Here is a 72,089-nt window from a genome sequence, read left to right as displayed (position 1 = left end):
GGTGAGCAGTGTTCAAGTAGTGGGCGAACAAGTGTACTGTAACCTACTTCCTTTGTTTTGGCATTGCGTTTCCTTAGGATTCTTCCAATGAATCTCAGTCTGGCATCTGCTTTACCGACGATCAACTTTATATGATCATTCCATTTTAAATCACTCTTAATGCCTGCTCCCAGATAATTTATGGAATTAACTGCTTCCAGTTGTTGACCTACTATATTGTAGTTAAATGATAAAGGATCTTTCTTTCTATGTATTCGCAGCACATTACGCTTGTCTACATTGAGATTCAATTGCCATTTCCTGCACCATGTATCAATTCGTTGCAGATCCTCCTGCATTTCAGTACAATTTTCCATTGTTACAACCTCAGGATAGACTACAGCATCATACGCAATGAGCCTCTTTGAACTTCCGATGTTATCCACCAGGTCATTTATGTATATTGTGAATCGCAACGGTCCTATGACACTCCCCTGCGGTACCCCTGAAATCACTCTTACTTCAGAGGAGAGGACTCCTCTCCATTGAGAATGACATGCTGCGTTCTGTTATTTAGGAACTCTTCAATCCAATCACACAGTTGGTATGATAGTCCATATGCTCTTACTTTGTTCATTAAACGACTGTGGGGAACTGTATCAAAGGCCTTGCGGAAGTCAAGAAACCCGGCATCTACCTGGGAACCTGTGTCTATGGCCCTCTGAGTCTCGTGGACGAATAGCGCGAGTTGGGTTTCACACGATCGTCGTTTTCGAGACCCATGCTGATTCCTACAGAGTAGATTTCTAGTCTCCGGAAAAGTCATTATACTCGAACATAATACGTGTTCAAAAATTCTACAACTGATCGACCGTAGAGATATAGGTCTATAGTTCTGCACATCTGTTCGACGTCCTTTCTTAAAAACGGGGATGACCTGTGCCCTTTTCCAATCTTTTGGAAGGCTACTCACTTCTAGAGGCCTACGGTAGACCGCTGCAAGAAGGGGGGCATTATTTATCCGTTCACTCAGTTTTTTATTACAGAGGGCAATTAACCCTCTGACCACTCAGCTAAGCAGGCGGACTTCGAGACAAGAGGAACAGTTGCAACAATTTCAAGAACTCAGCAAAAAGCTGGTAGAGGAAGCAATGTACAGAAGGGAAATGAAATTGAAAACTGTACTGTAGAAAGGGAGGAAAAATTAAATGAAGATAAATTCACAGACATGGCACTGAGAGAAAAATATAGTCCACTGTAAAACTTTTGTACGAAAGTAGTTTTGCAAGACAGGTCAATGCCAAAATATTGTTCACTGCAAAACTTTAGTACGAAAGTAACTTTGTAAGACAGGTGAATGCCAAGTAACAAAGCTCGATGAAACTAGGACCGCGCATAGGGAGAACTGCTATAGTATACGCAGAAGCTAATAACTGAAGCAAGTACGCAATGAGATGAACAGAAATGGCGCTTTTGTTCAATAAAACTGAAGTCATCGCGATTTATGATGGTCCCTGGACATTTTAAAAGGGGGACATGGTTCATAATACGACGTGTGATCACCATGCATGGCACTGCGTGCTCAGCAACGTGTTATGATGCTGAGCGCAAAGCTTCGTGAGCAGTTCTTGTGGCAGAGCGTTCAGTTCCTCCACTGGCGCGGCTCACAACTGTGAGATGGTCGCTGGTGTACATGGACGTGCTCCCCATACCATCCCACACGTGCACGATGGGGTTTAAGTTGGGGGAACGAGCTGCCCAGTCCACCCGCCGAAAGTTTCTCGTTCCAAGTGTTCCTCCATCTGCGCTGCTCTAGGCGGTTGTGCACCGTCATCCACAAAACTGAACGCTCCTGAGGATCAATTATAGCATTACAATAACGTTGAGCTGTGACTGTACTGTATTCGAAGATCTGAAGGTCACTACATCCTTGAAATTTCGTGCCTCCTCACACTACAGGGTGATTCAAAAAGAATACCACAACTTTAGGAATTTAAAACTCTGCAACGACAAAAGGCAGAGCTAAGCACTATCTGTCGGCGAATTAAGGGAGCTATAAAGTTTCATTTAGTTGTACATTTGTTCGCTTGAGGCGCTGTTGACTAGGCGTCAGCGTCAGTTGATGCTAAGATGGCGACCGCTCAACAGAAAGCTTTTTATGTTATTGAGTACGGCAGAAGTGAATCGACGACAGTTGTTCAGCGTGCATTTCGAACGAAGTATGGTGTTAAACCTCCTGATAGGTGGTGTATTAAACGTTGGTATAAACAGTTTACAGAGAATGGGTGTTTGTGCAAAGGGAAAAGTTCTGGACGGCCGAGAACGAGTGACAGAGCACTTCATCACTGGCCTCCAAGAAGCCGTGATCTCACCCCCTGCGATTTTTTCTTATGGGGGTATGTTAAGGATATGGTGTTTCGGCCACCTCTCCCAGCCACCATTGATGATTTGAAACGAGAAATAACAGCAGCTATCCAAACTGTTACGTCTGATATGCTACAGAGAGTGTGGAACGAGTTGGAGTATCGGGTTGATACTGCTCGTGTGTCTGGAGGGGGCCATGTTGAACATCTCTGAACTTGTTTTTGAGTGAAAAAAACCTTTATAAATACTCTTTGTAATGATGTATAACAGAAGGTTATATTACGTTTCTTTCATTAAATACACATTTTTAAAGTTGTGGTATTCTTTTTGAATCACCCTGTATAACATATGGACCACCAAAACGATCATGTTTAACAACGTTCTTGGGTGAATTACGTTTCTCGTCTCTGGTCATATGACGTTACGTCCAGAGATCCCATTCTGTCTGAATCCACTCTCATCTGAGAAGATCACGCGGTATCACTCGCCGTTGGTCCTCTTGGTCCTGTCACTAAGTTCTTGGCCACCACTGATGTACGCACAACCACAGGTGGAAGCATAAGCGGCCAAAGACACTACTAGCTAGGGCACAGCCACCTATGGTAAACTAACATACACTAACAAGCGACAAGCGTCGGCAAGCCCCTACATATCAGCAACACTGACTAGAAATTACCAGGTGCTATTAGAGCCGACCAACAGGCCACAGCAGGGACACGACGAGCTCACCCACTGACGCACAAACAATTCGCCAACATCACCCTACACTGTGCATCCGATATATGACCTATCGGACACAAAAACGATAATAAACCTAACTGTTGCAGGTTGCTGACACTGAACGAGAGCTCAACACCGGCACCCAGCGGCAGCCGCCGAGCAACACCACCGCACAACGTCAAAAGTTATCGACATGCATGATACCCACTACTAACAAAGCCTACCCTTGCACAACCTATCGCAGGCAGCAAGACATCCGCTCCTGCTCTTACCACCCGACCTAACTATCGCAGAGTTTTTTTCCCTTGGCTCATGCCTTGGTACTTTTCTTCCTCTGCCCTTCAAACCGCTACCCTTCGTTCGACTTCGACTCATTCTATCTCCAGATGAGCGTGTATTAATGGTTAACCTTAACCAGTCGTACGCAAACATCGCAGTACCCACACCCTGCGATACTTCACTTTAGTGAACACTAACGCTTTATGCAGAGATGGCAGTACACCTATTGAGTTGGCCATCATGCCGGTGTGGGCGAGGAGGGGCCCCACCTCCAACAAAATATACCGATGTACGTGCTGGTCGTCAGACAAAGACACCAACTGCATACAATCGTCGTGCAATTATGATGCGTGTGATTGCGTGCCTTTCACAAGGGGAGGCCGCCAATTGTGAAATTCAGATTCGATTCATACTGCGCATAATAAAAGCTCATGGCCAGAGCTGTAATTTGGCAAAGCACCAAGATGCACTTCTCAGGGGTTGTCGAGAAAATCGACAGTCAAAAGAAACCGTTGCGGGGAAATACTCTCTACGATTAATGATTTTCTACAGCGTCATAGCGCAGCGGTAAGCGCTGGGGTTCGTAATCCGAAAGTCGCCGGATCGAATCTCGCGCCATGCAATATTTTTTTTATTAGTTTTTTGCAATTCATATATATATATATATATATATATATATATATATATATATATATATATATATTGCATGTTGGTGAAGGCGGATCGCTCTCCAATTGTACCGCCTCCATTTTTCCGTTTGTTTAACAGGGTGTACCAAAGCTCACACGTCCGCACTGATTTTCGACGATGTTATAAGTTGCGCTAGGGACCGCATCTACCTTCTTTCGAAGTTAGCAGGCAACTACGCTGTTATGGGGCGGCTCGTTTCGGCCCATTCAACATCTGTCCTTCAAGTATAACGAGCGAGTAACGGAATTTATATTTCATACCTGCCACAGCAAGTTTGTGTTCGTGGGGTCTCTATTCTAATTCGAACGTTTGACTTACGCTATACGTATTCGTTTCTACGTCTTCCGTTAACTATACGTGGTTAACATTATGAAGACAATTAATAACATTTGTGAAATACAACTTCGTTTGCGGAAAACATAATGATGTTCGAAGTCGCCAGTTTTTCCACGCAAACGACTTTCAACAACTTATTATATGCGTAATTGTTGCAACTGATTGCCGGGAATTTTTTATATATATATGCGGTGAAATACTCTCTACGAGTAGTAAATTTCTACAGCGTGGTGGTGCAGCGGTAAGCGCTCGGGTTCGTAATCCAAAGGTCGCCGGATCGAATCTCGCTCCATGCAACTTTTTTTTTAATATATATATATATATAGTATATATATATATATATATATATATATATATATATATATGAATTACAAAAAACAAATACTAAAAAAAAAGCTGCATAGAGCGAGATTCGATCCGGCGACCTTTGGATTACGAACCCGAGCGCTTACCGCTGCACCACCACGCTGTAGAAACTTACTACTCGTAGAGAGTATTTCACTGCAACGGTTTCTTGTAACTGTCGATTTTCTCGACAACGGCTGAGAAGTGCATCTTGGTGCTTTGCCACATTACACCTCTGGTCATGAGCTTTTATTATGCGCAGTATGAATCGAATCTGAATTTCTCAATTGGCGGCTTCCCCTTGTCAGTCCTAATAAATGTGGTTGCAATTGCACTGACTGTTTGCCGTAGGCCTTTTTTGCCTGTCACACAATGTAGCGATAATCAGTTGCTGTAGTTCACTGTTCCACTTCCTTTGCTTCGGGCAGCAGAGACTGTGGTTCGGAACGCTCCCCATGGACGTGTGACAATGATGTGAGCAATATCAAAAACTTAGGCTACGCTCGTCGTAGTTCGTTCTTCTTCCTATTTCCCGATGATTCTTCACCGTCTGAAGTCATTCAAATGTTGTCTGTGGGCCTTGCAGTTATGAACAAAACCACCACGAAGCACCGAAAGCGCTCACTCGTTGACACGCCCATCTTTTCCCGTTCCTTCAGTTGTCTCGTGTTATGCAGTCAGAGCCATCTGGCATTATCATTACACTGAACTCACGCAATGTGACGTCCAACTTCCTGTTTACGACTAGGAGACATCTGGCATCATGCCTCCATACTCTCATTCATTTCCACCGAGTATATAATATTTTATGGCACTTTATCTCGCTCATCAAAAGTTTTGCGGATGTTAAGTCCCACAGTGCTTAGAGCCATTTGAGCTATTTTTAAGTTCTACGGAGCTATGTGTGATAGAATACTGAAAGACTTAAGTCGAAACACATGCTCTGGAGTAGATGACATACCATTAGAAATATTGAGATCCTTGGGGGAGACAGCCAGGACGAAACTCTTTCAGCTGGTGTGCACGATATATAACATACCTTTCGATTTAAGAAGACTGAAAACGGGAAGGTGCTAACACATTCCTATATGAACGAACAATCACTTTAATAAGGTATTGTATTAAAATACTGACACGAATTATTCACAGAAGAATGGAAAAACTGGTAGAAGATAAGTTTGGGTTTCGGAGAAATGTAGAATCACGTGAGCCAATGCTCATCCTGCGAATTACTTGGAAGACAGGTTAAAGGTAGGTAAGCTTATCTTTTACTTGTAGATTTAGAGAAAGCTTTTGATAATGTTGGCTGGACCACACATGGTTTGAAATTATGACGATAGTAGGAATAAAATATGCGGAATAAAGGTTGTTCACGATTTCTTCCATACTGCAGCTGTAACAGTCAAAAGGACACGAAAGGATACAAATAGTTAGGAACGGAATGAGATGGCATTGTAGCCTATTCAAGATGTTACTTAATCGGTGTATTGAGCAATCAGTGTAGGGAACCAGCGAGAAATTTCGAAAGGGGAGAAGAAACAAGGAGAACTGAGAATGCCGAAGATATTGTCCATTGGTCAGAAACGGCAATGTCGCAAAATGTTCGAAATTTTCAGAAAAATAGATGTAAGACATAGGGAAAGACGGGTAATATACAACATGTAAAAGACCCAAGAGTGAATAATATGAATGACACGCTAAGAACAAAGTATACTCAATAAACAGAATGTAAGACAGGTGCAGTCTTTACCCACTAATGTCCAATCTGGACATCGAAGAAGCAACGACTGATGTAAAAGAAAGTTCCAGTACAAGGATATCAATGGTAATATTCACTGATGACGTCGCTGGATGAAGAAGAATTTCAGCATCTGTTGAATGGAACGATCAGTCTAATGATTCTGTAACACATTATTCCTCCTTCGTTGAATTCGTTAATACAAATATTACACAGAATATGACCTGCACTACCTAGAACCCCCAGAGACTGTTTAACTATGAAAATTAGTACATCAGTTCACAGTGAAATAAGGAAAATGGAGAACAGCACTAGTGCTGCATATGATACAACGAACTGCCTTCATCCGTAAGTGGAAGAATAACAAGTGTGCGGTAGGAACGAGCAAATTTTGAAAAATAACTATTGTAAGTAGGCTGTTTATGTTTTCTTATTGGCAACGTTACGTAGCGCTCTGTATGAAAATCACTGGCTGTGCTGTGTGCAGTCTGTGGCTAGTTTGCATTGTTGTCTGCCATTGTAGTGTTGGGCAGCGGCAGCTGGATGTGAACAGCGCGTAGCGTTGCGCAGTTGGAGGTGAGCCGCCAGCAGTGGTGGATGTGGGGAGAGAAATGGCGGAATTTTGAAATTTGTAAGACTGGATGTCATGAACTGCTATATATATTATGACTTTTGATGACTATTAAGGTAAATACATTGTTTGTTCTCTCTAAAAATCTTTCATTTGCTAACTATGCCTATCAGTAGTTAGTGCCTTCAGTAGTTTGAATCTTTTATTTAGCTGGCAGTAGTGGCGCTCGCTGTACTGCAGTAGTTCGAGTAACCAAGATTTTTGTGAGGAAAGTGATTTGTGAAACGTATAGGTTAATGTTAGTCAGGGCCATTCTTTTGTAGGGATTTTTGAAGGTCAGATTGCGTTGCGCAAAGAAAATATTGTGTGTCAGTTTAAGGACAGTCATGTATAATTGTTATAAGGGGAAGTTTCACTATATATATTTTATAGCTATTTATGAAACACGAATATTATCGAAACGAAAACATCGATATTTCGATATCTCGGTGGTTTTACAAAATTTACAGGAATTTAAAAAAATTGATCAAAGTAACAGAAGTGATTAACAAACTTTTAAAAACTGACGAATACTTCATTAAATCCAGAATTAACAAATAAAAGACACAGAATGAACGATAAAATGAATTATTTACAAAAACTAATTAACGAACCCAACAATCATCACCGTTAGACATTAACAGAGTTCTTTGCTTAATATGTTCCCCTATCAGTCTGCTTCTGTTATCTGGCACAACCAAAGAAGCCACTCTTTCGGACGAAACGGAAAGAGGTTTGGCGTGTTAGGTATTTATGAGCCATTTCTGACCAAACAGGTGTGAATGACGACTGTCAACCCAGGTTCACAGTTCTGTACTAAATATGGTTGATCGGGCATTGTTTTAACCCGTTTGGCAGAGAATCGGAGCTTGGAATTTTTTGTGTGACTGAGCTTCCAGACAACAGTTTTTGCCGGCCGGAGTGGCCGAGCGGTTCTAAGCGCTTCAGTCGGGAACCGCGCGATGTGTGTGATGTTCTTAGGTTAGTTGGGTTTAAGTAGTTCTAAGTTCTAGGGGACTGATGACCTCAGATGTTAAGTCCCATAGTGCTCAGAGCCATTTGAACCATTTTGAACAACAGATTGAAGTCTTGTTAGAATCTTCTTGTGTTACATCTAAAGCTCTTTGTTCAGATGACAATTGACCCATACAACTACGCCTGGAACGAATTTTCTTAGTTATTTCACTATGGCAGATGGCACAGCAATGGGAGAATCAGAGTGAACGAATATACAGCATAGATTCATTCACGTTCAAACCTGCTGCTCATTTGTAGTGCTGCAAATGAAATCAAATTAAGCTCATTGTAAGACATTTATTGTCAGATTGCAAAGATTGGTAGTAGTTGGAATGGGCAAGAAATCCGCTGATGAGATCTGTAGTGCCTACAAATCAAAAAAGGCAAATGAAAAAATCGCATTCGATGCTCAGCATTGAAAATCAATTAACACAAATATCGATAAGTTACATGCCAACTATATATATCGACTTTACTTTTAAGGAATACCGATTTTTCTAAAACGAAATTTTTGGCCCATCCCTTGGGTGGGTGGCCGAGTGATAACAGGGACCTATCTTTTTGCTTTATGTGCTTGAAGTCAATCCACAGGTCCTCGACCTGTTCATCTTGTCTGCTCTTGCCACTTATGAACCTATTTTTGCACTGCGCTCCAAATGGTGTATCCTGATTGTTGCAGAAACACAATCCCAAGAGAAGTTAGTGCACCGCAAAAGAAAGAACACGCTGCTCTGGCTCAATCATACAATACTGTTTAAATCCTATGTCCTCCGATCTGATAGGTGTACACGAGTCACAAGAAAAACGCAAAGCTACAATCGCCACTCACCAGAATTCACGGGCCCTAAACGAGAGCGCTAATTCTGACTGACAAGAGCCTCTTCTGCTATGGACTACAGAGTGCCTCCCATGTAAAATTAGAGTAACAAGCCAACTGCCACGTATTACTTGTAAACAAAATTCCAGGATAATTCTGAACCTGCTTGGCAACATGTCGAACTATGTTCTTGAAGACGATACAAAATCTAACCCCACAGTCGGTACCAGAAGACCGTTAGGGATGGCTTAACACAAGGCGGAGAAAGTTCATGACCAGATAATAACCATCGTCAAACATAACAACGTCAAGGTGAGAGAGTATGTGACAACGAAATATAAGCTGTGTTCATTTATGCTACCAACGTTTAAGTCTCTAGGTGTTATCACAGTCAAACGTATACTTTCAGAATGCCAATTAAAGTCTCTGTGTATGAGAATGTTCATACTCAGACTTCATCAAAGAGCATGAAACAATAAGGTAGATGTAGATTGCAGAAATTATTGCCCCACTGAGAAAGAACTGCCATCACATGAAGGGCCTGCCTTGGCCGGCATCCAACGCGCTCTGATTCAACAATGGTCTATGACTCCCATACATATCTTTTCTGCCAACTGTAAAGTAAGAAAAGTCATTTCCGTAACGTTTACAGTTTTGATAATGTCCTGGTTCCTCTATAGTCAACTTTTTTCTACCACTGCATAAAACCATTCTATAAACACTCTAATTACTGGCTTCAGATCTTGAGACGTGTCCAATTGCTTGATGCTAAGGGACCTCTGCCCCAGCAAACTATGTCTTAACTTCAGTTTCCTCCATCATATCCTCCTCCCAAGATGCCAGAAACTTTCCGACATCTTGCTGCGTGTCCCCACATCGGTGGCCATCAATACACTAGGCCTTCATCTGACCATCGCACAGCGATGGTCGCATTCGATTGTCATCGACCTCAGTGAATATGATACTACTGTTCAAGTAAAATTTAAATATCTCCAAGATCGGATTTTGACACGATTTGCACTAACGTATCCCAAATAAAGCAAAGCACACACACATCTTATCTTAATCTACTGTCTTGATTATCTAACTTAATAGGAAATGACTTTGGTCAGTGCGATAGAAGATAGTTGCTGCGACTCTGGTCCAGGGTATGGACTGAGAATAATCCAAAGAAAGACGGGAGTAATGAGTAGTAGAAATGAGATTAGAAATAAACTTATGCATATTGGTGACTGCAAAGTAGACGAAAGTGAAGGAGGACAAGAACATGTGACAGACGAATCATGAAAGATGTAAATAGCCTAGCAGAGGCAAAGAAAGGCAGTTTAGGCCAACAGAAGTCTGTTAGTATCAAACTTAGGTCTGGGGATGAAATTTCACAGAATATACATTTGGAGTGCAGTATTGTATGCTTGTGACTCTTTCTCATTTAGTAAACAATTTGAGATATCTGTGACAATAATGCTATTTATGACCATATTTGCTCAATTGGTAGGAACTGACCCAATCGTAGTGTTGTTTCTCCCGACTTGAGAATAACAACCAGTCTACATGTTTCTCACACTATATAGTAAACTCAGGAAAATGATGGTATCTGGCATATCTGAAAACCGACATAGAAGTTTTCTGTGGATGGTACCGCGTCATAATGTATAAAATTACCTTTTCTCTGCCTCGTGATGACTGGGTGTTGTGTGATGTCCTTAGGTTAGTTAGGTTTAAGTAGTTCTAAGTTCTAGGGGACTGATGACCATAGCCGTTAAGTCCCATAGTGCTCAGAGCCATAAAACTACTACTCCTGGAGAAAAATCAACGTTTCGGCCACGGTTGCAGTGGCCTTCTTCTGGGTTTACTGAAGACACAGAAGAAGGCCGCTGCAACAATGGCCGAAACGTTGATTTTTATCCAGCAGCAGTAGTTTCATACATTATGACGCAGTACCATACCCAGAAGACTTTTATATCGACTGAATCTGGTAGCGGAGGCCTTCACAATTAAAATATCTGAAAACTTTATATTTAAAGTTATTCTGTACATCATCATCATGGTCTTCCGCATTGCTTTCTTTTTCCTTCTTGCTGGAAGTGTGAAATGATGTATGTGGAGATACTGCCTCTCAAATTCAGATATGTCCTGAAGTTTAATGGGGAAATCAATACCTTCAGTGTTATCGGACCCACAAAAATTAAACGTATGGTGTCTGCTAGACGCTCTGTATGGTTATTGTAACGTCTCTCACAGATTGGTCAAGAAAACCACAATTTGTTTTCTTCATTTTGTACATTAACGCAGCCCTTTTCAGCAGCTATTCCTTCTGTAGTGAAATGAAGGAGGACCTTCATTTAATGGATCAGAAACATATGAATGAATATGTAGATAAAGCATGCCCACCCAGCATTTCGAACAACTGGCCCAGTATGACACTCGAGGTGAAGTTTCATAACTACCCAGAAATTGAGGTGAAGTGTGGCTTCACACATGCTCCCCCCCCCCCCCCCCCAAATACAGATGATGGTCTTCCCTTCACCATTACCACTTGTACCACTTGTTTTTGGGAGTACGTGGCTTCACTGCATAAAACTGCACTACACTTAACGGTGGGAGATTGTGAATCATAGACGATTTTGGGAAGCTCCTTTGTGTTTAAAAATAGATCGGTTTTCGTCAGCCTGCAGTAGTAGTTATATCTGTAGTATACAAAATCCTGTTCCCAAAGATGCCTTTAACAACTGAAAAGATTAAAGCTAGTGTGAAACTGACCTGGCGCTGTCCTAAACTGTTAGGATGATTAACGAAACCTTTGCTAGTCGACTGAGGATTATAAATGAAAGCCAGCTACTGTGATGTTGACAGCTGGGATGAACAAGCCAATGGGCTGGGCTGAGGTGAAAATTATGGTGGGCTGGGCAGAGGGAGCGTCAGTGGAATGGCTGTGTTGTTATTGTTGTAAATCTATCTCCCCACTGTTCTAGAGTTCCTGCAGGGAACGAACAACAGCTTAGGTAATTGCCTTGTATCCTGATTCCAAAACAAGAATCAAATGTCATTGTCATTTTTTTTCTGATATTTACCCAGACCTTCTTTGGTGTCCCTATCGCTCAATTCCGATTTAGTCCCCTCATCAGATATAGGTATATGGTACCCAATATGTCATTAAGTTCAGCACGGTGATCTATGCCCTCTTCCTTCCTCTACAACTGTACCATTATCCATACTCCCTTAAAATGGAAAAAATCTCATAACCATTGTATGCAGGCATAAATAAATATTATTGTACATATGTGAATTACTATTAGTACATATTTGATTGTCTTCAATAGCGGTCTACCCCTGCAAGCTTATGACAATGGTATGGATAAAAAGTCTCTTTCTGCACAATTTCAAGAACTGTTGCATCTACCAACTCCACCTCTGCAATGGTCTTATCCAGACACCCTACAAACCAGAAAAATATCTCATAAGCAATGTATGCCAACATAAATTATTGTTTTTCTTAAGAAATATGAATTACTACTAAATAATTTGTTGTCTATAATCTAATCCCACCCCTGTGTGCTTATAGACATGAATGTGGTCATGGCCTGAGATGGGTAAATCTCAACCATACCAGTGTTATTATTCAAAATCTGTAGAAACAAGAAAAACATCTCACAATTAATTATCTGCAAGCATAAACTATTTTTATCATAGAAATATGAATTAATACCCCTGACATATTCAATCATTTGTAATTGGACCCCACCCATGTGAACCTAGGACAGAAACTGGTGTCATAGTTTGTGATGGTACTTGCGACACAACACTTGTATAAGTACCAGGTGTGAATATCTATAATCACTCACATGAAGACGGAGAGAGAATATCATGTTATTACTCCACTGATGTGCAGCTCGTGCACTGCCCTCATGTGTGAAAAGCAGTGTGCCTACATCCCAAGAGCTAACTGCACACAGAAGTGGCACACTGGGTGAAGAGTGTGTGTCCTGGGAGCTCAAGTCAGCAAACTGGGCTTGACCGCAGTAGTACACATATCGATACCCATTTGAGCAACATCGCTGAGAAACAATTATTACAAAAATATATTGACACACAACCTAAAACACACATAAAAACTGTTACTCATGGTTGCAAACTTTGTTAACAATGCTGTTTTATTCCATGTCGAACCAGCCACCTCCCTCTTGAGAACCAATATTAGTAGGTCCAGTGTGTCATCGCCCATCAGTGGCAATGGTATTCTGAAGTCAGTAACATGAAAGGAAAAAATCATTAGACCACAGAGCACACGAACACAGGGACGCACGTGCAAGAAAACAGACTCTCTCTCTCTCTCTCTCTCTCTCTCTCTCTCTCTCTCTCTCTCTCTCAAAGTGTTTTAAGTGTTTCTGATACATATCTGCAGTCTTGTCATGATCCAAATGAGGGTGCCTGTTCTTTTCATCGCTGGGACTACCGCACTGATTCTTCATAACTGCTGCTGGTGCTACTATCGATGCTCTGAGTAACACTGGAGTGAAGCCGTGCATCACACCTTCATATATTTTTGAGTGTGAGGTGGTGCGGAAGAAGTCAGATGCACTAGCAGTTCTCTTCTGTGTGTTGGTGGGGTTCTAATCCAGCCATTGGGGTAACTTCTCACCATTTTCTGAACCAGTAGGAAATGAGGATGCTGATGCAGCTGGTCTACAGTGCAAGTACTGCCTTGAACCATTTATTTATTCAGTTTGATCTCTCTTGTGTGTGTGAGTTTGTATTAACACACTGAGTGCGGAATTATTAGCACACGGGAAGTTTACCAAAGGCACTAAATTTCGAGTATGTATTATTAAACATCTCTGCAATGCTCCATTAATGAATGTGTGAATTATATCCAGATGCATAGAACTAGTGACGGAGGCTACAAAACTGGGAGATTTTGCGAGTTAATACTTGTGAAGAATCAGACATGTTGTATATGGCGGGAGCAGTATGAGTGTGATTACGCTGCGGTTACTGGGCTGGAATCGGCAGCTGTAATGGTAGGGACTCAATGAGATGTTTGTCCACCAACGGCTGTAGGAAGTTTACCAGAGGCTATAAATTTTGAGTATGTTTTATTCAGAATCTTTGTTAGGCTCCATCAATGTTTGGAATGCATGCATTACATCTGGATGCATGCAACTTATGATGGAGGCATCAAAACTGTGAGATGGCCATTTGGTATATTATTTAGACTGTGTGCTGGGAGTTTAAGATGTGCACATACCTGGAAGTGACTTTTAAGTTAAGAGCTGCCTGTATGTGATTAGCTGCCCTTGCAGGACCAGATTCGGCAACTGATATCTCATGGAGTCAGTGAGACGTCCACCCACTGCTGCTTTTGATGCATTGTGAGTGATGAGTCAGCAGCTTCTTCATCTTGAGGATAACATGCAGCACATATAACAGCATTGAGGTGCTCTGCAGTGGATGAATCTACTGTCTGAAACTTCCTGGCAGATTAAAATTGAGTGCCAGACCGAGACTCGAACTCGGGACCTTGCCCGCGAAAGGCATAGGTCCCGAGTTCGAGCCTCGATACGGCACCCAGTTTTAATCGGCCAGGAAGTTTCATATCAGCGCACACTCCGCTGCAGAGTGTAAATCTCATTCTGAAAATCTACTGTCTGCATGCCCACTGCCGTCCAGTGTGTGTTAATAGGATGTCCAGTGTGTGTTAATAGGATGTCCAGTGTGTGTTAATAGGATGTCCAGTGTGTGTTAGTAGGATGTCCAGTGTGTGTTAATAGGATGTCCAGTGTGTGTTAATAGGCAGCGATCGCCATGCAGCCCTGAATAAATGCGAGGAGCCAGAGCAGCGAGAGTGCTTACCGCGTGGTAGCCCGGCGCTCAACCCAGACTACGGCACAGGGAGTGATGAGGCGTGTGCTCTCCTGGCAAAACTCGGTTGTGCATGCAGCGTTGTAACGGACCACAGGCGCTCGAGCAGCACAAGTGGCAATGTTTTTTTTAAAAAAATAAAGATGCACATCTTTCCTATTCATACCCACTACAAATAATAGTGATCTACGTTCGAGGCTACACGAGTGAGCTATACAGTTTTAAATTTGGGGTAAGTGAATTTTTTGGAAGTCAGCTGCTGACTATGTGGCGTTCACTTAGACAGTTTCACATTGAATATATTGTTGACTACTGCAAACACATCAATAAAAGTTATAATACACTACTGGCCAAACAAATTGCTACACAAGAAGAAATGCAGATGATAAACGGGTATTCATTGGACAAATATATTATACTAGAACTGACATGTGATTTCATTTTCACGCAATGTGGGTGCATAGGTCCTGAGAAATCAGTAGCCAGAACAACCACATCTGGCCGTAATAACAGCCTTGATACGCCTCGGCATTGAGTCAAACAGAGCTTGGATGGCATTTACAGGTACAGCTGCCCATGTCGCTTCAACACGATACCACAGTTCATCAAGAGTAGTGACTGGCGTATTGTGACGAGCCAGTTCCTCGGTCACCATTGACCAGTCGTTTTCAGTTGGTGAGAGATCTGGAGAATGTGCTAGCCAGGGCAGCAGTCGAACATTTTCTGTATCCAAAAAGGCCCGTAAAGGACCTGCAACATGCAGTCGTGCATTATCCTGCTGAAATGTAGGGTTTCGCAGGGATCGAATACCATCACGCCGGGTGATACGCCAGTATGGCGATGACGAATACACGTTTCCAATGCGCATTCACCACGATGTCGCCAAACACGGATGCGACCATCATGATGCTGTAAACAGAACCTGGATTCATCCGAAAAAATGACGTTTTGCCATTCGTGCATCCAGGTTCGTCGTTGAGTACATCATCGCAGGCGCTCCTGTCTGTGATGCAGCGTCAATGGTAACCGCAGCCATGGTCTGCGAGCTGATAGTCCATGCTGCTGCAAACGTCGTCGAACTGTTCGTGCAGATGGTTGTTGTCTTGCAGACGTACCCATCTGTTGACTCAGGGATCGAGACGTGGCTGCACGATCCGTTACAGCCCTGCAGATAAGCGCCTGTCATCTCGACTGCTAGTGATACGAGGCCGTTGGGATCCAGCAGGGCGTTCCGTATTACCCTCCTGAACCCACCGATTCCATATCCTGCTAACATTCATTGGATCTCGACCAACGCGAGCAGCAATGTCCCGATACGATAAACCGCAATCGCGATAGGCTACAATCGGACCTTTATCAATGTACGCATTTCTCCTCCTTACACGAGGCATCACAACAACGTTTCACCAGGCAACGTCGGTCAACTGCTGTTTATGTATGAGAATTCGGTTGGAAACTTTCCTAATGTCAGCACGATGTAGGTGTCGCCACCGGCGCCAACCTTGTATGATTGCTCTGAAAGGCTAATCATTTGCATATCACAGCATCTTGTTCCTGTCGGTAAAATTTCACGTCTGTAGCACGTCATCTTCGTGGTGTAGTAGTTTTAATGACCAGTAGTGTATATACAGATATTTTTAGTGCAGCACTGCAGTGTCTTTTTAATACTGCATACTTCTATGTACAAACATTCCTACAGCCGTGAACATGGGGTACACGGACTCTTTTTCCTACAAGTTCGCTGCTTTATTGACTGTGAGACATTCAGTTAAACTGTTTAATATTACAGATATTGCAGAGTGGTGCAAACATATCACTAAAAACCTATAATATGTTCAAATGTCTATTAGTATTATACTGCGGCATGTTTTTAATTCTATGTACTCGTATGTAAAACGTTTCTATACAGTTCTTGGAAAGTGGTAAAAATTTCAGGTGGCCATGACATCACAATGGGTAATAAAGTATACTGATTAGCTAATGGGATAACGCACCTTTGAATTCTATGAATCGACAGTGATATCAAGTGATCTGTACAGCCATGATATCGTATGAGAATTAAGATAATTCAGCCTGGCCTCCGTTTTATACATCACCCGATTGCCCTAGAGGAGTGAGGAAGAGGGGAGGGAAGGATGATATGACAGTCATTGTGGGTCGTGAACTATAGCCATTAAGATAACGAGGCCATAAAGTAGACTTACATGTAGCTTAAGATGCGTTTGTACAATGATTGCCGATTGTGGTTTTTTGCACAGGTACTGGGACTGGTCTAGTCCTTGATTAACAATCAAAACATCTTCAGTCACGGGTAAGAAGCCTGTCACTGCTTAAATTTTGAAAGGAAATAAATCGCAGTGGCGGCCAAAGACTTCCGGCGGGGGTGTCGCAGGATTAGGAAATAGCTTACTCAGAATTTGTGCTACTGTAAGACCCTTGTGGGCGTGTGACGAAAATCATTGGGAAAATTGAGCACTGAGTGCCTTGTTTTCTTTTAAAAACTCAAGAGTTTAATTGTAATTACCATTCTAATTGTGTTTTAGGGGCCTGTTGGTTTATTCAAGTACTTAAAATGATTTATGTGGAACAGGCTTGTAGCCAATCAGTAAAGTACCACTGTTGTTACGGTTTCACATGTGGGTAGCCTTCGGGCAGCTTGGCCGTATCTTGTTTATATGAGAGCAGAATAAGCAATGGAGATGTATGCATTTCACTTTTTTTTATTTAATGTTTGTTGAACTTACATTCAAGGCCTGTTTTGGGTCAGTCAACAGTCGTGGTGTGGATGAAGGGACAGAGTGCCTCAGCAGGTTTATTTAGTTAATTAACTGTTTGTAATCGAGCGAGCGGTGTGTTGCACATTCGACATTTTTGAGTACTATCTGTTATTTTATGAATAATGCAAACGTCCGTATACGTTGTGAATTTAATTTAAAAATCTTAACTATTTGTATAGACTTAGCAAGAACTTTGCTAATTGTCAGCTGACTCATGTTTGAATTGTTAGTAAATAAAAATATTGGTTTTTGGAATGATAAATGACACATCAAGTTGTGCCACCCTTCCACGTGTTTTCCTTAAATTAACCCCGATCCTTGGAAAAAATTTGGAAATTTGTGGTAGGGTCTTATGGGACAAAACTGCGGAGGTCATCGGTCTCTAAGCTTACGCATTACTTAATCTAACTTATGCTAAGGACAACACACACACACACCCATGCCCGAGGGGGGGACTCGAACCTCCAAGGGGGGGGGGGGGGGGGGGAAGCCGCGCGGGTCGTGACAAGACTGCTTAGACCGCGCGGCTATCCTGATCCTTGTTCTTGGTATCAAGAACAGAACAAGTACACTATATTTACAATAAATTTAATCAGCAAAAACTTAAAGTAACGCATCTGTATTACAGTTCACAACTGGATACTTTCCAGTTGCCCCCGTGGCTAGGATTGCGGCCTGACTCAAGCCGGGCAGAAGCGTGCATTCACACGTTCACCATACCTGCTGTCGACAACAGGTCCGAAACGGTTCGTGAATCCAAGGCGGAATTTACGAACTACACTAAGTGGGGTAAGGGAATAGAGCAAGGGCCTTAAAGACCGCCCGCTAAAGAATATAATTACAGGAAACCGACTTTTCGAACGTAGGGGGATACGAATAAAAGGAACAGCACTGCACTCGTTTACACCCTCTTCTAGCCGTAGCCATCACACAAGCGTTCACTCCCATAGTCCTTAGTGCAATACTGATAACTGTGAGTGTACAGTTCCATTCTGTATTGTGTAAGTGTACGTTTACACTGCCTGCGATGCGATGCGACGCCACGCGACGCGATGCGAAGCATAATGGCCAAAGCGATGCAATACGATGGAGCGTTCACATTGCACCCGATACAGCATGCGCGCGGTCTGGCCAGCAATTGAGCAGTCTCGGCACGATGTCGTGTTTCCTCGACCGAGTAAATTCTTTTTTATTAGAAAACAGTGCTCTGAGAATTCAACGCAGTCGTGAATGTGTGCATGAAATCAACAAGGAGAGGAGGGCTTTAGGAGAATTTCATCATTTGTACAGTGACTTCAGAAAAGATGTGGATAAATTTTGGAGTTATCCAGAATAAGTACAGAGACATTTGATTATATAGTGCCGTCTGTTTCAAATAGATTACAGAAGCAAAACACAAATTTCAGAATGGCTATTACCCCTGAAAAAGTTATGATCACCATTAGGTAAGTACAATATTAAGTTTACAGCAACCATTTTATTACGAAAAATTTACAAATTTTGATAGATTCAAACTTTCTTTTAATAAATTTTTACATAGTTGACAATGAGAAGTAAAATACATCACAGTTCACTCACTTAAGTATCAAAGTTTTCAGAATTTCGGTGGCTTGAAATAACAATGTCATCAGGTTCATTTTCAGAAATGACTATATCATTCTGCGGATTTCCAGCCATTACGATTTCAACTGGATTTGCAGGTGCATAGGGTGACATCAACGAATGTGCAGTGGAAGTGGTTGATTGTTCCAATTCTTCCAAAAGAACCTGCTGAACTTTTATCCTGGCTCTCAACTGAGCTGCTGGTGATAGTTTTCGCATTGCTGGCAGCAAACTCACTACAAAATGATAGCTGTCATCTTGCGTTTCTGATTTCGACATTTGTTGGTCAATTAGCTTCAACTTTCGCTTCTCTATATTTAGCAACTCAGAGTTTGTCGATTTCTTGGATCTCTTGTTTTGGTTTGTGTGTAGGGTGGGTGAGGGAGGAGGCATCGAAACGCTACCCTCTGAACTTACAGACAGTCTTGAAGACCTGGCTTGATTGGTTCCATCAGGTGAAACACTCTGTTTCTCTGTAAGAGCTAGTGAAAATGGTACGTCGTCGTGTGCGTCGTCGTGTTGCGATGCTGTTCTTTTACTGTGATGAACATTAGTCTTGGTCTTCCGTGGCGTCATTATGTCAGTCAGGAATGTCATTAGCTCGTACCACGACCAATTGAATTGGAAATGCGGCATGCCACCTTCGTCTCCTGAATGTTCAGCACGAGGTTTTTTGAGTTCAGAGCGGAAAGTGTCACGTTGGTGCTTCCATTTATTCTTCAGTGCCTCGCCTGAAAATATAGACGTGAGATTCCAAAATGACAGAGCAAACAGTAGTGCTTCAAGAAGAGCGAGGAGTGTCAGAGAGGCCTTCAAAAACTATGTCAACAGTCATTAACGCAAATATATTTCATGTCGAAATTATCAAATACTGTAACTATTGTGAACTTCATTTCATTATCAAAATACTGTTGTTTGTGTTACTTATTTCTTGGAGTCTTGTAGCTATTTATTTTACTTTTTTGTACTTACTGTCTGTTCCACAATCTTCAGCTATTTCATTCCATGCTTGACGAACAAAATCCCTATTGTGATAAAATTTATTTTTCTGCTCCCACAACACGGAGCGTTCACGCACACTGTTAATTAGTCTTTCGATGTCCATTGCAAGCAAGCAATTACTTCAGACGCAAGCGCAAACAAGCAATCGCTCCAAACACTCGCGCGAAACGCAAACTCGGTTGCGACTACAGCGGAGTCATCGCATCGCTCGGCCCAGCCTGCAGTCTAAACGGGCACCGCTCTGTTGCCACTGTTAAACCAAGCCTGCCCATTGTCACGCGATTTAAGCGCTTCATCGCTCCGCTCGGCTCGGCATCGCATCGCATCGCATCGCATCGCGGGCAGTGTAAATTTAGCCTAAATCATGACGTTGTCAGAGTTGCCTGAGTTGGTTGCTATTACTAGGCTGGTGCATAAGTTCATAGCGTTTTTGTTTTTCATGTTGGTATTCCAACAGCTAATGGTTTATTTATCGACTGTCATTTCTCACTTGTAGTTCACTGTTGCTAATTGAGTTTACATGTTGCCATCTTGTCGTTGACAGACAGTGAGTAGAGCTAAGAATGCAAAAAGTGGAGTGGCAAGTGGAGAAATTGGAACATTTACGACATATTCCTCCGTTTGAATCCGTTAGAGGGGTGACGACAGCGGGAGCAGCCATAAACATTAGCACCCTGTATGGGGATAACGCCACTGGACAGAGCGCAAGAAGAAAATAGTTTCCTCGTTTTAAGGAGTATCGTTTTGACATTAGTGACTCTCCACGTTCAGGAAGACCATCGGGGTTTCATGAACATCGTGTAAATGAGTTGATTCACAATGATCCGAGTCAGTGTAGTCGACAACTGGCAAATGGGATGAAATGTGATCATTCCACAACCGTGCGACATTTGCATACAATGTGGAAGGCCCGAAATATCAGGTGTTGCTCTAAGCCAAAATCACTGTGATAAACTCGTGGCCATATGTGCATCTCTGTTTGCTCGTCATCAACTGGCTACGTAACAGCACCAGCTATTCCTATCCTGTACATGTAAGTGATGACGGGAAATGACGTAATGAAAAGAAATAAGTGGTCGAGCCCAAAGAAGGCAGCAACTCCTCGCAAAAAGACCGGCGCACATCCACAAAAGATGATGTTGTGTATCTGGTGAAACAGCGACGGTGCTATATACTACGAATTGGTTCTCCGAGATGTAACCATCACCGCTGACATTTATTGTCAAAAATTGAGATGTCTTGCAGATACAGTTAAAGAGCAACGACCAAGAAGATTGTTTGAAGTGATGCTACTCCACAATCACACCCACCTGCATTCTGCTAGATGACGAAAAACCCTACAAAGGAATTGGGTAGGGAAGTCGTTCCGCTCCCACCTTATTCATTTTATCTTGCCGCCTCAGATGTTCACCTTTTCCGCTGTCTGCCGATCAGCCCTCAAGGAACTTCCTTTCTGGATGAAAATTCGCTCCGAACGTGTCTCGTCGAGTTCTTCGCCGCATAACCACGTGTTTTCTGCAGTCGCAGAATTGAATAGTTACCCAGTGTTGGCAGACTCTTCTAAATAGTGAACGAGACGGTATTATTGATCACTAAGGGCTTTGTTCTGTGTATCTGTTGTTTATAAAATTTATGAGAAAAACATTACGAACTTACGCATCAGCCTACATGTTTCTTAAAATAACTGTGCGACGCATGTCCTTTACAAATATCCTGTCACCTACTTTTCAAAGGAAAAACACTTTTCTGAGCGGTAATTTCTTACATCGTGTTGAAATACTGTAGTATTCACTGATGTAAACAAATTATTATTGTTACAATAAAATATTTATGTACTATGTGCTAATTACTTCTTCTTCTCTCGTATTTGACGATCTGAGGACCACATTCATTCGTGTCAGTTTCTATTCTTCTCCTCTTTCCCCTTAGCCAAACTTCTTCCAATTTCATACTTGGCAGCTTCCCTCCCTCTTCTGTCCGCGGTGATTTTTCCCTGGAAACCTGCTACAGCCAGATCTTTTAACGTAAAAGGACTCTGTTGTAAATCTCTTGTTCCCATATTCCCATTTCTTCCAGATCCCTCTCTACCTGTTCGATCCAGTGTACTTTTGCTCTCTTGTTCACAGGAATCTGTATTATTTGATGTGTCAACCTTCCCTGGTCTGTTCTGTGGATGTGTCGCAAGTACATGCTCCTTTTATTGATGTACCATCTGCGTATACAGTCTTTCGTCCGTTCTTCCTTTATACTGACCGGTTGCTGTTCTTCAAGGACCCAGTATCCTCCTGACAATCCTTCGTTGCAGAATTTCTAATCTCGTTTCTAATCTAGTTCTTACTAGGTTGAGACTTTCCGCTGTGCATAATGCTCAAGGGCGAATTACTGTCTGGTAGTGTCTCATTTCTGCAATAATCGAAATATTCATCTTGTTGTATATGTTCATAGTATCCATGATAGATTCATTTTGTTTATTCGTGATCCCATTGCTTCTTTTTCTGTCAGACCAGTTTCTATACATTCTCCTAGGAATCTAAATCTCTCCAACTGTAAGAGCTACCTCTCTTTATAGTGTACTCCGTGTAGGCGATGCGCTACGGTCGCAGGTTCGAATCCTGCCTCGGGCATGTATGTGTGTGCTGTCCTTACGTTAGTTAGGTTTAATTAGTTCTAAGTTCTAGGCGACTGATGACCTCAGAATGTAAGTCGCATAGTGCTCAGAGCCATTTGAACCATTTGTAGGCGATGCTTTGATGTTTGTAATATACTGTTTCTTCACCGTAAAGATCTGTAGATCATCCACTTGCCTGTGTAGTTGAGTGCCTCTTATAAAGATTCGGACAGTATCATAACAATGTCTGCGACTGCTGGACTATCTGCCCGTATTCTTTTTCTTTTTTTTTTTGCGTCACAGAGGTATTCCACCTAGTCCTTTCACCTCTCGCCACCTTATCCAGTACACACCTGAGGAACAAAGCGGAGAATCCCTCTTCCTGACTGACTCCGCTTTTGATATTGAAGATCTCTCAAAGCTTTCCTCTGAACTTCAGATCAAGTGTTGCGTTGCTTAAGATTTGTGTAATCAGTGCACTGGATTTTTATCCGGACTCCTCTCCTTCCCAATTGGAACAGTCTTCGTCTGTCTATTAAATCATAGGCTTTCTTGAAGTCTACGAATGTGAGCGAATTAACCAATTCATTATTATTATATTAAAGCATTTTACAGTCGACTCTATATAACTTGAAACTCAAGGGACCACGGCAAAAATTCACATTACATAAAGTCAAAATAGTAGAACTTCAAATAATCGAGTGGCATAGAGGAAAAAAATTCAAATAAACGAGCGTTTGATTCAAAGTAAGTTGTAGTAAATACATATGTGCATACATGTGTATTTTAATAATACGCAACATAATACGTACATGTATACATATGGAACAACATACAGCATATGAAACACATACCAATGCAAATGTTAAACGTCATTTTGAAAAATTGTCAGCGGTTTTCGTTTGAGAAAACGACTTCCATCTAACACCGCCCAGCGAATTTTCGATGGTGATGAGAGCTGAGAAGAAATCATGTTATCATCAACATGACGGAAATCCTCAAAGGTTAACTCACCACAGTTGGGTAGAAGTTCCCACTCTGAGTGTGGCAGGATTGAATAAGTTAATTCTCTTGCCTCTGATGGCTGGTCCGCATTTTCTCCTAGCATTACAAACGTACACTATCTGAAGCAGTTACAAAGAGTGGGAAAGGTGGCATTTTTCCAGGCCTTATCAGCCATGGTTATAGTGGTCAAAATTTTACGTTCGCTTTCTCACCTTTTTCAGTTCTATCTCTGCGGTAGAGACTTCTGAAACTTCGTGTTATGCCCTGATCCTATGATTGTAATCTTAACGTCGTGTTGGATGGAAAAATCAATTTTATGTTACGTCACAGTGGTGATTGTTATGTACGGTGCAGTTTTCCGACAACAGTAAAATTTTGGGTTTCTTATTATGTTTGCACAATGGCAAAAACTGCCTAGTGCAAATGTTAATCGTGGTCTTTCGGCGTTAACCACTGCTAGCAAAGAGGCAAGGAACAGAATATGTAAAGAAACACCGTAAGCAGCTTGCACGCCAAAATGCTGTTTTGAACTTAAAAGAACCAAAAATGTACAAACGTATATACCTAATTTTCAGAATAATCACGGAAGATGCTTTATAAATAAAAGCGAAAAGCGTCTGGAGTAATTCTTTTTAATCAAATTGCAGTCGAGTTAAGACTGACAACCAATAGTAACAGATTTTGCGTTTCTCCTTTTTCAAATCACTATTCGCTGAGATCAGCCATTCAGCAAATAATTCTGTCGTAATCCATGAATTTTTGTTTCAGAGTCGTGGGAAGCGTTTTTATTCCCTTCGAACAGCGTGGTTTTTCAGATCAGTAAAAACGTTTATTTTATTATTCCGACCATTAGCACATTGCCAGAACGTTTGAACACATTACTTGCTGTCTAAGTGAATTTGCGTTCAGAAATTACCAAGCTTCTTTAGCACAATTAAAACGATGGAGCAAGCCAAACACAAACAAACGATTACAATTTTAGTGATGCTTCAGAAGCTATAGTACAGCCTGTTTAACTTATCTAGACATTTACTCAAATGGAATGTACATATAGCTCTAATAACAGGTCTGCTACGTTTTTCTCTCTCTCTATCAAACTTCATTAATTATACGTTCGCCAGAAACTTTACATTCATTCATATTCCCCACAAACTTAAATAAATGACGCTACGACAGAAAAATGTAGAACAGAGACTATTTCTTTTCTTTCACATTTAGTTGAAGCAGGAACTGCCGGACCTTGTTGTCCAACAGGCATAGTACTTATACTTCGCGACACAAGAATTCAGGTAACGAGCGCTGTAAGTAGGCTATTTAAGTTTTCATATAGGTAACGCCACGTAGCGCTCTGTATGTAAATCACTGGCTGTGCTGTGTGCAGTCTGTGGCTAGTTTGCACTGTTGTCTGCCATTGCAGTGTTGGGCAGTTGGATGTTAACAGCTCGTAGCGCTGTGCAGTTGGAGGTGAGCCGCCAGCAGTGGTGGATGTGGGGAGAGAGATGGCGGAGTTTTGACATTTGTAAGAATGGATGTCATGAACTGCTATATATATTATGACTTTTGAACACCATTAAGGTAAATACATTGTTTGTTCTCTATCAAATCTTTCATTTGCTAACTATGCCTATCAGTAGTTAGTGCCTTCAGTAGTTTGAATCTTTTATTTAGCTGGCAGTAGTGGGGCTCGCTGTATTGCAGTAGTTCGAGTAACGAAGATTTTTGTGAGATAAGTGATTTGTGAAAGGTACAGGTTAATGTTAGTCAGGGCCATTCTTTTGTAGGGATTATTAAAAGTCAGATTTCGTTGCGCTAAAAATATTGTGTCAGTTTAAACACAGTCATGTATAATTTTTCAAAAGGGGACGTTTCAGCGCGACTAGACTAATTCAGACCGCACTTAGCATAATCAAGAAAGCAACGGACCGTCGCCCATAAACGAAGAACAAGTAACGAAATATATATCGACTTACAGGAAAATTGTGAGACCATCATAAGCCACCCACAACGTTTAACAGACAACCATCCAATGAAAATTTGTCAAGAATTTAGAGTACGGTGTCACATCGCACAATTACGAGCACTTGTTAGCTCACACTCACCACTCTGTGGGTTCAAAATTTTACGTACATAAATACAACTTGTTAAATTAAACTAAAACAGTTGTAGGAAAATGATACCAAGTAAACAACGACGAACACCACGCGCCCAGACTGACTCATTGCCTGAAGTTTAATCGAACGAGATAAGTAATCCATCATATTTGAAGGTAGCCTTCCGTTTATCCAGTTTACTGTGTCACATGTAAATACAGAAATCCCACAAACTTCGGAATTCCTATTCGACACCTCGTTACAACATGCAGTCTCTCCTCTCCTCTGGCCAGTTGTCTGCGCCTTGGACGCCTTGTCCCGGTTCGCGCGGCTCCCCGAGTAGGAGGTTCGAGTCCTCCCTCGGGCATGGGTTTGTCTGTTGTACTTAGCGTAAGTTAAAGTTAAATAAAGTAGTGTGTAAGCTTACAGACCGATGACCTCAACAGTTTGGTCCCATAGTACTTACCACAAATTTCCAAACATTTTGTCCGCTAATACTGACCAAAAGCACGGCGAAGATACCATCACGGCACCACTGCTGTGTACCGCGATTAACAAATTCTCTACACTCCCTGGTCAAAACTCCAGACCAAGAAATCTCTTCCTGTTCCCGCCGAGTTCCGCAACGCACTCGTTCAGGTCCGCATGGCACGAACACGTGATGCTGTGCAGTTGCTCACCGCGGCAGGAAACTTAAGCGGTAGCGAGAAGGGCCACACATCTCGCGTTCGAGTGGTAAGTGCGATCAGGAAGACATTATTAAAAAAGCCGGTTTCGTCTGTGTTGAATATGTTGCGTGGGTTATAAGCATTAAAAAGTCTCGGTCGCGCACACAGTTTTAATCTGCCAGGAAGTTTCATTAAAAAGTTTAATTTATCAATCCATTAAGTACAAAGGGAACTGCGAAGTTACTTACTACCTCCATGTGTAATTCGACGTTGATACCTATATCGAATATTTTATGATCTCAAGATGGCAGTAGGGTTGGGTTGTTTGGGGGAAGAGACCAAACAGCGAGGTCATCGGTCTCATCGGATTAGGGAAGGACGGGGAAGGAAGTCGGCCGTGCCCTTTCAAAGGAGCCATCCCGGCATTTGCCTGGAGCGATTTAGGGAAATCACGGAAAACCTAAATCAGGATGGCCGGACGCGGGGATGGCAGTAGCCAAAACCGGTAATAGTTAAGTGCAAAAAAGTTTGTGTGATCGAGACGAGCCTGTAAAATAAAGTGGAACTGACCACTCTGGCTTACTCCCAGCATTTTTTTTTTTTTTTTTTTTTTTGCATGAGGGTGTGACGTTTATGAAAACTTGAGAACCATCCCTCATTTGAAACTTCCTGGCAGATTAAAACTGTGTGCCCGACCGAGACTCGAACTCGGGACCTTTGCCTTTTAATCTGCCAGGAAGTTTCATATCAGCGCACACTACGCTGCAGAGTGAAAATCTCATTCTGGAAACATCCCCCAGGCTGTGGCTAAGCCATGTCTCCGCTGTATCCTTTCTTTCAGGAGTGCTAGTTCTTCAAGGTTCGCAGAAGAGCTTCTGTAAAGTCTGGAAGGTAGGAGACGAGGTACTGGCAGAAGTAAAGCTGTGAGTACCGGGCGTGAGTCATGCTTCGGTAGCTCAGTTGGTAGAGCACTTGCCCGCGAAAGGCAAAGGTCCCGAGTTCGAGTCTCGGTCGGGCACGCAGTTTTAATCTGCCAGGAAGTTTCATTAAAAAGTTTAGTTTATCAATCCATTAAGCACAAAGGGAACTGCGAAGTTACTTACTACCTCCATGAGTAATTCGACGTTGATACCTATATCGAATATTTTATGATCTCAAGAAGGCAGTAGGGTTGGGTTGTTTGGGGGAAGAGACCAAACAGCGAGGTCATCGGTCTCATCGGATTAGGGAAGGACGGGGAAGGAAGTCGGCCGTGCCCTTTCAAAGGAACCATCCCGGCATTTGCCTGGAGCGCTTTAGGGAAATCACGGAAAACCTAAATTAGGATGGCCGGACGCGGGGATGGCAGTAGCCAAAACCGGTAATAGTTAAGTGCAAAAAAGTTTGTGTGATCGAGACGGGCCTGTAAAATAAAGTGGAACTGACCACTCTGGCTTACTCTCAGCATTTTTTTTTTTTTTTTTTTTCATGAGGGTGTGACGTGTATGAAAACTTGAGAACCATCCCTCATTTGTCGCAAACCCTTCAATGCCGAAAGATTGAGCAGAAGACTTGGTATTTTCCTTCAACATGAAACCAAGGACAGGAACGTTTTGTGTTGTGTCTAGGAATCCTGCATATTCGGTTCGCTAGACCAACAATCAAACAACTCGTACAAATGATATATGAAGTCTTTACAGGTTATCAGCCGAGTAGCGTCGTCGTTTCGTAGCAACGTTTCGATGGAATGCGTCTCCGTCGTCTTCAGGCGAAGATCATGGAGACACATTCCATCGAAACGTTGCTACGAGACGACGAAGCTACTCCGCTGACAACCCGTCAAGACTTCATATATAAAATTCACCGAGAAAGCCTGCACTCACATATAACTCGTATAAATGAGTTTTATTATAACAAGACAATTACAGTACTTTGATAGATGTGTCGCAAGCAAAGGGCGACATACAAAATAATCAGTCTTCTTCAGTATAGACAAACACAAATCTGTGCTACATAGAGAGTGCTAATGAAGTGGCTTACGTTGAAGCTGCTATCGAAGTGGGCCGTCACCATTCGGGCACGGTGCCTATGTCCTCTTCACACGGGGGCCACTGCGGTCGCATTGTCATCCTGGAGGGAGGTCGGTCAGCGTGCTATCAGCTGGCCTTTTCTCAGAGCCGTCGCTTCTCTGTCGTTCCCGACTTGGGTGCCAGCGCTGAGTTAACGCCGTAACATTTTGTCCTCTACACTGATGTATCCAATTGAGCAAGCGCTCCGCAAGACGGGGATATCCGACCTGGCGTGACTTCCTTTGCCTGAGATACTTCCGGTGATACGATCTTTGTTTTTTAAAGTTATCGACAATGTGGATGGTAAAATAGCGAACTGTTTTGCAACATCTTTTTCGAAATTCCACTCTCCACGGCCTCAATAACAAACTTTTCCTTCTAGCAGTCATGGCGTTTCAGAAGCACGAACTGACTACAACACGGTATGAAAGGAGACTGCAGACGGAATGGTATATAGATCGGAGAAGCAAACGGTAAGTGATCTGAGACAGTGCTTTGTATTACGGAAGTAGAGGGACATCAGTGGGAACCACAGAACAAAGGGAATTCAGATGATAGAGAGTTTGGCGAGATCTGGCGAGATACTCTCAAAACTACATCTTCAAATTACCGATGTGATCTAAACACAAAGATTTTTTTTTTTCAATTTATCGAATATTTTTGAAATGACCGGAAAAGGATTTCTAAGTATTAAGTATAGAATTACCGAGAGTGAAATTATCGAGAGTCGACATATATAGTGCGTCCGTAAAGTCACGTTGCAGTTTTATCAACCACAGAAAATCAATAAAACGAGATAGAAATGTGAAACAAGGTAGAAATGAAAGAGAAACTCTCCAAGTTTCCATACCTGTTTAGCACAGTTCAATGCGACTTCCATTTGTTGCCCTACACACATCTGAACGAAATTCTAGTTCTTCCCATCACTTGTAACGACTTCTAGAGTAACAGAGTGAATAGGGTCTATGATACACTGATTTAAATAATTAATGTCGTTGATACGTTGCTTCACGTGGCTCCAAAAGTAAAACTTTAATGGCGTTAGGTCCGGGGATCTTGACTAATGTGACTTAGAATCATCCCTTCCTAAGCATCGTTGGGAAAATTTTGTATCCAGAAACTCGTGAACATTTTTGGGGTGCTATGGAGGAGCGCCGTCTTTTTGAAAGATGATACCTTCTTGAAACTGTGGCACTGCGTACAGTTAAAACATATCGAGGTAGTTCTTGACGTCACAGTCTGCTCCATAAAGAAAAACGGGACTATAACTTTACCATGCGTCATGCCACGCCATAGTTTGACCTTGAGGGTGTTACATTCACACTCAATGCAGGCGCGAGGAATTTCAGAAGCTTATATTCTGACGTCAGAGCAATGAGCATGACCTCATCGCTAAACAGAATCTTGTTCATAAATCGTTCATCATAGTCGATCTCATTTAGCCTATCTGTAACAAACTCGATTCGTTTGGATCTTTCAGTTGGCATGATATCATGCAACAACTACAATTTGTAAACGTAAAAACGAAGACATTTCTTCAAAACCTTATGGACTAGAGAATTTTTTAGATTTAATTCTCAGTATATACACGCTACAATTGTTTGGGACTCCTTTGCTGGCTATCCCGTGTAACTTCCACTGTCTCTTCACTTACTGAAGGCCTACCAGAATGGGGTTTGCCCAACAAACTGCCTCTTTCACTTAACTGCGTAAACCCACCGATTAATGTTACTTGTATGTGGTGACTCTTCATTGTACGAGGGTCACTCCAAAAGAAATGCACATTATTTTTTCAGAAATACAGTTTGCATGTGTGAAAGTTTTACTGTGTGTAGATACATCCTTTCCGCTTGTTTTCAAACTCAGTTCAACCTGTTCCCATGAGTAATGCCGTCACAGCACGTCTTCAAGATGGGTGCTACACTTGACGTACGTCACAAGCAACGTGCTGTCATAGAATTCCTGTGCTGTGAAAACGAGACAGTGGGAAACATCCACAAGAGGTTGAGAAAGGTGTATGGAGATGCTGCTGTCGATCGCAGTACAGTTAGTCGGTGGGCAAGCAGGTTACGTGATGAAAGCGGGCACGGTAATATTGAGGATTGTCCTCGCAGCGGCGGGCCTCGTAATGCACACATTCCAGACAATGTGCAGAGAGTTAACGAATTTGTGGCTGCTGACAGACGCATCACAGTGAACGAATCGTCACGCTACTTTGGGATAGGGGAAGGAAGTGTTTGCAGAATACTGTAATTGTTGGCGTTAAAAAAGGTTTGTGCCAGGTGGGTTGCCAGGATGTTGATAATGGCTCACAAAGAAACAAGACAAACGGTATGCAGCGAACTTTTGGAACAGTACGTGAATGTTGGAGATAAATTTCTTGGAAGAATTGTGACAGGTGATGAAACTTGGCTCCATCATTTTTCATCAGAGACGAAGAGGTAATCAATGGAGTGGCATCATGCAAATTCACCCATGAAAAAAAATAAATTCAAAACCACACCTCCCGCTGCAAAAGTTATGGCTATGGTTTTATTCGATTCCGAAGGACTCTTGCTTGTGGACATGATGCCAAGTGGAACCACCATAAATTCCGATGCATATGTGACGACACTGAAGAAACTTCAAGCTCGATTGAGTCGTGTTCGACCACGTAGGCAAAAGCAAGATGTTTCACTGTTGCACAACAATGCACCGCCACATGTCAGCCAAAAAACCATGGAGTCGATCACAAAACTCGGATGGACAACACTGAAACACCCGCCTTACAGTCCTGACCTGGCTCCATGTGACTATCATCTCTTTGGGAAGCTGAAAGACTCTCTTCGTGGAACAAGGTTTGAAGATGATGACTCCCTTGCGCACACTACCAAATAGTGGCTCCAACAGGTTGGTCCAGAATTTTACCGTGCGAGTATACAGGCGCTGGTTCCAAGATGGTCTAAGGCAGTGGAGAGGGATGCAAATTATGTGGGGAAATGAACATTTTGTTCCTAAAGGATGTATCTACACACTGTAAAACTTTCAAACAGGTAGAGTAAAATATGTATATAAAAAAAAATAGTGTGCATTTCTTTTGGAGTGACCCTCGTACAAGCGACGATATTCACGCTGAACGCTGGTCATGGATTCGTAATTAGCAAACCACAGAACACAACTGACTCTCCTCTGTACCGTCCACATCTCGACACACGTTGCTGATGTGCGTTGCTGCTACACGGATCGTCTCGTAGTGTCATCACCTATGCGTGCATGTCATTGAACGTCATACGACAGAAAATCTTCGCGATACTGTCAAATGTAGTGCAAGTTTCAACCTTTCGTTTCGTTTCTATTAGCCACAACAAACGTCCATAGCTGCGCCATGACTTTAAGGACGCACTGTGTATTTTATTGTTATTATTATTACACTACTGGCCATTACAATTGCTACACCACGAAGATGAGGTGCTACAGACGCGAAATTTAACCGACAGGAACAGGATGCTGTGATATGCAAATGATTAGCTTTTCAGAGCATTCACACAAGGTTGGCGCCGGTGGCGACACCTACAACGATTTCTCATACACAAACAGCAGTTGACCGGCGTTGCCTGGTGAAACGTTGTTGTGATGCCTCGTGTAAGGAGGAGAAATGCGTACCATCACGTTTCCGACTTTGATAGAGGTCGGATTGTAGCCTATCGTGATTGCGGTTTATCGTATCGCGACACTGCTGCTCACCTTGGTCGAGATCCAATGTCTGTTAGCAAAACATGGAATCGGTGGGTTCAGGAGGGTAATACAGAACGCCGTGCTGGATCCCAACGACCTCGTATCACTAGCAGTCGATATGACAGGCATCTTATCCGCATGGCTATAAAGGATCGTGCAGCCACGTCTCGATCCCTGAGTCAACATATGGGGACGTCTGCAAGACAACAACCATCTGCACGAACAGTTCGACGACGTTTGCAAAAAAATGGTTCAAACGGCTCTGAGCACATTGGAACTTAACTTCTAAGGTCATCAGTCCCATAGAACTTAGAACTACTTAAACCTAACTAACCTAAGGACATCACACACATGCATGCCCGAAGCAGGATTCGAACCTGCGACCGTAGCAGTCGCACGGTTCCAGACTGTAGCGCCTTTGACCGCTTGGCCACCCAGGTCGGCGACGACGTTTGCAGCAGCATGGACTGTCAACTCGGAGACCATTGCTGCGCTTACCCTTGACGCTGCGTCACAGACAGGAGCGCCTGCGATGGTGTACTCACCGACGAACCTGGGTGCACGAATGGCAAAACGTCATTTTTTCGGATGAATCCAGGTTCTGTTTATACCATCATGACGGTCGCATCCGTGTTTGGCGACATTGCGGTGAACACACACTGGAAGTGTGTATTCGTCATCGCCATACTGGCGTATCACCCGGCGTGATGGTATGGGGTGCCACTGGTCACACTTCTCGGTCACCTCTTGTTCGCATTGACGGCACTTTGAACAGTGGACGTTACATTTCAGATGTGTAACGACCCGTGGCTCTACCCTTCATTCGATCCCTGCGAAACCCTACATTTCAGCATGCTAATGCACGACTGCATGTTGCAGGTCCTGTACGGGCCTTTCTGGATACAGAAAATGTTCGACTGCTGCCCTGGCCAGCACATTCTCCAGGTCTCTCACCAATTGAAAACGTCTGGTCAATGGTGATCGAGCAACTAGCTCATCACAAAACGCCAGTCACTACTCTTGATGAACTGTGGTATCGTGTTGAAGCTGTATGGGCAGCTGTACCTTATACACGCCATCCAAGCTCTGTTTGACTCAATGCCCAGGCGTATCAAGGCCGTTATTACGGTCAGAGGTGGTTGTTCCAGGTACCGATATCTCAGTATCTATGCACCCAAATTGCGTGAAAATGTAATCACACGTCAGTTCTAATATAATATATTTATCTAATCAATACCCGTTTAGCATCTGCATTTCTTGTTGGTGTAGCAATTTTAATGGCCAATAGTGTAAAAGTGGGGGTGATATGAAGCTATATCTGGATGGCTGAGTGGCCTACCCGCGAAGTTTTCTACCGTCACTTTTGTTGCTCGCACTGTGAGGTAACAAATCCCCACTACTTTGCAGTGGAACATGGCTCCCGACGTAAACGTGTCTACGGTTCGCTTTGCCGAGTAATGTGTTGGACTGTGTGTGTATGTGTGTGTGTGTGTGTGGTGTGGCTGTTTGAGCGCGGTAGGTGCCTTCCATTGGGGCTGGCAGCAGGCAGCGGCCGAGATGGCGCGATACGCCCCAGCGCGGCCGTCTGCTGAGAATGGCGGCCGAGCGCTGCAGCCCGTGACGTCACAAGCGGCAGGCGGTGCTCCGACTCGGCGCTCGCACGCACGCACGGAAGCGTGCACGCGGCTGACGCACAGGGGCGGCCGATCGCCGCCGGCGCCGTGTGACATCAAATGGGGCGTGCGGCCCGGGGCGCCGTAGTACGCAAAGGAACTATTATTACTCAGGCGAGTCAGAATGCTTTGAGCGGCCGAGCACGGCTTTTCACGCTCGCGCCGCACACTTGAAGGACCGACGTGTGTCCGGCGCGCCCACGCACGCTGCTGCCTCTCTCCTGTCCCCTCCCCTTCCCCTCTACCCCTCCCCACGCTTCCCCACGGCTCCCCCTTAGCGTATAACTGCTGAATGGCTGCCTCTGGCAAAGCAATGAAGCAAAGCAAAGACAGCCACCTATGCCGCGATACGGAACGCTCTGCCATGAATACGCCAGCGCTGAAATAAACCCTCCTCCCGCTCTGCCTTCACGGTTAGCCATTCCTGCGCCCACCACCTTCACAACGACCATCGCACCAGAGCTGGTCTCTTTTACGTCGTCCCGCGCTGCCCTCACTTTTATTTGCTTTCAGATTTCGACGACAGTGGCAGCGGACACGGGTGCGTGAGGCGGGAGCTATCTTAAATGAAATCTGGCTTCTCTTTATTCGCTGTGTACGTGTGTATGTGTGGCGGTAGGGGGGGGAGGGGGAAGGGGCATCGGGCAGTTGTCTAAATGGAGCTGAGGTGCGCGGTTGGGTTGGCAGAAGGGACAAGAGGCCCGTGGCGGGAACTGAGTCATTCGTGTTAATACAGGTTGAATAAAAGACGGGCATTGGAGTAGGGGATAGGCCTCGCAGTGCCACATCACACAAATTGCCGCCCTGCTTGTTCCCAGACGCATTACTCATTTATCCTCTCCACGTGTCACCAGATAACGCTGTGAAAGAACTCACCAGGCGAAGAGCATTGACCTTGTATGTTCGAAAAATAGCGTCCCTCAATTGCCGTTCAGGCATCACGTATGGAACTCGCTTCATCTTTTTTACAGGTCTTTTAATATCCGTTTGGGTCACATAAATTACAAGCCCTTCGAAGTTCGCAGAAGTTGAGACTGCTTCTCCAGTCAAGAGCACGTAATGTGATCGTCTTCAGCTCCACTGCTGACTCTTTTTTAATATCACTAAGAAACCACCACAGATGTACTGATACACATTTATTTTCACACGCCGGCCGCGGTAGCCGTGCGGTTCTGTCGCTGCAGTCCGGAACCGCGGCACTGCTACGGTCGCAGGTTCGAATCCTGCCTCGGGCATGGGTGTGTGTGATGTCCTTAGGTTAGTTAGGTTTAAGTAGTTCTAAGTTCTAGGGGACTTATGACCTAAGATGTTGAGTCCCATAGTGCTCAGAGCCCTATTTTCACGCCCGCATCTCGTGGTCGTGCGGTAGCGTTCTCGCTTTCCACGCCCGGGTTCCCGGGTTCGATTCCCGGCGGGGTCAGGGATTTTCTCTGCCTCGTGATGGCTGGGTGTTGTGTGATGTCCTTAGGTTAGTTAGGTTTAATTAGTTCTAAGTTCTAGGGGACTGATGACCATAGATGTTAAGTCCCATAGTGCTCAGAGCCATTTGAACCCTATTTTCACATCCGGTTTCGTTCGAAACGCGGTCGTTTCACTCGTATGCAGCTGACAGAATGGTCGCAATCCCGATTTTAATTTTATTGATCATCTAGCTGTGAAGTTCGTTGACTAAGTCACTATTTAGCTCTGAATCCTAATTACTCATCGCTGGGCTGCTGGTGGTTCCACCTGTCTTCAAGTGGAACCTCTGTTAGTCACTTGCAGTACTCTTTGATTTAAGCCGCAGCTTAATTTTGTCCGTGCTCTGTTTGGTGTACAGAGTCATCTACGCTACCAGTAATGTAAGTAAATTTCTTCATGTTAATTATTTATACCATCGTTTTTGTGGATTAAAAACTTTCATTTACTCCTTTTTTATTTTCTTTTTGCGGGTGCGACTCAAGAAAGAGTTGTCAGAGGAGGAAATTGAAAGGCTTCTAACTGCAGCTTCCCACGACAGAGAGAGTTCTGAATTTGGCTGGTCTGACGGGGAGGCAGAATAAATCCTAGTTAGTGATCGCAACACGGAGACAAAAATAGAAGCTGGCCGTTTGGAGGGATATGAACGTATTTATCTTGAAGAAGAGAAAATGCAATGTCATAAAGAAGAAAAAATGGAAATGAGCGTTTGGCGTCATTGGCAGGGAGGCCCCTTACGGGGCAGGTCGGGCCGCCTTGGTGCAGGGCCTGTTACATTCGACGCCACAGTGGGCGACCTACGCGGATGAAATGATGATGAAGACAACACACAACCAGTCCCTGAGCGGAGAAAATCCCAGATCCAGCCGGGAATCGAACCCGGGCGCCTTAGGACGGCAGTCCGTCACGCTGACCATTCAGCTATCTTTTTTTTCTCATTTTGTTCGATGTTGTTAGTTGCATTTATTCGGTGCGGATGTCCCAGGACACCTGTTCAAGTTCAGTATTGAGCCGTTCCGAACTCAGGTTTTTTTTTTTTTCTTTTTTTACAGAGTGTAGCTAACCTTCTGCCCGAACGCGCTGAGCCACCGTGCCGGCACTATCGGGGCGGACATAAAGAAGAAGATGTTTTTGACGACAATTTTGATTTTATTTGTCGGTCTTTCGTTGGTAAAGATGGTAAAACTAAGAGGGCCAAGGAAAGTGTAGCAAACAATGCAGCAAAAACGCCCTCCGAAGATATAACAAAGATCCTTCCTTGTTCAAACAGGTCTGCTGAGCTTGTTACACACGAGGTGACAGCTTTCAACAAGGTTATTAGTGAGAGCATGATTGCCGGCCGCGGTGGCCGTGCGGTTCTGGCGCTGCAGTCTGGAACCGCGGACTGCTACGGTCGCAGGTTCGAATCCTGCCTCGGGCCTGGGTGTGTGTGATGTCCTTAGGTTAGTTAGGTTTAAGTAGTTCTAAGTTCTAGGGGACTGATGACCTAAGATGTTGAGTCTCATAGTGCTCAGAGCCATTTGAACCATTTTTGCGAGCATGATTGATTCACCTGTGGAAAACACAACCTTCCATATAAAAAATCTGGTACAATGAAATAACTGTTCTGAACAGAGGGATGTAAAGAAGACTTGACCCTTATTCTGAATGGTTCGAAGGGTGGAAGTAAACAAATGTTGAAAAACTGTGGCGTAAAGATGGCACTGGTATCATGAAGCACTGGAGGAAGTGGTGATAAGACGGCTTTTCAGGAAGGTATGTAGAACGTATGAGTCTGGCGACATACCGTCTGACTTTTGGAGAAACATCATCCACATAATTGCGAGAGTCGACAAGTGCGAGAATTATCGCACAGTCATCTTAACAGTCGACGAATCTAAGTCGCCGACAAGAATAATATACAGAAGAATGAAAAGAAAATTCAGGATTTGATATACGACGATCAGTTTGGATTCAGGATAGGTAACGCCACCAGAGATGCAATTCTGACGTTGCGGTTGATAACGGAAGCAAGACTGAAGATACTTTCATAGGCTTTGTCGATCTGGAAAAAGCGTTGGACAGTATCAAATAGTGGAAGATGTTCGAAATTCTGTGAAAAATGGGGTTATGCTATAGGGAAAGACAGGTAAGATAGGCATGTTGTCTTCCACCTCTACACTTCAATGTATACATCGAAAAGCAACCACGGAAATAAAAGAAAAGAGAGGAAATGTTGGCGGGCAGCACTGAACCGGTCAGAAGAATGATGACTCACTATCTAACATTCTGCGTGGTGTCTGTCTGTTCTAAGTCGTGTCTCCCTACCACTTTCGCGCAACGACGCTCTGAGCGTGTTTTTTAGGGAATTGACTAATTTGAACCTGGGACCTGTTGCTGGTAAGGAGACGCCAGACCACACATGACATGTAGAGTTCAGAAGAGTTCAGTGAGACTAGCGATGATATAACCAAATACTTAATGATTTCAGCGTCAGCTCCACTGCACTCCCTGTAAAAGAATCTTAATACTAACTAAATTTAGTGGAAGGGGTTCAGGGCTTTCCTATTTTTAGTTAGCTGGTAAAATAACGTCGAAAAAGCAGTTAAGTTTACCATTGGAAATTTTATTCTATTCACAAAACAGTGTTTATAAATTGCACTATTGATAAAAGGAAATATTTTAATACAGGATGATAAAAACCAACTGCGTTCAACAAAAATGTGAACGAATATTCCCTGAGTGGGTTTCCAAGTTCTACAATGGATCGAAGGATGACCTATGCCATATCACATCTATAATCTAGGTTTAAATTAAGTTTCACAAAAGAGAAAACTATCAAAATGGTCTACAGTGACCCCCAATTATCTTTAATTACTTATCTAACTTGTCGTAAATTACAGTGGTTGATGTGGCTTCTCAATAATTATATAACAGAAAAATCATCGCGTTTCAGATTTTAACTTACGTAGCGAATGTGAATACCATGAGCTTCAATTGACGATCGACACTAGTATTACGTAAAAAGGGGATGTAACAGATGAGACTTCTGCAGTTCTGAGTGAAGCCTTATGCGCTCAAAAATGCGGCATCGCGTGTGTTCATTAACTTGTCGGTGTTCGTCAGGGGGCGGCGGCCGGCGCAGCTCCATACAGCTCGCCCTCTCGGAAGTAACTCTCTACTAACTTCTCCTTACTACAATTTACCGAAGTTGGTTTTAAAAAAAACTATCTGGCTGTGTTTTCATCTGACCAATCAGGGTCTCAATGTTAACCTTAAGCTCCACCTACAAAAATTCTGTCTATCCAATGAGAAACGTTATACTTTTCGTGGTGGGGCTGTGTTTTTAACGTTTGCAACGTAACAGAGACGCGAAAAAGTCTCACGCTAAAACTTGCAGCTTGTGTGGCCCTTTTAGTGTTATCGTAAGATCTATACTGTTCTTCTGGAGGGCTCTAGCTTTTAACATGGGCTGGGGGGTGGTCCTGGCGGTTAGCTGACGTCGTTGGTGTCCGTCCCTTATCGTAGGGCCTTCTAGCTTAACACGGTTCTGATCTCGGCTTCTGTTCTCGTTCCTCCCCTCGGAACTGCGTCTGTCTCACAGTGGGAAGGCATGACATGCATTTAGGCATTCTTGTGTTAGTCTGTGGTATTCCATTTGCTCACTCGTTACTCGTATTACTTTGGTTAATTTAATGTCACGATTTATTCGGGGCTATGTGACATACTACTGGGTTTGCTTATCATGTCACGGTTCTCATGGAAGGTGTTGGATTTGCCTGACACCTTACAACTATACAATCGTTAACGAACAGCACAATGAGAACGACACAACATTTAAAGAACACTTGAAAGCTTGTGCATATGAGTTTTGAAAAGAATAAACAGTGAGAGAAGCAACATAAATAAAATTTCAACAGTGACAACATTAATTGCATTAAATCACAGTTCAATGAGCTGAAAGAAATACATTTGGTCGGTAATTAGGAGTGGATATAAGGCGATCAGCTAGAGCTTAAACCAGACATCGCCCAGTCCCTTCATCCACCTTCGATCACGTACTCTAAAATACACACAAAGCGGAAGATTTAAAGCCACAAGGTGCAGAAAACCCATAATGATTTACATCGAAAAATCTCATAATAACTTTTCCAGCTTTAACTATGACATAATAATCTTAATAATATGTAACATATGAATATCTAACAAAAAGAAAGAAAACGAAACAAAACTTTAAGAGATAAATCTCCCATATTAGCCTCATCACATGAGCCTTTAAAAGGAAACTGCAGTTTAACAAACAGTTTTTATTGGTAATTAGAAATAAGACTTACAAAAACACATTAGAATTCTATTTGATTTTTACATTTAGGCCTAAATAACTCGGGCATGTGCTGGTAACTCGGAATGCTGACCCATATTCAGTACTTACAAGGAACCCCTTGAGTGCAAGGTGGCATAAAGCCAATGATCTTTATGGAATTCGGCGCCCCACATATTGTCTACCATGCAACCACACTGTTTGCTGCTAACGTCAACAGCGTGGGGTACTGGTACTATCCAATAGTGAGCACAGCATGAGGCTATGGAGCGTAGTTAACCGTTTTATCGACGAGTAACTCACAACAGTGCTACAGTGCTAGTAGTGTTGATACAAAGCAGATCAAGGGCAACGATAAACAAAGCAAACATTGCATTGCATCTACAACATTTGCCGAAGTAGTCATTTCGTCAGAAAGGAAGCCAAGGAATTTAACAGAGTGGGAACGAAGTATTAGCGTTTCTGCAAGATGAGTCAGTTGAATGTCCGGTGTCGTATATGCTCGACTGTGAGGACAATGTACACGAGGAGTACAATGACAGTACGTGCTTAAAAGTGAAAGTGGTACATAAAAAGGTGTCGAACCACGTAGTTCATCATCCTTGTCGGACATTGAGCCTCAAATATCTTCTCTAGTGAAGTACGGTGAAGGACAATCATTGTCAGCTAGTGGGTACAACACATAATTACATACATGGAAGATTATCCGTAGCATAGTAAAAAAAATTACGATCTGATTACGAGTAAGTCCGCAGCAATGTGACCGTGTAGTGTATAAGAAAAACTACTGACTTTCAAGGGAGAAGAAGGCGCACTTGTTACAAAAACTGGCGTTTGCGCGTTTCAAGGATGCTCAATACAATTTACAGGATGTGCATGATAGTGATCTACTATGCTATGCAGATCAAATTTTACGCGACAAAGATTAAAGTGATTTCATGGGAAGCAGTGGATGGCTGCACAACTTCAAATAGTTTTACGGAATCGAAAGACATAAGATAAAGAAATTTCAAATAAAGTAGCAACTTGACGATGCCCAACAAACTGCGGAATCGGCACAAAAAATAGTATATGAGATAAACAAACATATCCTATCATTCAGTAAGGAATAATGCATGAATCCATTGTCCGTTGTAGTCTGCATTATGCTTTATAAAAATCTTGTAATTAGCTAATTTCGGTAAATTTGCTGTGTCACGTATTACATATCGCGCTCATCGCATTCTTTTATGTGACATAGATAAAACTGGAAGTCGTATTCCATCGTAACGTGCTCACTGTGATGAGCCAGATATGTAATAGGCTACAAAAAAGTGTTCAAATGTGTGTGAAATCTTATGGGACTTACCTGCTAAGGTCAGCAGTCCCTAAGCCTACATACTACCTAACCTAAATTATCCTAAGGACAAACACAAACACACACCCATGCCAGAGGGAGGACTCGAACCTCCGCCGGGACCAGCCGCACAGTCCATGACTGCAGCCCCTAACGCAGTGCTCATCACCTCGCTAATGACCATTCTTATTGTACTGTACACATTTTAGTAAGACACTACGCAAAACTCTAAAAGTTTGCAACAAAAATTAGGGGTCGCTATGATATTGCGTTTGGTGCGTATTACACCATATGTTGCCGCGAATGAAATTTAGCTAACATGCTGAATTTTTGTTTAGACTTGGGAGGAGGCCTCTATCTGCCTCCGATCTCGAGAAAATGGATCCCATGTAGCGCGCTCCCTTCCGATATCATGTCCGCAAGAATGAAATACTTTCAACATCTCTCATATCTCCTAAACCGCTCGAGACATCGAAACGAAAGTTTGGCGAATGATAGCACACAAGGAGGAGAGTGTTTCGCCAATTCTTAAACACACAGAACTTTCTTATCTATGGCGATATACCAGTACTTACACTTCCCTTTTTTATTTATTTCACTCCAGTGACCAATTGTTTAAGAGTTATCGACAGCTAGCGAAACAAAAGCTTCCTAGTTCAAATGGTTCAAATGGCTCTGAGCACTATGGGACATCAGCCCCCTAGAACGTAGAACTACTTAAAACTAACTAACCTAAGAACATGATACACATCCATGCCCGAGGCAGGATTCGAACCTGCGACCGTAGCAGTCGCGCGGTTCCGGACTGCAGCGCCTAGAACCGCGTGGCCACTACGGTCGGCAGCTTCCTAGTATGAAAATAAACATAAAATTTCTTCTTTTATGTTACTGCAAACGAACTCTATGAGGTTTTTCGTAAGCTATTGAGGTGTGTGATTGCCAGTTACTTGTTTAATGAGGCACTCCGTTCCGGAATTCTCTCTCAATAGCTGCTGTGAGATGAGCTTGGCAAATTACACTGTGGCAATGGAAGTACAATTAAATCAGTCACCAAGAGAAACGTGGCCGTTACTCACAAATGGTGATGCTTCTTCGAATGAAAAAAATTTAACAACCCACACAAAAAATAGATTGCCAATTCTGTTGGAATTTTGGTGGAATCCCCGTAACCCACCGTATTTTTAACACTGAGCGACTGGAATGGAAACTTACCAAAGGATTTTATTCCTTCTGTTGATCCTTCAGACGGAATAATAGGCAAATGCCAGACACTGGTTACTCAGCTACGGCTTGCCAAACTGACAATGTGTGATTGCGAATAAAATAGTTGTTATTTAGAAAAATAAACAAATGATCTGTTGCACAACACAATGGTCAGTGTATTGTCAGCAGCGGAGGATAATGCGCGCGACAGGAATGCACAAGCTAGCTGCATATGCGTGCCTTGTGAGTTCGAAAAACATTGTCATGAAAGTAGATCTGCCTTTGTCAGCAGTACATTTCAACAAATTAAATATATCTGATCATAATACTCTTTTAGGATATTCCTACTTTCGTAATAATACCGACCATTTTCTTCATATGTGTAGCTTGTTGTACAATTAGTTTCTTAATGCTGATAACGTGCATGCAACAATTGAAATGCTTTTTCTCATCACGGCGAACCAATTAAGACATTGTTATTTGTGACTGCATTTCGACTGTTTCTGGCTTGCGGTGGAAATGTGATGTTCACATGCATGTAGTACAGTGTGTCGCATTACATTATTACATCCATATCAGAGTAAGCACAGTGAAACTTCTATACTTCAGATCTTGGACGCTTTTTACCACAAGCACAAAGGGATCACACCTGTGGAGATGATCCCTTTCTAAATTTTTGTAACAGATCGTACAGATACGCCAGCATTCTAGGCAGCGAGAACATAACTTTTTTTTTTTTACTTTCCTGCCTTGATTCGCAATTACATGATTTTATAATATTCTTTGCTTCCATATTCACTACCCTCTGTGCCTTCTTGCGATCTGAAAACATCGCGGAGGCATATGATACAATTCCAGCGGCCAGTGTCTCATCAGTTACTGAAGTATGCATTTTTCTTGACAGAAGAAAAACAAAACAAAACTATACAGATATATATAACAGAAGAGTATAATGTACTAACGAAGAAGATTGGAGCGTTTAAATGGCGAAAAACGAAACACTACCCAAAGGCAATAAAATTTAATACACAGTAAGGCAAAATTTATCGTGTGAGCGGGCAAAACTACCACTGCGTCGTTCTGATGTGAGCATTTGGCCGGGCTACTTTTCCGCTCCCCTCCTCAAATTTCCCACGGTGCTAGCGAGGCACGAGCGACGTGCGGCGCGAGAAACTGTGCCACAACCACAACGCCGCGCGACCTGGCGCAGGCGCGCGTCGCGTCCCAGTCGCGTCGCGTCGCAATTTGCGCGGCCCCATTTGAACCTGTGATGTTACAAAAACACGCGCTGGCCTGCGTCACGCCACACGTATAGCACGTGTGACGTGACACTAGACTACAGCGCGACACGCACGTGCCGCACGGGTCACGCGGGTCCAGCGCATATTGCCACGCGTACACCAACTTCGCACGCGCCGACTGGCGACGCTCTGCGCTGACTGAACCGAAGCGCGCACAACCTCTTATCTTTCTCAAAAGATTTTACAGAAACTATTCTCTGAAAATATATGATTTTTGCCTTACTTGTAGCGTTATATGTCAGTTTCGTGCCCATCACCTCGCTAATGACCATTCTTATTGTGACGTACACATTGTAGTAAGACACTACGCAAAACTCAAAAAGTTTGCAACGAAAATTAGGGGTCTCTATGATTTTGCGTTTGCTGCGTACTACACCATATGTTGCTGCGTATGAAATTTAGTTAACATGCTGAATTTTTGTTTGGACTTGGGAGGAGATCTCTATCTCCCTCCGATCTCGAGAAAATGGATCCCATGTAGCGCGCTCACTTCCGATCTCACGCCCGTGAGAATGAAATACTCGCAACATCTCTGGTATCTCCTAAACCGCTCGAGACATCGAAACGAAAGTTTGGCGAATGATAGCACACAAGGAGGAGAGTGTTTTGCCAATTATTAAACACACGGAACTTTCTTCTCTATGGCGATATATCACTACTTATACTTCTTTTTATTTATATCAATCCAGTGACCGTAATTTTTTAAGAGTTATCGACAGCTAGCGAAACAAGAGCTTCCTAGTGTGAAAATAAACATGAAATTTCTTCTTTTATGTTACTGCAAACCGATACTATGAGGTTTTTCGTAAGCTATTGAGCTCTGTAATTGCCAATTACTTGTTTAATGAGGCCATGCGTTTCGGAATTCTGTCTCAATAGCTGCTGTGAGATGAGTTTGGAAAATTACATTGTGACAAAGGAAGTACAATTAAACCAGTCACCCAGAGAAATGTGGCCTTTACTCATAAATGGTGATGCTTCTTCGAATGAGAAAAGGTTAACAACTCACACAAAAACAGATTGGCAATTCTGTTGGAATTTTGTTGGAATCCCCGTATCCCATCGTATTTTTAACACTGAGGGACGGGAATGGAAACTTACCAAAGGATTTTAGTCCTTCTCTTGATCTGAGTAGCATTAAAATAATGACGAGCGTTCCTTCAGGCGGAATGATAGGCACATGGCAGATACTGTTTACTCACCTAGGGCTTGCCAAATTGACAATGCGCGATGGCGAATAAAATAGTTGTTATTGAGAAAAATAAACAATTGATCTGTCGCACAACACAATGGTCAGTGTATTGTCAGCAGCGAAGGATAATGCGCGTGACAGGAATGCACAAGTTAGCCATGTGTGCCTTGTGAGATGGAGTTCGAAAAACTTTGTCATAGAAGTAGATCTGCCTTTGTCAGCAGCACATTTCAACAAACTAAATATATCTAATCATAACACTCTTTTGGGATATTCCTGCTTTCGTAATAATACCGACCATTTTCTTCATTTGTGTAGCCCGTTGTTGTATAATTAGTTTATTAATGCTGATAATGTCCATGCAATAATCGAAATACTTTTTCTCATCACGGCGAACCAATTAAAACATTGTTATTTGTGACTGCTTTTCGACTGTTTCTAGCTTGCAGTGGAAATATGTTGATCACATGCATGTAGTACAGTGTGTCGTATTACATTATTACATACATATCAGAGTAATCACAGTGAAACTTCTATACTTCAGATCTTGGACGCTTTTTACCACAAGAACAAAGGGATCACACCTGTGGAGATGATCCCTTTCTAAATTTTTGTAACAGATCGTACAGATATGCTAGCTTACTAGGCAGCGAGAATATAACCTTGCTTTCCTACCTTGATTCTTAATCACATGATTTTATAATATTCCTTGCTTCCTTATTCACTACCCTCTGTCCCTTCTTGCGATCTGAAAACATCACGGAGGCATATGGTGCAATTCAAATGTTCAAATGTGTGTGAAATCTTATGGGACTTAACTGCTAAGGTCATCAGTCCCTAAGCTTGCACACTACTTAACCTAAATTATCCTAAGGACAAACACACACACCCATGCCCGAGGGAGGACTCGAACCTCCGCCGGGACCAGCCGCACAGTCCATGACTGCAGCGCCTCAGACCGCTCGGCTAACCCCTCGCGGCTATGGTGCAATTCCAGCGGCCAATGGCTCATCAGTTACTGAAGTATACATTTTTCTTGACAAAACAAAACAAAACTATGCAGATGTAAAGAACAGAAAAGTATATCAGCTAACGAAGAAAGCTGGAGGGTTTAAATGGCGAAACACGAAACACTACCCAAAGGCAATAAAATTCAGTACACAGTAAGGCAAAATTTATCGTATTGGCAATACTACCACTGCTGATATGCGCCGTTCCGATGTGAGCATATAGCCGGGCTACTTTTCCGCTCCCCTCCTTAAATTTCCCACGATGCTAGCGAGGCACGCGCGACGCGCGGCGCGAGAAACTGTGCCTCAACCACAACGCCGCGCGACCTGGCGCAGGCGCGCGTCGCGTCCCAGTCGCGTCGCGTCGCAATTTGCGCGGCCCCATTTGAACCTGTGATGTTACAAAAACGCGCGCTGCGCTGCGTCGCGCCACACGCGCTATACGAGTCCCAATTTGCGCCTAGCCTTAGACCGCTCGGCTAATCAGGCGCGGCAATAGGCTACGTGACATAGCAAATGTTGAAAGGTGGCTACACTGTGCCTCTGCGCCAGAGATTGCGCCAAAGAGTACTATTAAGCCGCCTCCACAGTGATTGTCGAGAGTTCGTAGCAGTCAGTGCTTGTTATGAGATCGGACTAGACAGTGCGTGTTTAGAGTTCATAGCAGTCAGTGCTTGTGAAGAGATCGTAGAGGACAGTTTTGTCGAGAGCTCGTGGTTGTTGTGAAGTTGGAGCAAGATGTTGTAGTAAAGAGTATAGTTCCATGTCTTATGCAGTTATTTGATGGGAGAGATAGCAGATGTTATTGTAATGAGTGCATTTCGTCAATATATATGAAGGTAAAATTTATAATGTTCCTTTATTAGTTGTGTATCTGAAATAATGTGTCACTACAGGTTCAGTCAACAAAGCATCTGGCTCGTGTTCTTGTATTAGAGTGAATTTTGGTTTTCTTGCGTAATTATAGTTTTTCTAAATTTCTTTTGTCACGTCGGTATAATTGGTATTTAAGAATTCTTGTCTTGTTTGAGAAGAACCGTGCCAGATGTGGACGTTGAGTCACACTCCCACATACAGAACAGTTACTTTTGTGCTTATTGGTTTTGTTGGTTTTTTTAGTTGCTGGGGACTTAATTAATTAACTGTGTTTACTGAAATTTTCTTACATTGTTCTTTGCAGTCAGATAGCGTAACAATTCTAGTCAGGGCCAACCGATTACGAGACTTACGTAATCGGACATACTAAAATTAAAAGTACAATCAAATTTATTTAATTAAGCCCCCATGCACGTGGCGACCGCTGCTTCGGATCGTCCCTTGGAATTGTTCTGATTGTGAAAATTGTAGACTGTAGTTTTGTTGTAGTAATTTTGAGTTTAGTGATTGTAGTCTGTATTGAGTGTGTAGATTTGGTAATTGGCATTCTTCTAATGGTATTTTTCAAAATTTAATTTTTATTGCCTTGTATACGCGTTTGACAATTTTGTGCAATTATTTCAATTGTTCGTTAATCGTGTTTGAGGGAGACATCTAGTGTGAATAGTATTGTTGGAGATAAAGAGTCATTGTGTGTAATTTTCGTACAGTGACGAATCTTTCGTATATTTTGTAAATGATTACGCGATCTATGAAAAAGGCAAAAATGATGAATAGTGAGAATAACGAAATTGTTGACATGGCGAACTCGCCAACAGAGGAAAACAGTATGATGGATAATGAGGTGGAAAACAATGTGATAAGTCGGGAAAATAGTCCGGAACCATTTCAAAATTTTTCTCAATCAGAAAATTTACAGAATCTGAGATTAACGACAGAAGATTCTGAAATAGTATCGAACACAGATAGCCTTACAGCTGTGACGAAGGAAGTTAGTTTTGCGGGAGATGTTAGGGGCGAAAAGAATTTAGAACAAGTTAATATGGAGCAGTTGATGGGTGCAATATTAAATCTGGGATCACAAATGGGAACAATGGTAACACGAATGGAAACAATGGAAACACAGATGGGAACTTTGCGATCTGAAATTAAAACTGATATGGGAACAATGGAAACACGGTTAGGATCTGAATTTAAAACAGAGATGGGAACTTTGGAAACACGGATAGATTCACGAATAGGGACATGTTTCAAAAATATGAAAGATGAATTAAAGAAAGAAATCAGGGAAGAAGTACAACCGATTCTGAATTCTCACAATAATAGATTAATTGCAGTAGAAATCAGACAAAGGGAACAGGATAGAGAACAGGAAGAAAGAGATCGCGTGATAGTACAGAAATTTTCAGAGTTAAATTTACAACGTGCACAAGACAAGGAAGAAATATTTGAAAGAATCGAGGAATCCGTACCAAATGACAGAATAAATAATCTAACACGACAATATGAACAGTTAACTACCAAATGTGTCAATACTGAAACCCGAGTCGCGACACTTACGGAAGATGTAAACAAACAGAAAGAAAAAATAGGTGACTTATCGGAAAGAGTTGAGGAAATTTCAGATAAATTGACAAATCTTAGTTTACATGGGGACAGAGATTCGGATGATACAGCCCCATTACCATTTGCAGAAACCGAAGAGTATCAGAACATAAATAAGCATGTTGAGAATCAGGGAAAATTTAATGAACGCGTGAAAAGGGAATTTGAGGCATTACGGAAGCAAGTCAAGCAGCTCGAAGGTGAAATTGTAGGAAAGGATAGCAGAAGAAATTTAGAATCACAGGTAGCAGAGGGGTTTGAAGAAAATAATTTGTTTCATTTACGGGATGCAACAAGAGAGCACCAGGCGCGCGAACTTTACAATAATCGACATTCGGACTGGGACAGACGCGGTAGGTCTTTGTCGCCACGAGGCGAAAACTTTGACTATAAACACTTTTTGACTGTCCGGAAATTTAAGATCTTCCGCAATTCTAAGAATGACATACATCCATGTGCATGGCTAGATCAATTTATGTACGCACTTCCACCAAATTGGCCACTAAGTCACAAACTGGAATTTATGTGTGGATATTTAGAAAACGAACCGGCGACGCGGATGCGCGCACTCATTAGAGATTGTGATAATCTAAATGATTTTTATCATGCATTTCTATCGGCATATTGGTCCGAAAACACACAAGACAGAGTCAAACACAGTCTTATTATGCAGCGTAATTTTAAACAGTCTGAGTTCCGCACGCCGGCAGAGTACTTTGAAGACATGATTCGAAAGAATCAGTTCTTGTCCAACCCTTATAGCCCGACTGAATTAATTCGCATTTGTTTAACTAAGTTGCCACAATCCATAAGACAAATTGCTTTAGCCGGAAGATGTAAAGACGACATTGAGACTTTTAAGACTTTGCTACAAGAACTCGAGTACGACAATGACGACGGGACTACCTGTAATTTTTTCAGTAACAGTAATTATGATAGATTTTCAGATAAAAGGGACAGTGATCGGAACGGGCGTTATATGGGTAATTTTGAGAATGACAGACGTAACAGACACGACAATAGATACCAGCCCTATGACAATAACAGACGTTCTAACAGAAATTACACAGACAATAGCGGTAATTCGTACCGGAATGATCAATCATACGGAAACAGTAATCGGTATCATCAGGACAGAAATCATTCATACAGTAATAGAAATTCTTACTACAGAAATAATCAGGGTAGTAGATACAACAATAATTTCAGAAATGACAGTCGAAATTACACAAGAAGTAGTTATGCAGACAGACAGGAAAACAGAAATTTTAATAACAGACACAACCAAGAATTTGTATCTAACAGACAGGAGGGACCTAATTGGCATCCTCCACGTGACAGAACTTCAGAGAGACAAGTGCAAATCGTGGAAATTGATCCGCGAAATGACGCGAATACTCAAAGACGTGACGCAAACAATCGACAATGACTTGCAGCTTCGGCTTCTGGCAGCAATATAGACGGTTCAGAAAGTAATGACACTACGAATTTACACTACGTACGCCTGGAAGACATGAGAGACATTTTGTTAGATGAAAAGGAAAATAATGTAGACGCATTTTTACATCCTGTTATTGAAGTATGTGTGGGTAAGAATAAGTTCACTGCAGTTTTAGATTCTGAGAGCCCATTGAATGTCATTAGTGAATCAGTTTTTCGTATATGTGAAAGAACTATTGCCTGTCCTGTGTTACCTATTTCTAAAACTACAATTCGAGGTGCTATTTCTGGAAAAAGTGTGGAAGTCAAACAACAGACCAATTTAAATTTCATTTGTCAAGGATACGAATTTTCTGCTAATTTTATTATTGTTCCATTACTCAGTACACAAATTATATTAGGTATGGAGTTTCTTAACGCACATAAGGCAATTTTGAACTTTAAAGAAGGAAGTGTAAATTTGACTGTTGCCGGAATGCCGAAATGTTTAAAATTTTTCGAGTGTTTAACAAGATCTGAGTCAGATACAAAATGTTTAAGGTTTCTTACTTCTGATGTTTTCGTTGAGCATTATGACGACAATGTGTTTATTCATGATAATGACAACAGATACAGAGACGCGATGGATGATATAATTAATAGCGAAGAATTAATTAACGAAAAGGTTAAGAAAGCTGAAGTGCCAGATGACGTTGCAAGAGAAGAGCTGCACCACATTTTAACTTCACATGCTACAGTGTTTAGTCATCACACAGGAACTATACACGGCTTACAATATTTATTTAAAGTAAAAGAACACACACCATTTCGCGGAAAAACGTACGCTATTCCTTTGGCTTACAGAGACAAGGTTAAGAATGAACTTCAGTACATGTTAGATCAGGGCATTATTGAGCCTGCAGTCAGTCCTTATACTAGCCCATTACACGTTGTTCTTAAAAAGGATGGGTCAATTCGTTTGGTTCTGGATTCCAGACAGATAAATAACATCATCATTCCTGAAACTGACCGCCCACAAAGTTTAGATGAACTTCTTCAACATTTTCATGGAATTAAAGTTTTATCCACGATTGATATGCGCGCAAGTTTTTGGCAAATAGAACTCCACCCTGATTGTAGAAAATATACTGCCTTTTTAGCTTTTGGTAACTGTTACCAATTTCGGAAATTACCGTTTGGACTTACAGTATCTTCAGCAGCATTTATTCGTAGCTTAAATGAAATTTTACCTGTTTATCTTCGTGACAACATTACTTCTTATGTTGACGACATTCTTATTGCTAAACGTTCTTGGAGTGAGCACAACAAAATTTTGGATTCATTATTACGTATTTTTGCACGAGTTGGCATGACAGTAAACTTGGAAAAATCTGAATTTGGTCGTTCTCAGGTGAAATTTCTCGGTCACATTATTTCTACAGAAGGTATTCTTCCTGATCCAGAAAAATTAGACGCTATTCGTAATTATGCTGTTCCTACCACAAAACGTGATGTTCGTAGTTTTCTTGGTGTCTGTAATTTTCTTCGACGCTTTGTTAGATTGGACGATTTGGCCACACCTCGTTTATGTGAACTATCCGGAAAGAAATCTAATTGGTGTTGGGATGAGGAAGCTCAGTCAGAATTTGAACAGCTTCGTGATGCTTTAGTTGCTGCTCCACTTCTTTCACATCCGGATCTATCTAAAGAATTTTGTTTGGCAACGGACTCATCATACAAGGGCCTAGGGGCACACTTATTTCAAGAGATAGAAGAAGACGGCGTTATAGTCCAGAAAACTATTGCATTTGGAAGTCGTGTTCTTTCTAAATCAGAAAAGAATTATTCGATTACGGAACTTGAAGCTTTGGCTGTTGTATGGGCTTTCACAAAATTTCGCACATTTTTGTTTGGCAGACATACTAAGGTTTACACCGATCATCGAGCTCTGGAATTTCTTATGTCAACAAAATTAACTCACGGCAGATTGTCACGATGGGCGTTGTACCTACAGGAGTTTGATTTCAGTATTGTTTACATACAGGGTTCTTCAAATATTGTTGCTGATGCTTTATCTCGTGCACCTATGGGTTTGAAACAAAGTGCTGAAGAGGACTGCAAGGAAAACAATTTTTGTTTGATGTATATTCAAGGTGTTGCGTTTGAGAACTTTATTTCGTCTTCGCTCCAGGATATCGCTAAGGAGCAAAATAAGGATCCAATCTGGAAGGACATTAAGGAGAAGTGGAGGAGAAAGGAAAGTGTGGCGATTAGACAGCATTATCTAGTTCGCAATGACATTCTTTTTAAACGAAAATCGGTCGACAACTCCGTTTGGTTAGTTTGTATTCCTGATGAGTGGGTCAATAAATTGATTTGGTATACGCATCTCAGTTATGCACACTTTGGTCCCCGAAAATGCTTTCATAAATTACGAGAAAATTGTTACTTCAGTAATATGGAAAAACGTATACGATCTGTTCTTGCCAAATGCAAATTATGTCACATGGCTAAGCCTCCAACGATTTCTCACAGAGCACCGTTGTTTCCCATCATTCCAGCGAAATTAAAGGAGATGGCTGCAGTCGATTTGTTTGGTCCAGTGGTTCGTTCTACTAATGGTTTTGCGTACATTTTCGTAGCAGTGGAGTTGACATCAAAATATGTGTGTTTTACACCTTTACGCAAAGCAACAGCTCGTTCAGTATCCAACGCTTTTATCAAACATTTTCTTAAAGAAGTCGGTCACGTTGATAAGGTTATATCAGATAATGGATCACAGTTTCGTTCTAAAATTTGGCTTCGTACTCTACACCGTCGTAAAATTAAACCAATCTTCATTTCACTTTTTCACCCTCAATCTAACGCTTCAGAAAGATGGATGAAGGAAATCAATAAATTGTGCCGTCTTTATTGTCATCAGAATCACAGAACTTGGGATCAGTATCTTCATATTTTTCAAAACATTCTGAATGAACTTCCTAATGATTCAACTTCTTTACCGCCTCTATTGACATTAAAAAATAAAGCACCGACAAATCGTATATCTGAAATCGTTCCTTTTCCGCCTTCACGGAAACTACGGCATTCTGAAGTTGTGAACATGGCTCTACGAAATATTGCATCTGCGGCTGCTAGAAGAGAGAAATCAGCTAAACGTCCTGGTCGTTTAAAATTCTTGTCAGTTGGTCAGAAGGTGTTAATTAAGTCCCACCGTTTGTCTCATAAAGGAAAAGGCTTGTGTCGCAAATTTTTTCTGCTTTATAACGGTCCATATAGGGTTCGCAAAATTATTCATGATAACACTATCGAAGTAGAAACTCTTAAATCTCGACGCTCTAAGGGAATACATCACATATCTAACGTAAAAATTTTTGTGGAATGACATACTTTGGAGAACTAACAGCCACATGTAAACATGCGGAGAGTACAAGGATACCGCGCTGTGTTTTGGCGGCGGCACATACTCAAAGCAACAGTCAAGTCTGCGCGCCGCACGAGGCAGTCGTTGACCGCAAACAATAGCTTCCTACGTCACGCGCCTACAGCTGATCGAGCGCTCAGTGCGACTGCACTGACAGCCGTAAACAAATACACAGTCTAATTTCTCCGACTAAATTCTGTATAAAGCTATAAGGACTTGTTGAATTGTGTTATTAACATTCAGTATTTTGCAGGATACGGTTGTATAAAGTATTTAAGACCTTCAGGTAAATTCTGTGCGTGTCCGACGTTAAGACGACTTGCTATCGAGAAAATTTCAGGAAGAATTTAATTTCGAAGAAGAAAGTGATTAACTAAAAAAGGGTAACTATTAATTGAGTTTATTTTTCAGGTAACATAAATCCACTTAGGTACGTACTTTAGACGTAATTTGCTGCTCGCAATTACGTGATTCATACCTTGTGCTAATTTCATGTTCTATGAATTTACGTGTGAAGCGACGCGCTTGCGCACATTTACTGATTTTGACAATTATTGATTAATGAACTGGGTGGTAACTTGTAAATATTATGCATCGCTTGGCTGCTATGCTTTTTCACTGATGTCATATTTTCTTATTATGTGTCTGCTGTGCTTATTTATTTAAATTATAATTGTAACTTGATTTATTGTGCTGATGTGTTTAGGTATGTAAGTTATACTTTGTGATTTATCTGCTTGCGCCTTCATGTTTACTTATTAGGATGACACATGAACATTTAATTGCTTATGCTGATATGATGCTAATGACCTGTTTATTACGTAAGATATATGTTTGCTGCTTTTTGTATGGATTACATATTTACACATTTCTGTTTTGTTGCCATAACTGCTCTTTAATTTGGTGTATAGAAATGCTGATATACTGTGTATAAACATAGAGTTTAGGTCACACTATTGGACTAATTATAGATTGTTCGCTTGGCAGAGCCTCGTTGTAGGAATTGTGCTGCATCCACTTGTTGACATTTTGTTCTCTACTGGTATATTTACTCGCTATTGCAAGTTTTGCTTACGCTCAGTGTCTTACATTTTTAAGATAAAAAAAATTAACTGCTATCATTCGACGAACGACATTAGTACAAGAAAGTCATAGAAGTCACATGAGCTGAGGTTTTATGGAAGCTGTATAGATTTATGCTAATAGGAAGGAAGCTAACGACATGACATACCAATACTAGGTTTAGACCATTAACAGTTATTACACTGCATTTTTCGTGAGCAATTGAAATAGGAAGTGACACTTGACACAAGAAATACTCCACATGTTTGCTTCTGTCTGCTATGATTCTTGAAGTGGTGTACACACTGTGAAACATTATGATTATTCACACTCCGTTATCGTACTTAATTACTGAGAGTTATTCGAAGTAAGTCTGTTAGAGGTCAGGTATGCATTTCTTTTATTTAATGATGGACAAGGAACCAAAATGTATCTTATAATTTATAATGAGTAGAAAATTTGGGTCAGATGGATTACACAGAGGTTGTGTGTGGACACTGTGTCTTCGGATTGTATGGGATGCTGAATTGAAGTTGCATTAGGATTTTATCTGTTCTTGTTCGAGGAGACTGACTAGAGGAAAGAGTTGTTATTGAAGTGAAATGATATTGGCAATGAGGTTTATATTTATCGATGCATTATTATAGGTATTGAGAGTATATGAAGTTGTTTGTGGACAAGAGGTAAGGTGATATTGGTGCTGAGGTTTACATTTATCGACGTATTATTGAGGTATTATTGAGATTATGTGATGCTGATGATTATTGGAGTTTTGGTGGATAAGAGGTAAAGTAAGTGAGGAGCATATTTTTTTTGTTGGTCTTATGGAACAAAGAGGATGAAGAGAGCAGACTAAAACACTAAAGTAGAAAGAAGACAGTCTATACACACACTTTGTTAAATCACTAAGCAGTATATACTTTTTTTTGGAGAGAGGAAGTAATTGCATATCTTGGCTCACTGACAGTTGTTCAACAACAGTACATTTTGATCTGGCTTGGCAAACATTGGTCTTGACATGATGACTATGACGTTGACTAACTATTATTGACTATTATACATTGCTGCCAGTACTACTTGATACACATGATGAACATCAGATTTTGACAGAATTACATTTACACAATTAACACTATTCAGTTACACAGTAGTACTTAATGTGGATGAGAGATGAGTGAGTGTGTTCTGTGTGTTTTCCTTTACTAATCCTACCCACCTATCTCCTAAATATTATTTTATTTGTTGGTAGTGGCTTGCACTGACACCCATAAATATTATAGGTTTACTGGTATTTGTGTATTGTAATAGTTAATAGGACAATTATCTGATATCATTTGTGTGTTTGTTATGATTTGTATGTTACTGTAAAAGCATTTGTATGTGCATTCAAACTATTGTTCATGCCTGAACTGTCTGATTAGTGAAGATAAATATTCTGAACTGTTACCTGCACTTTTCAACATGATGTGTGACATTTGGTCGTGTTTAATTTCTGCTGATGAACAGTGTGATCAGTGCTAGTGAGTTTTATGGAACGGCTTCTGCTGAGAGATGTGACTTTTTGCTGTCTGCACCTACTCAATATTGCTGGGTGCCATTGATGGACTGCTTCTACTGAAAAGATGTCCCCTGTTGCTGTGTGCACCTGATCAACATTGCTGATGCCACTAATGGACTGCTTCTACTGAAATGGTGTCACTTGTTGGTGTCTGCACCTGCTCTCAACATTGCGGGGTGCAACTGATGGACTGCTTCTACTGAAATGAAGTCACTTGTTGCTGTCTGCACCTACTCAACATTGCTGGGTGCCACTGGTGGACTGCTTCTACTGAAATGATGGTCACTTGTTGGTGTCTGCACCTGCTCAACATTGCTGGGTGCAACTGATGGACTACTCCTACTGAAATGGTGTCATTTGTTGGTGTCTGCACCTGCACTCAACATTGCTGGGTGCAACTGATGAACTGTTTCTACTGAAATGAAGTCACTTGTTGCTGTCTGCACCTGCTCAACATTGCTGGGTGCAACTGATGGACTACTCCTACTGAAATGGTGTCACTTGTTGGTGTCTGCACCTGCTCAACATTGCTGGGTGCAACTGATGAACTGTTTTTACTGAAATGAAGTCACTTGTTGGTGTCTGCACCTACTCAACATTGCTGGGTGCCTTTGATGGACTGCTTCTACTGAAATAATGTCACTTGTTGGTGTCTGCACCTGCTCTCAACATTGCTGGGTGCAACTGATGAACTGTTTCTACTGAAATGAAGTCACTTGTTGCTGTCTGCACCTACTCAACATTGCTGGGTGCCACTGATGAACTGCTTCTACTGAATTAATGTGACTTGTTGCTGGGTGTACCTGCTAAACTTTACTGGGTGCCACTGATGGACTGCTTTTACTGAAAAGATGTTACCTGTTGGTGTTCTTTTTTTGTATAAACTAATCATTGAAAGCATTTTATGTGAACATTTGTATAAACTGATTTTTTGTATATTGTGTAAACTATTATGTAAAGTCACATGTATGAAAAGAAGTTGTATTGCTTACTGTATTTCATATATTAGGTTAGTAAAAGGTCAGTGCAAAGCCAAAATTTTTAACTAATTATGTGATATTTAGGTATTAATATTATCTTTTATTTTTATCTGTATTTTTGTGGACGAATTTGGTGGTATTTTCACCACCAATGCTGGCAAAAATACCATCAAATTCTGGCCTGTGGAGGAGGGGCATATGAAAGGTGGCTACACTGTGCCTCTGCGCCAGAGATTGCGCCAAAGAGTACTATTAAGCCGCCTCCACAGTGATTGTCGAGAGTTCGTAGCAGTCAGTGCTTGTTATGAGATCGGACTAGACAGTGCGTGTTTAGAGTTCATAGCAGTCAGTGCTTGTGAAGAGATCGTAGAGGACAGTTTTGTCGAGAGCTCGTGGTTGTTGTGAAGTTGGAGCAAGATGTTGTAGTAAAGAGTATAGTTCCATGTCTTATGCAGTTATTTGATGGGAGAGATAGCAGATGTTATTGTAATGAGTGCATTTCGTCAATATATATGAAGGTAAAATTTATAATGTTCCTTTATTAGTTGTGTATCTGAAATAATGTGTCACTACAGGTTCAGTCAACAAAGCATCTGGCTCGTGTTCTTGTATTAGAGTGAATTTTGGTTTTCTTGCGTAATTATAGTTTTTCTAAATTTCTTTTGTCACGTCGGTATAATTGGTATTTAAGAATTCTTGTCTTGTTTGAGAAGAACCGTGCCAGATGTGGACGTTGAGTCACACTCCCACATACAGAACAGTTACTTTTGTGCTTATTGGTTTTGTTGGTTTTTTTAGTTGCTGGGGACTTAATTAATTAACTGTGTTTACTGAAATTTTCTTACATTGTTCTTTGCAGTCAGATAGCGTAACAATTCTAGTCAGGGCCAACCGATTACGAGACTTACGTAATCGGACATACTAAAATTAAAAGTACAATCAAATTTATTTAATTAAGCCCCCATGCAATGTGCCTGATAACGGCCACGGCCTAAGTTACCTAATAGCACGATTTTAATACAGCTTAATACAGCCTACTACAGATTGTGTATTCCTTTATGAAAGACTAAGAGGCTTTGGGTCTCCACGGATACAAAATCTTCATTCAGTAAATAATTTATTTTCAACTCCTACCAATCTTGATTTGAAGAGGAAACGCACATGAAAGGAACCACGGAAATCTGAGGTACTAACAACAATGCCTTAAAGCACTGGTGTACAATTCTACCCACTGGACGGTAAGTTGGTTGGAAAGTTATTTATTGTGCTGCGAGAAGTCGGAGATGCTCTGCCTCCTACGATTCTTTGTGATATGCAAGGGCGGAAGGAAGTATTTACGTCATAGCAAACAAGAGTGGGAAAATGGAATGAGCACAGATTTTTGCCAATAGCTGGTCGAAATAGATACCTTTTGCTTGATTCCTGGTCTGTGTATAAAAATCATACCCCTTTAGAGCAGATTATCCGTCCTGAAAACTGTGTGATATTGCGACTCATACCACTGCGAACCCTGGACAGATTCAGTCTTTGGATGTTTGTTTCTTCGTGCCTATAAAATATATTATCGCCCTATCTGCAGCTACGCCATAAAGGATAGTCACTTTAACGATAATTATTCACGACAGTCTGTTTCGTATTCGGTTGCATGCCAACACACTAAATTGACTTCTCATAACCATATTACATTAGTATGATTCTACATGCATTCTTTAAGATTGGATACCCAACTGAAGTCGTCCACGGTTTTGTAACTCCCAAGGAGTTGGCCTTCGATCTTGCGAACCTTTGTGATCATTGTAGTGCGCCATTTCTGATTCAGTGTTCATTGTGCATGTTAATCGTTTGTTTTGAACATTTCTTGAATGTCGACGAAGTCCATCTTGTGAAGTGTAATACATACGTCCCGGACGCTCATTTTCTGTCGCCCTTCTGATGCACGTGGTAAGAAAGTAGCAGCTAATATTTGTCGTGTCATAATTGTTAACACAACACTTTCAAATGAGTCTTTTTAAATATTGAACCTGCGACCTCGCACTCAAGAGGTTTCTGAACTTCTTAGGGTGAAAACCCCAAAGTTCTTTAAAGATAGGAAACAGAGTCATAAAAAAATTGATTTTTACTGGTTAAGACATCCTTCCTAGTGTATGAGTGCATAAGGATTTCAGTTTCTTATAGAAGAATAAGTATCCTCCCTCTCGGAGCGTGGTGTAAAATCACTAATTTCCCGAGCATGATTTTCTGGTGGCCATTAGACTTTAGATGCTCCCCAAAAGCGAATTATGCTTTACCTACCTCCTCCTTGTAAGCAGATGTCACTGGAATCTAATTTTAAAGGTTTCTTCCGGGTCGCTTATTAGGAATATGCCGGCACTGAATCTTATTATAACTGGTGAACACAACTTTTACATTAAAATGATGAAAGCATTGAGAACTTTCTTGCAGATATATTTAGTAACTATTTGAAATGTAGTTATTTTGCCCAGGCCTCCTTTACTTCCATTAAAAACTGTCTTATAGACGTTAAGTGGATAACATTTCCCTGGTGTCTGACGGTGATGAGTGCGGCAATGCATATATGATGGTAGTGTTTAATGGCCACCATGGAAAAATAATCTTTACGCACCAAGTTATGAACAGTGAGGAAGTCCTCTACTTCATCGATGTAAAATTCTTCCTCGTTGACACCATAAACATCGATATTTACAGTAAACCTTCGACAAGCGATTACGTCATAAATGCCACGTCCTGTCATCCCTATGAATGCAAGATGCTTTACTTTAGAGCCACGACACATTTTGTTACGTGTATGGTACAAAAGTGGAGTGAGGTATAAGCGGCAGATGGTACAGTTGAAACGTCCCCTTTGAACAATTGTACAGGACTGTGCTTAACCTGACACACAATATTTTTAGCGCAACGCAATCTGACTTTCAGAAATCCCTACAAAAGAATGGCCCTGACTAACATTAACCTATGCATTTCACAAATCGCTTACCTCACAAAAATCTTGGTTACTCGAACTACTGCAATACAGCGAGCGCCACTACTGCCAGCTAAATAAAAGATTCAAACTATGGAAGGCACTATCTAATGATAGGGATAGTTAGCAAATGAAAGATATTAATAGAGAACAAACAATGTATTTACCTTAATATCATCAAAAGTCGTAATATATATAGCAGTTCATCACAAATTACAAAACTCCGCCATCTCTCTCCCCACATCCACCACTGCTGGCGGCTCACCTCCAACTGCGCAACGCTACGCGCTGTTAACATCCAGCTGCCGCTGCCCAACACTACGATGGCAGACAACAATGCAAACTAGCCACAGACTGCACACAGCACAGCCAGTGATTTTCATACAGAGCGCTACGTAACGTTTCCAATAAGAAAACATAAACAGCTTACTTACACAGTATGTACCAGCCCCGTGGCAGAGTCCGCCAATTGCACTGAACTTGCTTCTGATTGCTCGGCACGTTCGGATGCTAGGCGCCAAAACGCCCAACTTCTGTCATTCCCCTTAAGGTTGAATCAATTAATAAGGAGCTGGAAAGTTTAAAAAATGTGTGTTTTAGTAATGAATAGAGTCCTTCCATCATTGACAAGTTGCACAGAGCGAAGACAACGCCAGATGACGATGGAGACGCTAGCAGCCCTTTAATGTAGAAGTGATGTTCACCACTTATAATGAAATTCAACAGCAGTAAATTCATAATGAGTGAACCCGTGAAGGTGTGTATGCCACTTCTGCAGTATATAAACTTTGGTGTAATGAGTGCAATGTCGGTCACATCGGTCAAACGGGGAGAATCTTTAAAACTAGATTCCCAGAACATTTTACAAGGAGGAAGCAAGTAAAATATAACTTCACTTTTGCTTAGCATCTCAAATGTAGTGGCCACCGGCCACCCATGCTCGAGAACCTAATAATTTTACACAGCACTCCCAAAGGGACGAGACTTAATCTTCTGGAAGAAACTGAAATCGTCCAGGACTCATATACTAGGAAGGATGTTGATGGTGTTGAGACAGCAACCAACCACAAATTTATTTTAAGTCCATTTACACAAAAGGTACCATTACCGGTTTCGAATCATTACAAGTCATCGTCAGACGGCATTCATGCTTTCATTAGAACATGTAGTGCGTTTTTTATTGCTTAGTTGTCCTAAAATATAAATAATACATAACTATACGCACGCCACACAGATGGATGCGTTACAGATTTGCACTGGGATGTGACTTACGTGAAATATCGGTCTGGAGTATTTATTTGTTTTCATAGTTTTCATCCAACAAATGATGTTCGTAGTTTTCACCACATTTGTTGGGCGAAAACTATGAAAACAGATACTCCAGACCGATACCTACGTGGATGAAAAGCGTTGTTTTTGTACCAGTAAAGAACACTGTGAAATGTGGGACAATTTTTTAAATGTTAATCATATTATAAGATCGCTGTACCATCGCGCCACAATGAACTGGAATAATTTTTGGACTCAGAATATATAAATAGACGTCGTCCTCTCTACAATCCTAACCGACTAAACTACGAGTAGATTGCTACAAAGGCGCCATGTGTCCCTTATTCCATCATGCATTGTTCCCTTGGCATGATAAACACAATCATCGTTGAGCCAGTACACTATGATTACTACCCACCGCTACATTCGATGCCTCCTGGTGGCGTTGCGAACACGTGCCTTGGTAAGGAACTACATAAGCTGAACAAAGGCGAATGGGGCATCATTACAGCTCCCATAAGCTCCACAGCTGGAGAAAATCACTTAAGTAAGCGACTGTGACAAAAGGCAAATTACTATGGGCACATTCCTGTGATCGGAGAAGGTGGTCTACTGTTCGCTTGTTACAGTCGTGAGAATCTGTGGGAAGTGGTCGAAAGATGCTGAAACCACAAGTAGGCAACACGATCTTGGACACCGGCGCCTCATCAAAGAACTTGGTCGTTGGAGGATCTCCCTCTCTGTGTAGTAAAATCTATGATAGACCTGACGACACTCATCTGGTGATGGCACGTTTTGCAGGACAATCAACGCACGTTTAACCGCGGGCGAATGGAAACGTGTTGCCTGATCGGGTGAATAAAATTTTTTATCACAAAGTGTCGATGATCGTGTCCGGATGGGCCTCTATCCAGGTGAAGGGTTACTGAAACCATGTATCGCGCTTTGGCAAAGGCCTTTGGGGACGTTACTGAGCTACTGGGTTCGTTCACCTGTATTTACTTCGGACCTGCAATTAAATTATGAGCCCCTTTGGAAGTCAGATCTGGAAGCTGATCTGGAGAGGTTGAATAAGAGTCCCTGACCGTTATTTCCACCAACCTGTCGGCTTCTACTTCGGCGGAGGCTGCTACACTGTCAATTCGAACCTGTGATTGTGCTTTTTGCCGGATGCCGCTTCTCCAACTTAGTCTCTGTATCTAGGGAGGTCAAGATCTGTAGTACTGACAATGATGGTAGGTGACACTTGTCATTAATGTATCCTGTTTGGTTATTATTCAAATATTCACACATTTACTCTGTCTTTTACAACGCTTGACATAGCTTTCTTAATTTTATGGTAACTTTTCCATCCAACTTTCGAAATATTATACGCATGTCCGGCTCTCAGGTACGCACTAGACAGAGTGAGTAATACATACTCACTAAGTTACGCCCGATATAGAGTACAACATGTCAGGCTCTGGAGAACACCCGAAGCAGAGTGACTATTACATATTCACATCTAAGTAATGCACGGTACTGAGGTACGTGTCCGACCCTCCAAAAAGCCCGAAACAGCGGTACGTGTGCGGCGTCCAGACCGCCCGAAATAGTGTGTCTAGAGCAGCCGAGGTACTTCGTCTCCCAGGCGCGCAAAAGGGCGTCCGAAGCACTTCGGTTGGAATATCGTTACTCCTATGTTTCTCAGAACTAGTGAAATTTAATAAACAGAAACTATAGACTCTTAGGGTAACCACGAGACTCTGTCATACTAAAAAGTGAGTTAAATACAATGAAAATTATATAAATAATTAATGACAGAAGTTGGGCGTTTTGGCGCGTAGTATCCGAACGTGCCGAGCAATCAGAAGCAAGTTCAGTGCAATTGGCGGACTCTCCCACGGGGCTGGTACATACTGTACCATCTGCCGCTTGTACCTCACTCCACTTTTGTACCATACACGTGTATAAAGCTGCACGAAGGCGAGCTTCTAGCAAAATAAAATATTGGTGGCCACAGCCAGGAATATCATACTGTGGTAGTAACTGAATGCACAAAGACAGCTTTGGACTACGTGAACCCTATGCAAGAACTTATTACGTCAACGATAACTTACATATAGTTTGAATAACCTAAAACTTGCGCCGCAGATACTTCTGAAATGGAAAGTGCTATTGATTCACGGTTTTCACACAATGGATTGGCAGTCACGCGGCCCTATTGTTATCAAAACACAGATTCTAATGATATGTACAAAGTGTATTTTTTGTGCAAAAATGTACTTTTTTAAACTGAACAATGTCCATTCATATTAACAATCTAAAAGTAGGGTGAAATAGAATGTCATTGGCGTTTGTTGCATGAATCTAGTGCGAGTCGTCTAAGAGAGGTCACTGTGCAAAGTTTCCACACCGACACCTGTTTGCGCCATTCAACTTGCGTAGCTGCTTGGTAAGGTGTTGTTATGGTTGCTTTCAGTGTGCTTGTGTGTTGCTTGAGTGCATATGGACTTCATAGTCAGTTAGTGTGTGTGAGTCCAAGCACTAAGTCGTGAGTGGACGACGGGATTTACCAGCGCAGAAAAACCCGACAACTCATAGGTTACGTAGAGTATGGGAGGAATGCAGGTCGTTCTTGTACGGTGTATGTGGTAAGATATCCCAGTAGATATCAAGCATCTCGACAATTATATATCAACCTCTTCAGCCAGTTATTTGAAAGTGGTAGTGCAACATCTACACAACGTAGCAGAAGGAGAAACGTGACGACTTGACGACTGAAGAGGTTCTTGGTGATGTTGTTGGCAATCTGTTGATTGGCTAACAATTAAATCCCTGACTAACAAGTATCCTAGGCATTCTCCATTCATATAGGTTCCATCCCTATCACATCTCTCTCCATCAAGAGCTGCATGGAAACGATTATGAGAATCGTGTTGACTTCTGTACATGGGCATTAAGACAGGACACTTCACATGTATCATGTATCTTGTTTAGTGAAGAAGCCACACTTACGAGGGAAACCAGCGAAACATGCACTATTGGTATGTTGACAATCACAGTTGGTTTCGCCAGGTGGAAAGTTAGCGTCCATGGAGTGTGATATAGGATCGTGAGCCATCAGCTCATTGACTCGTATTCCGTAGACGGAACAGTCAAAGTGCACAAGAATCGCAGCCTCCTAAAAGACCATCTTCCACTGATGCTAGAAGAGGAACCTCTGCAGACTAGGAGGAACCTATGGTACCAACACGATAGCTGTCCAGCCCACAGTGCACAAAGTACTAAAGTATATCTTCACGAATTGTTTCCAAATCGCCGGCCGCGGTGGCCGAGCGGTTCTAGGCGCTACAGTCTGGAGCCGCGCAACCGCTACGGTCGCAGGTTCGAATCCCGCCTCGGGCATGGATGTGTGTGATATCCTTAGGTTAGTTAGGTTTAAGTAGTTCTAACAAGGGAACCTCCTCATCGCACCCCCCTCAGATTCAGTTATAAGTTGGCACAGTCGATAGGCCTTGAAAAACTGAACACAGATCAATCGAGAAAACAGGAAGAAATTGTGTGGAACTATGAAAAAATAAGCAAAATATACAAACTAAGCAGTCTATACGAAAAATAGGCAACATCACGAACAACGCGAGCATTAGAGCGCCGTGGTCCTGTGGTTAGCGTCAGCAGCTGCGGAAGGAGAGGTCCTTGGTTCAAGTCTTCCCTCGGGTGAAAATTTTTTATTTTTATTATCACACATAATCAACTTCGCTGTGCAAAATTCCAGGACATGTTCAGATTTGCTTGGACATATGCAGGGATTGACGGTCTACACACGGAAAAATTTGAAAACCTTAAAAACATGTGTTTTGACAGAGCACAGAGAAAACCGTGCGACTGTGAAACTGTTGCATTCATTTGTTGAAGTTTATGTGACACACTCTTATGTTTTCATCAATTTTTTGGAAGTGATTATCACATCCACAAGAAAACCTAAATCGGGCAAGATAGAAGAATCTTTTTACCCATTCGCCAAGTTAGGTGGGTCGACAACATATTACTGTCATGTGACGCACATGTTGTCACCAGTGTCGTGTAGAATATATCAGACGTGTTTTCCTGTGGAGGAATCGGTTGACCTATGACCTTGCGATCAAATGTTTTCGGTTCACATTGGAGAGGCACGTCCTTTCGTCTACTAATCGCACGGTTTTGCGGTGCGGTCGCAAAACACAGATACTGAACTTACTACAGTGAACAGAGACGTCAATGAACGAACGGACAGATCATAATTTGCGAAAGTAAAGAAAGTAAAATCTTCAGTCGAGGGAAAACTTGAACCAAGGACCTCTCGCTCCGCAGCTGTTCACGGTAACCACGGGACCACGGCGCGCTTGTCCTCCTATCATTCTTGATGTTGCCTATGTTGCACATGGACTACTCAGTATATTTTGCTTATTTTTTCATAGTTCCACACAACTTCTTCCTGTTTTCTCGATTGATCTGTGTTCAGTTGTTCAAGGCCTATCCACTGTGCCAAATTATAACTAAATCTGAGGGGGGGGGGGGGGGGTGCGATGGGGAGGTTCCCTTGTAAGTTCTAGGGGACCGAGGACCTCAGAAGTTAAGTCGCATAGTGCTCAGAGTCATTTGAACCATTTGATTTGTTTCCAAATCGTTCCCCCGATATGACGTGTGTACACTTTTTTTCTTTGGGGAAATCTTAAAGACATTGTCTACAAGGACGATATGCAACGGCGTTTTACGTCAGGCTGCTTGAACGTCTCCTCTCAAATTCTAGCAAGTGTGCAGCAATCGTTTCGCCAGACTGGAAGCTTGTATTGCTGCTGCATGTGGCAATTTTGAACACAACTTGTGATGGTCAGTTCCCTCCTTACTGGTCACAATCCACATGACTAGCGTAAGCACTTGTGTTGCTCTTTAGCGTGGGATATTTTCAAATACGGTATCTTGTCAACGACTCGCACTAGAATACTGCAACAAACACGACTGACTTTCTAATTTATTCCACTTTTAGTTTGAAAATGCTAATAGGCACTGTTCCATTTAGGAAAGTGTATGTTTGCACAAAAATTACAATGTGTTGATTGGCTATTAAACCCCTGACTAACAACCAATTCTTTGAAAACAGCGCATAAACAATACTTTCCGTTTCCGCAATGTCTGCAATGCAAGTTTTAGATGATACACCCTGTATGTACAAAATATTTACATTACCGGTTTCTGCAACGCGCTACCATATTTGAGCGATGTTAATGCAGCAAATTATTCTACAAACGTTTACAAATGTTGCATTTCTCCACATGACAAAATGTCAGTTTGCTAGAAACACGTGAACCTTACTGCGAACTGCCTGCATCCCTTCAAGGTTGATGCTTTTCCCGAAGGCGATGCCATCTTTCAGAGGTGTAACAAGGCCGGCATCGTGCTATAGTAGTTTGAGGAGCATGATGGTGATCTCAGGTTAACATCTTGGCCATCGAGTTCGCCTGATCTGAACATCACCGAAAACATCTGGGACGTGCCAGTTCCAGGTCCAAAAACCACCCGCCCATAAATAATGGGAACCACACGTCATGATCGTTGACATCTAGTGCCACATGCCTCCAGAAACGTAAGAAGAGCTTGCCGCAACCATGTGACGTAGAATCGCTGCTGCCATATTGCTTTCAGGAAGGATACCGTCACGACAGCAAGTGGACGAGCTGTTTCGGCTGATCAATGTACACCATTGTGCGAAAAAGCGCCTACTTAATTGTGACTGAGGATGTCGGGATTAGGGGTACACATAACATGGAAGGTCAAGGCCCCTATAAGGTCGCTCTTTAAACACAACAACTACCAAATCAATAAATTAACAATTTATTCAAAGACAATATTTATCAAACAGCTAAGAACAGTCAACACGTGGCCATTTTCAAGACAAAACCAAAATATTACAGGCAGTTTGTTTCTCAAGAAAGGCAGCAAATTACAATTACGAAAACTGACTTAAAGAGACGAGCCACAAAGATTTCAATACTTAAAGGAAGAATAAATTACAATCAGAAAGGGATTTAAAGAAATGTGGCATAGATAATTTATTTAAAGAGAAATAATTTCCAATAGAAAGTGATTTTGAAACGCACACCAGTTCGTTAAGAACCAAAATAACACAAGCAGCACAAAAGTTACAATTTAATATAATTCATTCCCAAACAAATAAGAAAAACCTATATTTTTTTAAAAACATACATGAAACACGTAAAATGTTTACCAAACTGGAAGTGACACCAGGCTGCCCTGGGCAAAAGGTGACTTAATTTAAAATGCCGGAAGCAGCAGACCAGCCGTCCAAAACAACACCTAAACCCCGGGGCCCAACTGGGAGTCACTTCTCAATAGACGGCACGTCACAGCTTCTGTGCACCGAAGCGAAACGTGGCGCCGCTCCCACACACCCCAACTCACAGAAAACTGGAACACAAACAGACGACAGAAGACACGGCAAACACCAACCAAACATCAATTAATATAAGTTAAGAGATCAATAATCAACAAACAAATAAGACCCAATTGCTCTGAGTTAGTGCATTCACATAAATGCAAGCGTATAAAATTCTACGTACAAATGATTGCCTTTTACAGAATACGAGCCTTTACAAATAACTGAGTGAGTTCTTTTAAATAAATGCACGTTTATAAAGGAACTACACACAAATGACTAGCTTTACAGAATACAAGTGTTTACCAATAACTGAGTAAGTGCTTTCAATAGAAGTGACCCAAATTTTACCGCAATATACGAGGGACGTCGATTTGATGGCAATCAATATAGACTGGAAATGTCATACAGACAATACATCACTTCTGAATACTGTCACAATAAAACCAAAATATAACACGCACTCCTTCGAGCTAATCTGCTTCCTAATAGTAATGTAACCAGCGGATTTTTTAAAAGAAATAGTAACTGCTGGTCTCCATGCAGTTACACACTCTGCCGGCTGCTCTTACTTCACCAACATTAGGGCAATCAAGCAACATGTACACTCGCTGCAACGAAAATCCTTCAACGAAACGAAGGCACCAAAATCACTTACACCTTCGATGGAGAGCATTGTTCGACATGGTCTTTAGGGATGGGTCTCTCCGAGAAAACAGGCACCAAAGCAATGCGACGAACAGCGCCAGGACTTGACATCAGGCAGGTCCACCACAAATTCGCGACCGCCTTACGAGGAAGACCCGCCGTGCCGTTGCTGGCCGAGCACGCCTGTTTTCCTCTTTGGTCCACGCAAGCGCGTTCTTGCGCCTCGTAGCGAGTCCAACTGCCCCGAGGGCCAAACACCCGCGAGGTCACAACAGGGGGAAAGATCCTAGTATGACCGGGTAATCGATCGAGTCACGCCAAAGAGTTGGTGTGCCAGAAAAGGCGCACCACAGCTCACTAATTAAGTGATGTTCATAAGTAAATGAAATGTTAATTTACAGAAAAGGTAGAGTGTACAATCTATTGATTTATGCTTATTGGGAATTGCTGTTTTTGTGTCGATTCATTGGCACTCTTGAGTGTTGTAGCATGGGGCGCAAGGGAGAAAATGTTGTTTGGTGGCCGTTATTCTCTTTCTACAATAAACTGCACACACGTATTAACAGGGTTCTTTATTAACAAGAACAGGAAGCTTCTTACCTTTAGACAGTCCATGTCTTGCGGCACAAGCTCTTCCGTAATAGTCCACGTTAGCGTCACTGCTGGTGAAGTACAAGTCCCACTATAAACAGTACACTCTCGTAGCTGGTCATGTGAACTGACAGACGCCAACTAGAATAGTGACTGAGTTAGTAAGTGGGCTGACTGCGACTGTGACTGTCTCTGTCTGCGACTGGGCTGACTGTCTGTGACTGACTGGGCCCTCCGGTCCGAGGCAGCGATCTAAATACTCGCAGTCGAGAGGGCGTTGGCGGCGTGCTGCTTGGGATTCTGTCTTTGTCCTCTCACCTGATTGGTGCACTTGAGTCAGCGCCTATTATCGTTCTTCTTGCAATCTCTTTGCCGACCGGTGTGCTGGTGTCAGTTTACGCCAGCACTGCTGTAGTTTTGCTCTGAATCGTTTATCCAATTGCGAGGTGTTACCGAGAGCTGCATCACATAATTGCTGTCAAGTGGAACTGTATTCAGCACATCCACACCAGTTAGAGAATTCTTGACGTACGAAACCACATATATCGGACTTTTTTTATTACTGACTACGACTTCTGTGTTGCAATCAATGAGACAGTCCGAATCTTGTTGGGATGTATGGAGCAAACTCCAGTCAAAAAACTCTACCCGATTGTTGGAATAGCTCCCCCCCCCCCCCCCCACTATTAGAAGGGCTGTTGCTGCTGATTTAGAGAGGGATAAGCAAACTTATGATCCCTGACATCCACTGCATGATCATCAGGCTGTAGTCTGTCGACTGAAGTCGACAAAGGGCTTCATCACCAGGACTCAACCACTAGAGGGAACACCAGAGTCTAACCGCATGAAAAGGTGGAAGAGCAAGCTACTACCGGATATCCATGTAAAGGAAGAGCTAACTACAGGAAATGACTTGCCCTACCCTATTTAGAGATTGCTCAATCGTCTTAGGATGGGCGTTCCTCTTTGCAAGACTAACATGCGAAAATGGGACATCCTTCCGGCTGATGGAGATACATCCTGTGAGTGTGGAACAACACAAGACCCAGCCCAGCTGCTAATTTGTCCTCAACTTGAACAACCCTGCACAACACAGGACCTGATCGAGGGAAACAAGCCCATCGGAGTTGCTACCTTCTGGAAATGCTGACCGGACACGGAAATGAATGAATGAATGAATTAGTAAGCCATATTTTTCTGGAATGGCACATACAGAAAGCACTCCGTCTTCAGGCCACGAGTGGCCTACCGGGACCATCCGACCGCCGTGTCATCCTCGGAGGAGGATGCGGATAGGAGGGGCGTAGGGTCAGCACACCGCTCTCCTGGAAGTTATGGTGGTATTCTTGACCGAAGCCACTACTATTCGGTCGAGTAGCTCCTCAATTGGCATCACGAGGCTGAGTGCGCCCCAAAAAATGGCAACAGCGAATGGCGGCCTGGATGATCACCCATCCAAGTGCCGACCACGCCCGACAGCGCTCAACTTCGGTGATCTCACGGGAACCGGTGTATCCACTGCAGCAAGGCCGTTGCCCCGCACACACAGAGGGTGAACAAAAATATTGAAACACCAAAAACATATCACTTTATCCTACTTAGTATGGGTTAAGAACACTTTTGGCACTATAAACATCTTCCAGTCGTCTCGGAACATATCAATACATCTCATGAGCGGGTTTCAAGGGAATCTTATACCCTTCTTCCTGCAAAGTAGTGGCAAGTTCAGGTAACGTCGATGGAGGCGGATAGATATTCCGCACCCTTCTGTACGAAATAGACCGCAAATGTTCAACAAAAATGAGATCTGCTTACTGTGCTGGGCAGGAGAGATGCGAGAATTCATCCTCGTGAGCACAGGACCAGTCCTGGATTATGCCAGCTGTGTGGACAGGGACTTACTCGTGTTGCAACATACGACCATCATTTTGACAGAAACATTGCTCCATTGGATGCAACTGCTCAGCAAAAATGATCAGATAATGCTTGTCAGTAATGCGACCATGCAGAGTATCATGGAGCCCAAGGAATACTACAATATGGATGCCCAAATCATCACCGAACCCCCGCCATGTTACGTTTTTCGTACGTAATCTTGGCCAGAAGTTAGTGTGCATCAAGGCCAGTTCAACGAAATGACTTTATTCCATTGCTCCCTATTCCAGGTTTCGGGGCTTCGACGCCACGTTTACCTGCTATGGGCATTTGCGTCCTGATGAATGGTTTTGGAATTCCAGTTCGCCCTTGCAGTTCCCTGCTCATGGAGTTCCCTTCGTTTTGATTTGGTCCAGTCAGTGATCGCGAGTGCGACGTTCAGCTGTGCACGCTTTTTGCAGCTGTCTTCCTGTTATTTTTCGTCACAATCTTATCCACTGACCGTCTGTCACTGATGATTCAACACACACATTGTGGATAATGTTTTTGTGATTTGCCTGTATGTGGTATGAATCTTCGACACGGTGCATCTTGAAACACCTAACACCTAGCTACCTTGGTTGCGGAAGTACCCGCCAAATAAACACCAAGAATTTTCCCACCTTCGAGTACACTTGGATCCGACATCAGACATTCACAACTACATAGAACACTGTGTTGACTACGACTGACAGTTGCAACGTCTTGAGAACATTGAACAGGTGCTGTTCTTGGGCAAATGAAACGGCGCAACCTGCATGCATAGCTAACATCTGCATTCATGTTTAAACTTGCATTCCTCGCAGTTGTTCCATATTTTTGTAATCAATAATTCCAAGTAAGCTGCAAATGGTTTAATTAGTAATCCTTCTTCTTTACTTCAAGTTTGTTTCGGCTATAGCGCTATTCTCAAGTAAATTTATAGATGTTACATTTGGTAGGTATATTTACATTTATAAAATTGCGCAGAATCGTCAGTTTACATTCATACTTACATCTAGTTGGAATAGATGGCCGTATTTCATCACTGAGTAAACTGTCTACTGTCTGTTTCATGCTTGATCGCGTAATCACGTAAATTTCGTTTGTATGGAGTATTATCGCGAAATACTTTTGAGAGCTGAAGTGACAGTTTACTTTCACTGATGCTTAATGTTTACACTGCAGTCTTTGCCAGTCTGTGGTGTTAGTTGGGTTTCATTGCTATTATAATCTTGTTCTCACATGTATATAAGGCTATTTCTTATTTTCTTTTACTGTTATTTTTATACGTTCTGGTTTTCCGATGTCCTAAATTTTTTCTAGATAATATTTGTGTTTCAAATCGATTTGTTCATTAAAGGATATCGTGTGGATAATTTTTTGTGTGTGTAAGTATTTGTAATTCTTCCAAAATGTCAACGGTATATCCCGTTGGTATTCGGTTGAGAACCTGTAATGTATTTTCGGTATGTTCTGATTTGTGGTTTTGGTTTTTGAGATGGTGGTAAAAGCTTGATTGATTGCTGTCGCGAGTTCTTGCGTGTTCTTTGGATCCAATGTTAAAATTTCTTTCTGTTTGACGGTTATAGAATTTTGCGTAGTCGTTAGATGAAATTCTGCACGTT

General features: G+C 42.2%; 1 non-coding gene across 1 annotated transcript; it reads left to right on the top strand.

Moving 5' to 3' along the window:
* Nucleotides 1-27,451: 27,451 nt before the first annotated feature.
* On the top strand, nucleotides 27,452-27,528 carry Trnas-cga. Its single transcript has one exon. It is a non-coding gene; the product is annotated as a tRNA-Ser (tRNA).
* The last annotated feature ends 44,561 nt before the right edge of the window (nucleotides 27,529-72,089 follow it).

The sequence above is a fragment of the Schistocerca piceifrons genome, chromosome 6, assembly GCF_021461385.2.
Source record: "Schistocerca piceifrons isolate TAMUIC-IGC-003096 chromosome 6, iqSchPice1.1, whole genome shotgun sequence".
Taxonomy (NCBI): Eukaryota; Metazoa; Arthropoda; class Insecta; order Orthoptera; family Acrididae; genus Schistocerca; species Schistocerca piceifrons.
Note: the sequence above shows the minus strand (reverse complement) of the source record. Positions and strands in the feature narration are given on the sequence as shown.